The sequence below is a fragment of the Cyanistes caeruleus genome, chromosome 32, assembly GCF_971803275.1.
Source record: "Cyanistes caeruleus chromosome 32, bCyaCae1.hap1.1, whole genome shotgun sequence".
NCBI classification, from domain to species: domain Eukaryota; kingdom Metazoa; phylum Chordata; class Aves; order Passeriformes; family Paridae; genus Cyanistes; species Cyanistes caeruleus.
In genome coordinates this window covers 1,236,703-1,296,152 of record NC_141733.1, presented here as the reverse complement: position 1 = coordinate 1,296,152, position 59,450 = coordinate 1,236,703, and the positions used below count along the sequence as shown (strand labels likewise).

Here is a 59,450-nt window from a genome sequence, read left to right as displayed (position 1 = left end):
CCGGGACCGGGGATTGGAATGGGGACACCGGGGACCGGGGACCGGGACCGGGACCGGGACCGAGACCGGGACCGGGGATTGGAATGGGGACACCGGGGACCGGGGACCGGGACCGGGATCAGGAACCGGGACAGGGGATCGGGACCGGGACCGGGATCAGGAACCGGGATCGGAACCGGAGATTGGAATCGGGACACTGGGGACAGGGACCGGGGATTGGAATGGGGACACCGGGGACCGGGGACCGGGGACCGGGACCGGGACCGGGACCGGGACCGGGACCGGGGACAGGGGATCGGGATCGGGACCGGGATCAGGAACCGGGATCGGAACCGGAGATTGGAATCGGGACACTGGGGACAGGGACAAGGACCGGGGACAGAGACCGGGTTTGGGATCGGGACAGGGACCGGGACCGGTACCGGGGATTGGAACCGGGACAGGGACAAGGACCGGGGACAGAGACCGGGTTTGGGATCGGGACAGGGACCGGGATCGGAACCGGGGATTGGAATTGGGACGGGGATCGGGATCGGGAATTAGGAACAGGATCGAGACCGGGACCGGGGATTGGAACCGGGACAGGGACCGGGACCGGCACCGGGGATTGGAACCGGGACAGGGACCGGGACCGGCACCGGGGATTGGGACAGGGACCGGGACCGGCACCGGGGATTGGAACCGGTACCGGGGATTGGAACCGGGACAGGGATCAGAGATCAGGATTCGGATCAGTATCGAGACCGGGACCGGGGATAGGGATGGGGTCGGGATCGGGACCGACACCGGGACCGGGGATCGGGGACCGGGACCGGGACCGGGACACGGCGGGCTCCGGCCGGGATGCTCGGGCAGCGGCCGGACCGGACACCGGACCGCAGCCGGGCACACGGGGGTCACACGGGGGTCACGGGGAGCAGCCCCGGGGGACACGGGGGTCACGGGGAGCAGCCCCGGGGGGACACGGGGGTCACGGGGAGCAGCCCCGGGGGGACACGGGGGTCACGGGGAGCAGCCCCGGGGGACACGGGGGTCACGGGGATCACGGGGCTCTCCGCACTCGTGACGGGTCCGCACCGGGACAGCCCCGGGGGGACACGAAAGTGCCCAGAGAAGGAGATCGGGGTCCCCCCTGAACAGTCGGGGACCCCCTGTGTCACCCACCGGGACCGGGGACCCCCCGTGCAATCGGGGACCCCCCGTGTCACCCACCGGGATCGGGGTCCCCCCGTGCAATAGGGGACCCCCTGTGTCACCCACCGGGACCGGGGTCCCCCCTGTACAGTCGGGGACCCCCCGTGTCACCCGATCCCCCCCTATCACCCACCAGGATTAGGGTCCCCCTACGATATCGGGGTCCCCCCGTGTCACCCACCGGGATCGGGGTCCCCCCTGAACAGTCGGGGACCCCCGTGTCACCCATCAGGATGGGGGTCCCCTGTGCGGACAAATTCGGGGTCCCCCATCTGTGCCACCCACAGGGGTCCGGGTCCCCCTGCGTGCGCAGAATTGGAGACCCTCCCCCTTTTGTCCATGATTGGGGTCCCCCCCGTGTCACCCACCGGGACTGGGGGTCCCTGAGACATCGGGGACCCCCCGTGTCACCCACCGGGATCGGGGTCCCCCCTGTGCCATCGGGGTCCCCCCCGTGTCACCCACCGGGATCGGGGGTCCCTGAGACATCGGGGACCCCCCGTGTCACCCACCGGGATTGGGGGTCTCTGAAACATCGGGGTCCCCCCGTGTCACCCACCGGGATCGGGGTCCCCCTGTACAATCGGGGACCCCCTGTGTCACCCGATCCTCCCGTGTCACCCACCAGGATCGGGGTCCCCCCTGTGCCATCGGGGTCCCCCCGTGTCACCCACCGGGATCGGGGTCCCCCCTGTGCCATCGGGGTCCCCCCGTGCCACCCACCGGGATCGGGGGTCCCTGTGCCATCGGGGACCCCCCGTGTCACCCATTAGATCGGGGGTCCCTGAGACATCGGGGTCCCCCCCGTGTCACCCACTGGGATCGGGGTCCCCCCGTGTCACCCACCGGGATCGGGGGTCCCTGAGACACCGGGGACCCCCCGTGTCACCCACCGGGATCGGGGGTCCCTGAGACACCGGGGACCCCCCGTGTCACCCACCGGGATTGGGGGTCTCTGAAACATCGGGGTCCCCCCGTGTCACCCACCGGGATCGGGGTCCCCCTGTACAATCGGGGACCCCCTGTGTCACCCGATCCCCCCCTGTCACCCACCAGGATCGGGGTCCCCCCTGTGCCATCGGGGACCCCCCGTGTCACCCATTAGATCGGGGGTCCCTGAGACATCGGGGTCCCCCCCGTGTCACCCACTGGGATCGGGGTCCCCCCCGTGTCACCCACCGGGACTGGGGGTCTCTGAGACATCGGGGACACCCCGTGTCACCCACCGGGATCGGGGTCCCCCCTGTGCCATCGGGGACCCCCTGTGTCACCCGATCCCCCCGTGTCACCCACCGGGATCGGGGTCCCCCCCCGGTGTCCCCCGCGGTCACTGGAATCGGGGACCCCCCCGAGTGACAAACCGGGTGTGTCCCCCCCTCATTGTCCGCTGTCCCCCCCATTGGTGTCACCCCCCAACCACCACGACCCCCCCACTCTGAGCCGGCTGAAAACCCCCAAATCCCCACCCTGGGGGTCCCCAGCCCCCCAAAACCCCCTCCGCCAGCCGAGGGGGGGTCCCCGCGTCCCTCCCCCGCCCCCTCCCCCGGGGCAGGACCGGAGCGTGTGACCGGGGGGTGGCTCCACGTGGGGAGCGGGGGTGGGGACCCCCCTTTTTTGGGGGGGAGGGGCCATGCAAATGAGCGCCCCTTTTTCTGCGGCTGCCGCCGTGGCCGGCGCCTCTTCCCCGGCGGAGCCCGAGCTTGGGGGGGACATCGCGGGGACCATGAGGGGGCTCGGGGCCATCGCGGTCTTGGGGTCGCTGCTGCTCCTGGCTGAGGCTCAGCGGAGTAAGTGGGGATGTTTTTGGGGTGGGGGGAGCATCCTTGGGGGGTTTTGGGGCGCGGAGCCCCCCCCCCCCACACTCAAAGCTCGTTCTCGGGAGGGTCGTACCCCGATAATTCCCCTTTTGGGGGGTGGTTGGGGGGCTCTGGGGAGGGATGTGGGGGTCGCACCCCGATAATTCCCCTTTTGGGGGGTGGTTGGGGGGCTCTGGGGAGGGATGTGGGGGTCGCACCCCGATAATTCCCCTTTTGGGGGGTGGTTGGGGGGCTCTGGGGAGGGATGTGGGGGTCGCACCCCGATAATTCCCCTTTTGGGGGGTGGCTGGGGGGCTCTGGGGAGGGATGTGGGGGTCGTACCCCGATGGAAATGGGGGGGGGGGCGCGGGTCTGCTCTCCCCGTGAAGGGGGGACCCCGTTTTTTGAGTGGGGGGGGGGAAGTGGCAGCCCCGGACACGGGGGGACATTTGGGACAGGGGGGACCTGAGAGACCCCCGAGAGCTGGGGGGACACGGGGGGACATTTGGGGCAGGGGGGACCTTTCAGACCCTTTGAAAGGGAGACTTGGGGGGACCCTTGGGAGTGAGGGGACAGGGGGGAGACCCCCGAGAGTGACGGGGACATTGGGGGGACACTTCAGACCCCCGACAATGAGGGGGGGACCTTACACAGCCCTAAAAGCGGGGGCTGAAGGGGCTTCCAAGGGATTTTGCAGCCCCCCGACCCTGGGGGGACCCGGGAGCCCCCCGAACCTGGGAGCCCCCCGACATTGAGGGGATTTTGAAGCCCCCCGATCCCGAGGGGATTTTGCAGCCCCCGATGCCGGGGGGATTTTGCAGCCCCCGACCCCGGGGGGATTTTGCAGCCCCCGACATTGAGGGGATTTTGCAGCCCCCCGACCCCGAGGGGATTTTGCAGCCCCCCGATGCCGAGGGGATTTTGCAGCCCCCCGAACTTGAGGGGATTTTGCAGCCCCCGATCCTGGGGGGATTTTGCAGCCCCCCGATCCTGGGGGGATTTTGCAGCCCCCGATCCTGGGGGGATTTTGCAGCCCCCCGACATTGAGGGGATTTTGAAGCCCCCCGACCCCGAGGGGATTTTGCAGCCCCCCGACATTGAGGGGATTTTGAAGCCCCCCGATCCCGGGGGAATTTTGCAGCCCCCGATCCTGGGGGGATTTTGCAGCCCCCCGATCCCGGGGGGATTTTGCAGCCCCCCGACATTGAGGGGATTTTGCAGCCCCCGATGCCGGGGGGATTTTGCAGCCCCCCGACCCCGGGGGGATTTTGCAGCCCCCCGACATTGAGGGGATTTTGCAGCCCCCGATCCCGGGGGGATTTTGCAGCCCCCGATACCGGGGGGATTTTGCAGCCCCCGATCCTGGGGGGATTTTGGAGCCCCCGATCCCGGGGGGATTTTGCAGCCCCCCGAACTTGAGGGGATTTTGCAGCCCCCGATGCCGGGGGGATTTTGCAGCCCCCCGACCCCGGGGGGATTTTGAAGCCCCCCGATGCCGGGGGACACGGGGGGGTCCCCGCCCCGTCCCGTCCCGCCGGGCCCGGCTCAGCTGAGTGTCACATGAAAAGGCTTTGGGGCGCCATGTGATGGCTTTGCCCCGCGCGTGCCTCGGCCCGAGCTCCGTCACGAGACCCCCGCGTCCCCCCGGGGTCCCCCCGCTGTCACCTCGGGGTCCCCTCGGGGTCCCCTCGGGGTCCCCAGGGTCGGGAGGAGCCGGCTGGACACGCCGGGGGTGGGGGTGGTGGGCGGGGGGCTGGGGGAGAGCTGGGGGATGCGGGGAGAGGAGTCGGTGCTGGGTGAGGGGGGGCATTGGGGACATTGGGGACATGGGGAACATGGGGGACATTGGGGACACTGGGGACATTGGGGACACTGGGGACATGGGGGACATGGGGGACATGGGGGACATGGGGGACATTGGGGACACTGGGGACATTGGGGACATTGGGGACATTGGGGACATGGGGGACATGGGGGACATTGGGGACACTGGAGGACGTTGGGGACATTGGGGACATTGGGGACAATGGGGACACTGGGGGACAATGGGGACAATGGGACACTGGGGGACATTGGGGACGTTGGGGGACATTGGGGACACTGGGGGACACTGGGGGACATTGGGGACATTGGGGGACATTGGGGACGTGACAGAGCCCTGAGACTGGGCGTGACACGGGGGACACGGTGGGACACGGAGGACACGGGGGGATGTGGCAAACCCCAGAGAGGGGTGGTGACACGGGGGACACGGGGGGATGTGGCAAACCCCAGAGAGGGGTGGTGACACAGGGGACACGGGGGGACACGGGGGGATGTGACAAACCCCAGAGGTGGGTGGTGACCCAGGGGACACGTGCGACCCCGCACCCCCCTGAGCTCGGGGTGTCCCCTCGCTGTCCCCGTCCCCGCAGGAGCCTCCGGGCGGAGCCGTGGCCGGAGCCCGGCGTGGAGCGGGCGGCCGGGGCCGTTCCGGGCCTGGGACTCGGAGCTTTACCAGCCCTGGCGGGACGGGAGCCGCGACTGCTGGAGAGGTGAGAGCCAGCCCGGTGTCCCCGTGTCACCCCCGGCGCGTCCCGCCGTGTCGCTGAGCCCCCCGCGGTGTCCCCGAGCAGGTGGCGATGTCACCTTCGACATCAGCAACGACGCTCCCACCATGGCGGGTGCCGAGGCCACCTTCTCCATCGCCCTGCGCTTCCCGGGCAACCAGAGCGTGCTGCCCGATGGCCGCGTGGTGTGGAGCCAGAACTGCACCGTCAATGGTCAGCGAGCCCCCCCAAAATCCGGGACTGCAGCAAAACCTCCCTGAACCGCCCCAGAACCCTCCTGAACCGCCCCCAAAATCCCCAAATTTACACCAAAACCTCCCTGAACCCCCCCAGAACCGCCCCCAAAATCCCCAAACTTACACCAAAACCTCCCTGAACCCCCCCAGAACCGCCCCCAAAATCCCCGGACTGCAGCAAAACCTCCCTGAACCGCCCCAGAACCCTCCTGAAACACCCCCAAAATCCCCAAATTTACACCAAAACCTCCCTGAACCGCCCCAGAACCGCCCCCAAAATCCGGGACTGCAGCAAAACCTCCCTGAACCGCCCCAGAACCCTCCTGAAACACCCCCAAAATCCCCAAATTTACACCAAAACCTCCCTGAACCGCCCCAGAACCGCCCCCAAAATCCGGGACTGCAGCAAAACCTCCCTGAACCGCCCCAGAACCGTCCTGAACCGCCCCAGAACCGTCCTGAACCCCCCCAGAACCGTCCTGAAACACCCCAGAACCGCCCCCAAAATCCCCAAACTTACACCAAAACCTCCCTGAACCGCCCCAGAACCCTCCTGAACCGCCCCCAAAATCCCCAAACTTACACCAAAACCTCCCTGAACCCCCCCAGAACCGCCCCCAAAATCCCCAAACTTACACCAAAACCTCCCTGAACCGCCCCAGAACCCTCCTGAAACACCCCCAAAACCCCCAAACTTACACCAAAACCTCCCTGAACCGCCCCAGAACCGCCCCCAAAACCCGGGACTGCAGCAAAACCTCCCTGAACCGCCCCAGAACCGCCCCCAAAACCCGGGACTGCAGCAAAACCTCCCTGAACCGCCCCAGAACCCTCCTGAAACACCCCCAAAATCCCCAAACTTACACCAAAACCTCCCTGAACCCCCCCAGAACCCTCCTGAACCACCCCAGAACCGTCCTGAAACACCCCAGAACCGTCCCCAAAATCCCCAAACTTACACCAAAACCTCCCTGAACCGCCCCAGAACCCTCCTGAAACGCCCCCAAAATCCCCAAACTTACACCAAAACCTCCCTGAACCCCCCCAGAACCCTCCTGAAACACCCCAGAACCGCCCCCAAAATCCCCGGACTGCACCAAAACCCTCCTGAACCACCCCAAAACCACCCCAAACAACCCCAAAATCATCCTGAACCACCCCCAAAATCCGGGACTGCACCAAAACCTCCCTGAACCCCCCCAGAACCGCCCCCAGAATCCGGGACTGCACCAAAACCCTCCTGAACCCCCCCAGAACCCCCTAAAGCCACCCCAAAACCCCCCAAAACCCCTCTAAACCCCCCCAAACCACCCCAAAACCCCTCTAAACCCCCCCAAACCCCTCTAAACCCCCCCAAACCCCCTAAAGCCACCCCAAACCCCCCCAAACCCCCTCAAACCCCCCCAAACCACCCCAAAACCCCCCCAAACCACCCCAAAACCCCTCTAAACCCCCCCAAACCCCCTCAAACCCCCCCAAACCCCCCAAAACCCCCCCAAACCACCCCAAACCCCCCCAAACCCCCTCAAACCCCCCCAAACCCCCCCAAACCCCCCTAAAACCCCCCCAAAACCCCTCAAAGCCCCCCTAAACCCCCCCAAAACCCCTCTAAACCCCCCCAAACCCCCTCAAACCCCCCCAAACCACCCCAAAACCCCCAAACCCGGCCAGGGACCCCCACCCGCGCCCCTCACCCTCCCCCACCCCACGGTGTCCCCAGGGTGTCCCCAGTGTCCCCTGACCCCGGGATGTCCCCACAGTGTCCCCAATGTCCCCTGACCCCCAACCTGTGTGTCCCTGGTGTCCCCAGTGTCCCCTGACTTGGGGTGTCCCCAGGATGTTCCCCGGGTGTCCCCAGGGTGTCCCCAGGGTGTCCCCAGGGTGTCCCCAGGATGTTCCCCGGGTGTCCCCACGGTGTCCCCAGGGTGTCCCCAGGGTGTCCCCAGTGTCCCCCGGGTGTCCCCAGGGTGTCCCCAGGGTGTCCCCAGTGTCCCCTGACTTGGGGTGTCCCCAGGGTGTCCCCACGGTGTCCCCAGGGTGGCCTCAGTGTCCCCCGGGTGTCCCCCGGGTGTCCCCAGGGTGTCCCCAGGGTGTCCCCTGACCCCAGGCTGTCCCCAGGGTGTCCCCTGACCCGGGGTGTCCCCCAGGGTGTCCCCCAGGTGTCCCCAGGGTGTCCCTGGGTGTCCCCAGAGTGTCCCAGGGTGTCCCCAGCGTGTCCCCAGAGTGTCCCAGGGTGTCCCAGGGTGTCCCAGGGTGTCCCTCAGGGTGTCCCCTGACCCGGGGTGTCCCCAGGGTGTCCCCAGGGTGTCCCCAGGGTGTCCCCAGGGTGTCCCCTGACCCCAGGCTGTCCCCACAGGCACACAGGTGGCCCGAGGTGACCCGGTGTTCCCGGAGCAGCCGGACGCCTCGGGGCCGTTTCCGGACGGGCAGCCCATGCCCCGGGGCAAGCGCGGCAAGTTCGTCTACGTCTGGTGGACCTGGGGTGAGGATGGCACCGGGGGACCCCGAAACCGGCCCGGGGGGACCCGAGGTGGCACTGACCCCTCCCAGGTGGCACTGACCCCTCCCAGGTGGCACTGACCCCAATGTGGTGGCACTGTCCTTGCCATGGTGGCACTGACCCTTCCCAGGTGGCACTGACCCCTCCCAGGTGGCACTGACCCCACTGTGGTGACACTGATCCTGCTGTGGTGGCACTGACCATGGCACTGACCCCATCATGGTGGCACTGACCCCTCCCAGGTGGCACTGACCCCTCCCAGGTGGCACTGACCCCACTGTGGTGACACTGATCCTGCTGTGGTGGCACTGACCCCATCATGGTGGCACTGACCCCGCTGTGGTGACACTGACCATGGCACTGACCCCTCCCAGGTGGCACTGACCCCGCTGTGGTGACACTGATCCTGCTGTGGTGGCACTGACCATGGCACTGACCCCTCCCAGGTGGCACTGACCCCTCCCAGGTGGCACTGACCCCACTGTGGTGACACTGACCCTGCTGTGGTGGCACTGACCATGGCACTGACCCCTCCCAGGTGGCACTGACCCCAATGTGGTGGCACTGTCCTTGCCATGGTGGCACTGACCCCACTGTGATGTCCCTGTGTCCCCAGGGCAGTACCGGCAGGTGGTGGCACTGTCCCCAGGGTGTCACTGACTGTCCCCGTGTCCCCAGGGCGGTACTGGCAGGTGGTGGACGGGGTGTCCCCATGGTGGCACTGACCATGGCACTGTCCCCGTGTCCCCAGGGCGGTACTGGCAGGTGGTGGATGAGGTGTCCCCATGGTGGCACTGACTGTCCCCGTGTCCCCGTGTCCCCAGGGCGGTACTGGCAGGTGGTGGCACTGTCCCCAGGGTGTCACTGACTGTCCCCGTGTCCCCGTGTCCCCAGGGCGGTACTGGCAGGTGGTGGCACTGTCCCCAGGGTGTCACTGACTGTCCCCGTGTCCCCAGGGCGGTACTGGCAGGTGGTGGCACTGTCCCCAGGGTGGTGGCACTGACTGTCCCCGTGTCCCCAGGGCGGTACTGGCAGGTGGTGGCACTGTCCCCAGGGTGTCACTGACTGTCCCCGTGTCCCCAGGGCGGTACTGGCAGGTGGTGGCACTGTCCCCAGGGTGTCACTGACTGTCCCCGTGTCCCCAGGGCGGTACTGGCAGGTGGTGGCACTGTCCCCAGGGTGGTGTCACTGACTGTCCCCGTGTCCCCGTGTCCCCAGGGCGGTACTGGCAGGTGGTGGCACTGTCCCCAGGGTGTCACTGACTGTCCCCGTGTCCCCAGGGCGGTACTGGCAGGTGGTGGATGAGGTGTCCCCATGGTGTCACTGACTGTCCCCGTGTCCCCAGGGCGGTACTGGCAGGTGGTGGACGGCGCGGCGTCGCGCCTGACCGTGGGCACGGCCGGGGTCCCGCTGGGCTCCTACACCATGGAGGTGATCGTGTACCACTACCGGGGCCGCCAGAAATTCATCCCCATCGGCAGAGCCAGCTCCCAGTTCAGCATCACCGGTGGGCACTGGGGACACTGGGGACATTGGGGGGATCGGGGGACACTGGGGGGATCGGGGGACACTGGGGACACTGGGGACACTGGGGGGCACTGGGGACACTGGGGACACTGGGGACACTGGGGGGATTGGGGTACTGGGGACACTGGGGACACTGGGGGGATCGGGGGACATTGGGGACACTGGGGGATCAGGGCACTGGGGACACTGGGGACACTGGGTGGATTGGGGTACTGGGGACACTGGGGACACTGGGGACACTGGGGACACTGGGGGGATCGGGGGACATTGGGGACACTGGGGGGATCAGGGGACATTGGGGACACTGGGGACACTGGGGGATCAGGGCACTGGGGACACTGGGGACACTGGGGGGATCGGGGGACAGTGGGGACACTGGGGGCATTGGGGACACTGGGGGGATCGGGGGACATTGGGGACACTGGGGACACTGGGGGATCAGGGCACTGGGGACACTGGGGACACTGGGGACACTGGGGACACTGGGGGGCACTGGGGACACTGGGGGGCACTGGAGGGCATTGGGGACACTGGGGACACTGGGGACACTGGGGGGCACTGGGGACACTGGGGACACTGGGGGGATCGGGGGATTGGGGGGCACTGGGGGGATTGGGGACATTGGGGGGATTGGGGGGGCACGGGCTGGTGGGTGATGGGGTTGTGGGCGAAGGTGACACCGGTGCAGGTGGCACCAGGTGCTGGCTCTGTAGGCAACACTGGCTGTAGGTGACACTGGCTGCAGGTGACACTGGGTGTAGGTGACAGAGCGTGCAGGTGACACTGCAAGTGACACTGCCTGTAGGTGACAGAGACTGCAGGTGACACTGCAGGTGACACTGGCTGCAGGTGACACTGACTGTAGGTGACACTGCAGGTGACAGAGCACACAGGTGACACTGGTTGTAGGTGACAGAGCATGCAGGTGACACTGCAGGTGACAGAGTGTGCAGGTGACACTGGCTGCAGGTGACACTGGCTGTAGGTGACACTGCAGGTGACACTGGCTGTAGGTGACACTGGCTGTAGGTGACGCTGTGCGCCAGTTCCCGGCGCCGCTCACGCTGCCGCTGTCCCCTCCCGTGTCCCCTCCGCTGTCCCCTGACATGTCCCCTCCTCTGTCCCTCCCGCTGTCCCCTCCGCTGTCCCCTCCCGTGTCCCCGCCTCTGTCCCCTCCCGTGTCCCCCCCGCTGTCCCCTCCTCTGTCCCTCCCGCTGTCCCCTCCCGTGTCCCCGCGTGTCCCCGCGTGTCCCCACAGACCAGGTGCCGTTGGCGGTGGAGCTGTCGCAGCTGCCGGGCCCCGCGGCGCCCGGGGGCGGCTTCGTTCGGAACCGGGCCGTGGCTTTCACGGTGCGGCTGCACGACCCGAGCCGCTTCCTGCGCCGGGCCGACGTCTCCTACTCGTGGGACTTCGGGGACCGGAGCGGGACCCTGATCTCGCGCAGCGCCACTGTCACCCACACCTACCTGGACACCGGCACCTTCTCGGCGCGCCTGGTGCTGCAGGCGGCGATCCCGCTCAGCCCCTGCGGGCCCAGCACCGCCCCGGCCCCCTCGGGGGTCCCCACGGCCACCGAGCCGCCCCCCGCCGCCACCACCCCCGCCGGGACACCGAGCACCGCGCCCGGGGCCAGCACGGGTGAGGGGCGGCGGGGTGTGGGGCTGGTGTCACCTGTGTCCCCGGTGTCACCGTGGGGTGTGGGGCTGGTGTCACCGTGGGGTGTGGGGCTGGTGTCCCCTGTGTCCCCATGGGGTGTGGGGCTGGTGTCACCTGTGTCCCCTGTGTCCCCGTGGGGTGTGGGGCTGGTGTCACCTGTGTCCCCTGTGTCCCCGTGGGGTGTGCGGCTGGTGTCACCTGTGTCCCCTGTGTCCCCGTGGGGTGTGCGGCTGGTGTCACCTGTGTCCCCTGTGTCCCCGTGGGGTGTGGGGATGGTGTCACCTGTGTCCCCGGTGTCCCCTGTGTCCCCATGGGGTGTGGGGCTGGTGTCACCTGTGTCCCCTGTGTCCCCAGTGTCCCCTGTGTCCCCTGTGTCCCCATGGGGTGTGGGGCTGGTGTCACCTGTGTCCCCTGTGTCCCCAGTGTCCCCTGTGTCCCCTGTGTCCCCATGGGGTGTGGGGCTGGTGTCCCCTCCCCACTGCCCAGAGCCCCCAGAGCCACCCCACCCCATAGCGTGTGTCCCCAGTGTCCCCTCACCCCATAGCATGTGTCCCCAGTGTCCCCTCACCCCATAGCGTGTGTCCCCAGTGTCCCCTCACCCCATAGCGTGTGTCCCCAGTGTCCCCAGTGTCCCCTCACCCCCATCAGAGCCCCCACATCCCCCCCAACCCACCGTGTGTCCCCTCAGTGTCACCTAAGGGGACACAGAGCACCCCCGACCCTGGAGCTGGGGGGATCCGGGGGGGGTCCCATACCAGAGGTGACCCCGGCCCGCACTCCGGGGGTCCCGGGGTGACCCCGGCCCGCACTCCGGGGGTCCCGGGGTGACCCCGGCCCGCACTCCGGGGGTCCCGGGGTGACCCCGGCCCTCACTCTGGGGGTCCCGGGGTGACCTCGGCCCGCACTCCGGGGGTCCCGGGTGACCCCGGCCCGCACTCCGGGGGTCCCGGGTGACCCCGGCCCGCACTCCGGGGGTCCCGGGTGACCCCGGCCCGCACTCCGGGGGTCCCGGGGTGACCCCAGCCCCATTTTTCCAGCAGCTCCCGCAGCCTCCGGGGAGCCGGCGGAGCCCACGGGGGGATCGGCGGCCGAACCCTCGGACCCCGCTGTCACCGACCCCGCTGTCACCGACCCCGCTGTCCCCGCTGTCACCGATGTCACCGACCCCGCTGTCCCCGTTGTCACCGAGCTCTCGGTGCCCTCCGCCACCGCCCCCGCCCTCGCTGCCGCCACCGCCGCTGTCGCCTCCCCCGCGTCCCCCGCCGCCGCCACCGCGGCCGGGGACACCTCGGGGACACCAGGTGGGTGCTGGCCCTGCCCGGGGGTGGCGGCGGGGAGGGGACACGGCCGGGGGTGTCCCCAAAGGGCTCGGGGTCCCCTCGCCCAGCGGTTTCTGCGTGTCCCCGCAGCTGCCGCGACGGACGGAGGCGCGGCTGATGCCACAGCTGGAGCCACAGCTGGAGCGGCCACAGCTGGAGCGGCCACAGCTGGAGCGGCCACAGCTGGAGCGGCCACAGCTGGAGCGGCCACAGCTGGAGCCACAGCTGGAGTGGACACAGCCGCAGCCACAGCTGCAGCCACAGCTGGATCAGCAGCCACAGCTGGAGTGGCCACAGCTGGACCTGCCCTCGATGCCACCGCTGCAGCCACGCTTGGTGTCACCGTGGGTGCCACCGTGGGAGCCACTGCGGTGTCCCTGGCCGCTGCCACAGCTGGAGCCACAGCTGGAGCCACGGCTGGAGCCACGGCTGGAGCCACAGCTGGAGCCACAGCTGGAGCCACAGCTGGAGCCACAGCTGGAGCCACGGCCCAGCCGCTGGCGCTGGTCAAGCGCCAGGCCCCGGCCGAGAACTTCCCCGGCTGTGTCCTGTACCGCTACGGCACCTTCGCCACGCAGCTGGACATTGTCCGTGAGTCCGGGGGATCCGGGGGTCCCGGGGGGTCCTGGGGGGGTCCCGGGGGGGTCCCGGGGGGTCCCGACCCCGCTGACCCCTCCTCAACACCCCCAGAGGGCATCGAGAGCGTGGCCATCGTGCAGGTGGTGCCCGAGGGCAGCGGCAGCAGCGTGGAGCTGACAGTGACCTGCGAGGGAGGGTGAGCGGCGACAGCGGGGACAGAGAGGGGACAGAGGGGACAGAGAGGGGACAGAGGGGACAGCGGGGACAGAGGGGACAGAGGGGACAGAGAGGGGACAGAGAGGGGACAGCGGGGACAGAGGGGACAGCGGGGACAGAGAGGGGACAGCGGGGACAGAGAGGGGACAGAGGGGACAGAGAGGGGACAGCGGGGACAGCGGGGACAGAGAGGGGACAGCGGGGACAGTGGGGACAGCGGGGACAGAGGGGACAGAGGGGACAGAGGGGACAGAGGGGACAGAAGGGACAGAGGGGACAGCGGGGACAGCAGGGACAGAGAGGGGACAGCGGGGACAGAGGGGACAGAGAGGGGACAGCGGGGACAGAGAGGGGACAGCGGGGACAGAGGGGACAGAGAGGGGACAGCGGGGACAGAGGGGACAGAGGGGACAGAAGGGACAGAGAGGGGACAGCGGGGACAGAGAGGGGACAGAGGGGACAGCGGGGACAGCGGGGACAGAGAGGGGACAGCGGGGACAGAGAGGGGACAGCGGGGACAGACAGGGGACAGAGAGGGGACAGCGGGGACAGCAGGGACAGCAGCGCGGTGTCCCCGCGGTGTCCCCGCAGGCTGCCCGAGGAGGTGTGCACGGTGGTGGCGGACGCCGAGTGTCGCACGGCCGAGGAGCAGCGCTGCTCGCCGGTGTCGCCGTCGCCGGGCTGCGAGCTCGTGCTGCGCCAGGACTTCAACCGCTCCGGCCTCTTCTGCCTCAACGTGTCCCTGGCCAACGGCAACGGGCTGGCGGTGGCCACCACCCGGGTGGCCGTGGGAGGTGCGACACCGGGACTGGGGGGGCCACCGGCTGGGGCAGGGGGCAGGGACACGGGGGTGGTGTCCCCGAGGGTCCCCTGGGCTGGCCCTGGCTCGGAGGAGGTGGCACAGAGGTGACAGGGACACGGGGATGTCCCCGAGGGTCCCCTGGGTGGGATTGAACTGTTCCTGTCCCCAGAGGAGGTGGCACAGTGTCCAGGGATGTCCCCGAGGGTCCCCTGGGCTGGCCGTGGCTCGGAGGAGGTGGCACAGAGGTGACAGGGACACGGGGATGTCACCGAGGGTCCCCTGGCTGGGGTTGGGTTGTTCCTGTCCCCAGAGGAGGTGGCGCAGGGCCCGGGGATGTCCCCAAGGTCCTCCTGGATGGGGGTTGAGCTGTCCTTGGCTCGGAGGAGGTGGCACAGAGGTGACAGGGTCCAGGGATGTCCCCAAGGCCCCCCGGGTGGCACTGAGCTGTCCCTGCCGTGTCGGAGGTGACAGGGACAGGGGGACAGGTCCCGGGGATGTCCCCAGTGGCACTGAGCTGTCCCTGCCGTGTCGGAGGTGACAGGGACAGGGGGACAGGACCCGGGGATGTCCCCAGGGTCCCCCGGGGTGGCACTGAGCTGTCGCTGTCCCCAGAGGAGGTGACAGGGACAGGGGGACAGGACCCGGGGATGTCCCCAAGGCCCCCCGGGGTGGCACTGAGCTGTCGCTGTCCCCAGAGGAGGTGACAGGGACAGGGGGACAGGTCCCGGGGATGTCCCCAGTGGCACTGAGCTGTCCCTGCCGTGTCGGAGGTGACAGGGACAGGGGGACAGGTCCCGGGGATGTCCCCAGGGTCCCCCGGGGTGGCACTGAGCTGTCGCTGCCGTGTCGGAGGTGACAGGGACAGGGGGACAGGTCCCGGGGATGTCCCCAGTGGCACTGAGCTGTCGCTGTCCCCAGAGGAGGTGACAGGGACAGGGGGACAGGTCCCGGGGATGTCCCCAGGGTCCCCCGGGGTGGCACTGAGCTGTCCCTGCCGTGTCGGAGGTGACAGGGACAGGGGGACAGGACCCGGGGATGTCCCCAGGGTCCCCCCAGGGTGGCACTGAGCTGTCGCTGTCCCCAGGAGCCGCTCCGGTCACCGGCCGGACCACGCTGTTCGTGGGGCTCGTGCTGGTGGCGGCCGCCCTGGGCACGGCTGCGTTCACCTACAGGTGAGGGGACAGCGGGGACACCGCGGGGACACCGCGGGGACACCGCGGGGGGCGTCAGGGGACAGCGGGGACACCGCGGGGACACCGCGGGGACACCGCGGGGGGGGTCAGGGGACAGCGGGGACACCGCGGGGACACCGCGGGGACACCGCGGGGGGGGTCAGGGGACAGCGGGGACACGGGAGGGGACACATGGGAGGGCTGAGGGGACACTGGGGACACTCCCGTTGGGTCGGGGGTGACACCGTGGGACTGGGGACACCCCCGGTGGGGTTGGGGACATGGGGGACACTCTATGGGTTTGGGGACACTGGGGACACCCCCAAGGGGCTGAGGTGGCACTGTGGGGTTGGGGACACTCTCTATGGGTTTGGGGACACTGGGGACACCCCGATGGGGCTGAGGTGACACTGTGGGGTTGGGGACACCCCCGGTGGGATTGGGGACACTCCCAGTGGGTTTGGAGACATCGGGGACACCCCCATGGGTTTGGGGACATGGGGGACACTCTCCCCGTGTTTGGGGACACTGGGGACACCCCGATGGGGTTTGGGACATTGGGGACACTGGGGACACCCCCATGGGGCTGAGGTGGCACTGTGGGGTTGGGGACACTCTCTATGGGGTTGGGGACACCCCCGGTGGGTTTGGGGACACCCCCGGTGGGTTTGGGGACACTGGGGACACCCCCATGGGGCTGAGGTGGCACTGTGGGGTTGGGGACACCCCCGGTGGGGTTGGGGACACAGGGGACACCCCGATGGGGCTGAGGTGGCACTGTGGGGTTGGGGACACCCCCGGTGGGGTTGGGGACATGGGGGACACCCCCGATGGGGTTTGGGACATTGGGGACACCCCGATGGGGCTGAGGTGACACTGTGGGGTTGGGGACACCCCCGGTGGGGTTGGGGACACAGGGGACACCCTGATGGGGCTGAGGTGGCACTAAGGGGTTGGGGACACTCTCTATGGGTTTGGGGACACTGGGGACACCCCGATGGGTCGGAGGTGGCACTGTGGGGTTGGGGACACTCTCTATGGGTTTGGGGACACTGGGGACACCCCGATGGGTCGGAGGTGGCACTGTGGGGTTGGGGACACTCTCTATGGGGTTGGGGACACCCCCATGGGGTTGGGGACATGGGGGACACTCTCCCCGTGTTTGGGGACACTGGGGACACCCCGATGGGGTTTGGGACATTGGGGACATCGGGGACACCCCCATGGGGCTGAGGTGGCACTGTGGGGTTGGGGACACTCTCTATGGGGTTGGGGACACCCCCGGTGGGTTTGGGGACACTGGGGACACCCCGATGGGGCTGAGGTGGCACTGTGGGGTTGGGGACACTCTCTATGGGGTTGGGGACACCCCCGGTGGGGTTGGGGACACTCTATGGGGTTGGGGACACCCCGGGTGGGTTTGGGGACACTGGGGACACCCCGATGGGGTTTGGGACATTGGGGACACTGGGGACACCCCTATGGGGCTGAGGTGGCACTGTGGGGTTGGGGACACTCTCTATGGGGTTGGGGACACCCCCATGGGGTTGGGGACATGGGGGACACTCTCCCCGTGTTTGGGGACACTGGGGACACCGCGATGGGGTTTGGGACATTGGGGACACTGGGGACACCCCTATGGGGCTGAGGTGGCACTGTGGGGTTGGGGACACTCTCTATGGGGTTGGGGACACCCCCGGTGGGTTTGGGGACACTGGGGACACCCCCATGGGGCTGAGGTGGCACTGTGGGGTTGGGACACTCTCCCCGTGTTTGGGGACACTGGGGACACCCCCATGGGGCTGAGGTGGCACTGTGGGGTTGGGGACACTCTCTATGGGGTTGGGGACACCCCCATGGGGTTGGGGACATGGGGGACACTCTCCCCGTGTTTGGGGACACTGGGGACACCGCGATGGGGTTTGGGACATTGGGGACACTGGGGACACCCCTATGGGGCTGAGGTGGCACTGTGGGGTTGGGGACACTCTCTATGGGGTTGGGGACACCCCCGGTGGGTTTGGGGACACTGGGGACACCCCGATGGGGCTGAGGTCACCCCGTGTCCCCCCCTCGCCCCCCCAGACGAGTCAAGTACACGGCGCTGCCCCCCCCGGCGCCCCCCGCCCGCGGCTGGCTGTCCCCGAGTGTCACCGCTGTCACCGTGCGGCGGCTGCTGCAGCGCGCCCTGGGGGGGTCCCCGAGCGGCGAGAGCAGCCCCCTCCTCCCGGGACACTCGGTCTAGGGACCCCCGACCCAAAAACAGCCCCCAGCCCCCAACCCCGGCCCCCCCCGGAGCTGGGGAAGGGCTTGGGGACACCCGCGGTGGCCTCGGGGACACCGGGAATAAAAGCTCAGATGTGCCCGAGGCTTCGGCTGCTTGTGTGGTTTGGGGGGTCCTGGGGGGTCCCGGGGGGGTTTGGGGGGGTCCTGGGGGGTCCTGGGGGGGTTTGGGAGGGTCTGGAGGGGGTTTGGGGGGTCCTGGGGGGGGTTTGGGGGGGTTTGGGGGGGTCTGGAGGGGGTTTGGGGGGTCCTGGGGGGGGTTGGGGGGGTCCTGGGGGCTCTGGAGGGGGTTTGAAGGGGGTTTGGGGGGTCCTGGGGGGTCCTGGGGGGGGTTTGGGAGGGTCTGAGGGGGGTTTGGGGGGTCCTGGGGGGGTCCTGGGGGGGTTTGGGGGGTCCTGGGGGGTCCTGGGGGGGTTTGGGGGAGTCTGAAGGGGGTTTGGGGAGGTTTGGGGGGGTTTGGGGGGTCCTGGGGGGTCCTGGGGGGGTTTGGGGGGGTCTGGAGGGGGTTTGGGGGGTCCCGGGGGGGGTTTGGGGGGGTCCTGGGGGGGGTTTGGGGGGGTCCTGGGGGGTCCTGGGGGGGGGTTGGGGGGGTTTGGGGGGTCTGGAGGGGGTTTGGGGGGTCCTGGGGGGTCCTGGGGGGGTTTGGGGGGTCCTGGGGGGGGTTGGGGGGGTCCTGGGGGGGTCTGGAGGGGGTTTGGGGGGTCCTGGGGAGGGTTTGGGGGGTCCTGGGGGGGTCTGAAGGGGGTTTGGGGGGGTTTGGGGGTGTCTGAAGGGGGTTTGGGGGGTCCTGGGGGGGGTTGGGGGGGGTTTGGGGGTGTCTGAAGGGGGTTTGGGGAGGTTTGGGGGGGTTTGGGGCGTCCTGGGGGGGTTTGGGGGGGTCTGGAGGGGATTTGGGGGGTCTGGAGGAGATTTGGGGGGGATTTGGGGGTTCTGGAGGGGATTGAGGGGGATTTGGGGGGTCTGGAGGGGATTTGGGGGGTCTGGGGGTGTTCTGGGGGGGTTTGGGTGGATTTTCGGGGGTCTGGGGGGTCTGGGAGGGGTCTGGGGGGGTCCTTGGGGGGATTTTGGGGGATTTTGGGGTGTCTGGGGGGGTTTTGGATGGATTTTGGGGGCTCCTGGGTGGGATTTGGGGGGTCTGGGGGGGTCCCAAGGGGCCGGAGCAGCCCCAAACCAGAGACCACGCCCCCAAATTTGCATATCAATAAAAGCGACCACACTCTCTAATTTACATATCAATAAAATATTTTGACCACACCCACTAATTTCCATATCTGATAATGACCACGCCCCAATTATCATATAGATGAATAACCACACGCCTAATTTGCATATTAATGAAGCTCATGCATCTCTAATCTCCACATCTAGCAGTGGCCCCGCCCCATTTAATATGAAGCTGATTACTTTTGGCCACGCCCCCTAATTTACATATCTCATGCATGTTCATACATCAATTTTGACCATGCGATTCCCATTCTAATTAATGGACACGCCCCCTAATTTCCATATTAATTAAAACTCATGCCGGCCTTTTGTCCACACATTCTAATTTACATATCAACCAATGGCCACGCCCACCACACCTCCCATTTAAATAAGTGATTACGCCCCTACTTTCCATAGTAATGAAACCTCATTGTCATCCTTTGGTCACGCCCACTAATTTGCATCTCAATGACCACGCCCCTTAATTGCCATAGAAATGAAATATCATCTCCACTTTTGGCCACGCCCACTAATTTCCATATTGACCACGCCCGTTAATTAGCATAGAGCACGAACGCTGTTTTGCGTTTAGCTCCGCCCACTAATTACCATATACAACACGTGGCCACGCCCCCGGTTTTGACCACGCCCCCAAACGCCGCCGCCAGCGCCGCCGTCTTTGCGTCACTTCCGGGGCGGCCCCGCGGCGCGCGCGCAAAGATGGCGACGCCCTATGTGACGGACGAGACCGGTGAGCGCGGGGGGGCCCCGCGGCCTTGGGGGGGCTCCGGGACCCCCCCGGGACCCCCCCCGAGACCCCCGGGACCCCTCCCTGACCCGCGCGGGGGTCCCGGGCTCGGGGAGGGCCCAAGGGGGGGTTTGAGGTGGGGGCGGGACCCCCGTGAGGGGCTCGGGGGGGGGCGGGGTTTGTGAGGGGAGGGGGCGCGGGGGGTTTGAGGGGGGGTCCTGGAGGTCCCCGTGAGGGGTTTGGGGGTCCCTGAGGGGGGGATTTGGGGACCCCCGGGGGGGTCTCGGGGTCGGGAAGGGTCTGAGGGGGGCGGGACCCCCGTGAGGGGTCTGGGGGGGGGCGGGGTCTTTGAGGGGGGGTCCTGGAGGTTCTCGCGAAGATTTTGGGGTCCCCGTGAGGGGTTTGGGGTCCCTGAGGGGGGGGATTTGGGGACCCCCGGGAGGGTCTCGCGATGGGGAAGGGTCTGAGGGGGGTTTGGGGGAGTCCGAGGATTTTTGGGGAGGGGTCCTGGAGGTTCTCGCGAAGGTTTTGGGGTCCCCGTGAGGGTTTTGGGGTCCCTGAGGGGGGGTCTGGGGTTCCCCGGGGTGGTCTCGGGGTCGGGGAGGGTCTGAGGGGGGTTTGGGGTCCCCGTAGTGTCCCCAGGGTGTCCCCAGGGTGTCCCAGGTGTCCCCAGGGTGTCCATGGGTGGCTCTGGGGGTGTCCCCAGGGTGTCCCCAGGGTGTCCCCGTGTCCCCAGGGTGTCCCCGTGGTGTCCCCATGGTGTCCCCAGGGTGTCCCCATGTCCCCGTGGTGTCCCCATGTCCCCAGGATGTCCCCAGGGTGTCCCAGGTGTCCCCAGGGTGTCCCCAGGGTGTCCCAGGTGTCCCCAGGGTGTCCCCGTGGTGTCCCCATGGTGTCCCCAGGGTGTTCCCGTGTCCCGGTGGTATCCCCATGGTGTCCCCATGTCCCCGTGGTGTCCCCGTGGTGTCCCCAGGGTGTCCCCGTGTCCCGGTGGTATCCCCATGGTGTCCCCAGGGTGTCCCCCGGGTGTCCCCAGGGTGTCCCCGTGGTGTCCCCATGGTGTCCCCATGTTCCCAGGGTGTCCCCCGGGTGTTCCCTGGGTGTCCTCAGGGTGTCCCCATGTCCCCAGGGTGTCCCCAGGGTGTCCCCGTGGTGTCCCCATGGTGTCCCCCCGTGTCCCCCCAGGCAGGTACATCCCGTCCACGCAGCGGCCGGACGGGACCTGGCGGAAGCCGCGCCGGGTCAAGGAGGGCTACGTGCCCCAGGAGGAGGTGCCCGTGTGAGTGGGGGGCTCGGGGGGGTCCCTGGGGCCTGGGGAGGGGTCGGGTCCCACCCAGGGCTGTCTCTGGCTCCTCCCTGGGTCCCCCAGACCCTCTCAGACTTCTCCTGTCCCTTCCAGGACCTTTCAGGACCTGCTCCAGACTCTTCCTGTCCCCTCCAGGACCTCCCCAAGCCCCTACGGGGCTTCTCCAAACCCCTCCTGTCTCCTTCTGTGCCCTCCTGTCCCCTCCAAACCACTTCAGGACCTCCCCAAACCCCTCCTGTCCCTCCTGAGACCCCTCCAGGACCTTCCCAAACTACTCCTGTCCCCTCTAAACCACTTCAGGACCTCCCCAAACTACTCCTGTCCCCTCTAAACCCCTTCAGGACCTCCCCAAACCCCACCTGTCCCTTCCTGTCCCCACTGAGACCCCTCCAGGACCTTCCCAGACGCCTCCAGGACCTCCCTAGACCCCTCCTGTCCCCTTCTGTCCCCTTCTGTCCCCTCTGAGACCCCTCCAGGACCTCCCCAGAGCCCTCCTGTCCCCTCTGAGACCCCTCCAGGACCTCCCCAGAGCCCTCCTGTCCCCTCCTGTCCCCTCCTGTCCCCTTCTGTCCCTTTCTGTCCCCTCTGAGACCCCTCCAGGATCTCCCCAGACCCCTCCTGTCCCCTCCTGTCCCTTTCTGTCCCCTCTGAGACCCCTCCAGGACCTCCCCAGAGCCCTCCTGTCCCCTCCTGTCCCCTCTGAGACCCCTCCAGGACCTCCCCAGACCCCTCCTGTCCCTTCCTGTCCCCTCCTGTCCCCTCCTGTCCCCTCCTGTCCCCTCTGAGACCCCTCCAGGATCTCCCCAGACCCCTCCTGTCCCTTCCTGTCCCCTCCAAACCCCTCCAGAACCTCTTAACCCTTTCTTTTCCGTTCTCTAACCCCAGCTACGAGAACAAATACGTGAAATTCTTCCGGAGCAAACCCGAACTGCCACCAGGCTTAAACCCAGAGCCCAACCCTTCCCCATCGGGCCGGCCCGAGGCCAGCGAGCCTTCGCCGGGGCTCTCCAAAACCGCCCCAGAGCCCTCCTGTCCCCTGTGAGACCCCTCCAAAACCTCCCCAGAGCCCTCCTGTCCCCTCCTGTCCCCTGTGAGACCCCTCCAGGACCTCCCCAGAGCCCTCCTGTCCCCTGTGAGACCCCTCCAGGACCTCCCCAGAGCCCTCCTGTCCCCTGTGAGACCCCTCCAGGACCTCCCCAGAGCCCTCCTGTCCCCTCCTGTCCCCTCCTGTCCCCTCCTGTCCCCTCTGAGACCCCTCCAGGACCTCCCCAGAGCCCTCCTGTCCCCTGTGAGACCCCTCCAAAACCTCCCCAGAGCCCTCCTGTCCCCTGTGAGACCCCTCCAGGACCTCCCCAGAGCCCTCCTGTCCCCTGTGAGACCCCTCCAAAACCGCCCCAGAGCCCTCCTGTCCCCTGTGAGACCCTTCCAGGACCTCCCCAGAGCCCTCCTGTCCCCTGTGAGACCCCTCCAGGACCTCCCCAGAGCCCTCCTGTCCCCTGTGAGACCCCTCCAGGACCTCCCCAGAGCCCTCCTGTCCCCTCCTGTCCCCTCCTGTCCCCTCTGAGACCCCTCCAGGACCTCCCCAAACCCCTCCTGTCCCCTCCTGTCCCCTCTGAGACCCCTCCAGGACCTCTCCAGACCCCTCCTGTCCCCTCCAAACCCCTCCAGAACCTCCCCAAACCCCATTAACCCTTTCTTTTCCACTCTCTAACCCCAGCTACGAGAACAAATACGTGAAATTCTTCCGGAGCAAACCCGAACTGCCACCAGGCTTAAACCCAGAGCCCAACCCTTCCCCATCGGGCCGGCCCGAGGCCAGCGAGCCTTCGCCGGGGCTCTCCAAAACCTCCCCAGAGCCCTCCTGTCCCCTGTGAGACCCCTCCAGGACCTCCCCAGAGCCCTCCTGTCCCCTGTGAGACCCCTCCAAAACCGCCCCAGAGCCCTCCTGTCCCCTCTGAGACCCCTCCAGGACCTCCACAGAGCCCTCCTGTCCCCTGTGAGACCCCTCCAGGACCTCCCCAGAGCCCTCCTGTCCCCTGTGAGACCCTTCCAGGACCTCCCCAGAGCCCTCCTGTCCCCTGTGAGACCCCTCCAGGACCTCCCCAGAGCCCTCCTGTCCCCTGTGAGACCCCTCCAGGACCTCCCCAGAGCCCTCCTGTCCCCTCCTGTCCCCTCCTGTCCCCTCTGAGACCCCTCCAGGACCTCCCCAGAGCCCTCCTGTCCCCTCTGAGACCCCTCCAGGACCTCCCCAGAGCCCTCCTGTCCCCTGTGAGACCCTTCCAGGACCTCCCCAGAGCCCTCCTGTCCCCTGTGAGACCCCTCCAGGACCTCCCCAGAGCCCTCCTGTCCCCTGTGAGACCCCTCCAGGACCTCCCCAGAGCCCTCCTGTCCCCTCCTGTCCCCTCTGAGACCCCTCCAGGACCTCTCCAGACCCCTCCTGTCCCCTCCAAACCCCTCCAGAACCTCCCCAAACCCCATTAACCCTTTCTTTTCCACTCTCTAACCCCAGCTACGAGAACAAATACGTGAAATTCTTCCGGAGCAAACCCGAACTGCCACCAGGCTTAAACCCAGAGCCCAACCCTTCCCCATCGGGCCGGCCCGAGGCCAGCGAGCCTTCGCCGGGGCTCTCCAAAACCGCCCGCAGGAACCTGAAACGCAAAGAGAAAAGGAAACAGCAGCAGGAGAAAGATCGGGAGAACGACGGCGGGGACGGACTGAGCTCAGCCCTGGAAAAAATCACTTTGGGAGGAGGAGGAGGAGGAGGAGGAGGAGGAGGAGGAGGAGGAGGAGGAGGAGGAGGAGGAGGAGGAGGAGGTGACGGCGACCACACAGCAGGAGGTGGGACAGCAACAACAACAACCGGGGATAAGGGAGGTGAAAAAAGCTCGGAAAACGCCGGAGATAATCCCGGGAATAACGAGAGGAACAACGAGAGGAACCGGCGGATCAAGAGCCTGAGGAAGAAGCTGAGGCAGGTGGAGGAGCTGAGGCAGCGGCTGGAGGGAGGGGGGATCCCCCAGCCCACCAAGGAGCAGCTGGAAAAGTTGGGAAGGAGGAAAGCGCTGGAGGAGGAACTCAGGGGGTTGGAGCTGGACTCGTAATTTGGAGCAAAGGGGGGGGTGTTGGTTTTATTTTTATTTTTTGGGGGGGGTTTTGGGGATTTTTTGGGATTTTTTGGGATTTTTTGGGATTTTTTGGGATTTTTTGGGATTTTTTTGGGATTTTTTTTGGGATTTTTTGGGGATTTTTTTGGGATTTTTTTGGACTTTTTTTTTATTTTTTTGGGATATTTTTGGGATTTTTGGGGGATTTTTTTTGGGATTTTTTTTGGACTTTTTTTTATTTTTTTGGGATGTTTTCGGGATTTTTTTTGGTGATTTTTTGGGATTTATTTTTGGGGATTTTTTGGGATTTTTTTGCTGTTTTTTGGGGATTTTTTTTTTTTGATTTTTTGGTGCTTCTTTGGGATTTTTTAAGATTATTTTTTTCGGTTTTAACGTTTGGTTTTGTTTATTGATTTTATTTTTGTTTTATTTGGTTTTATTGAAATTTTTGGGGTTTATTTTGTTTGATTTTCTCGATTTTTTTCATTTATTTGATTTTTTTTTTTTTTTTTTTTTGGTTTGTTTTGTTTGGTTTTATTGATTTTTCTGGGGTTTATTTAATTTCATTTTATCATTTTTTTTATCTTTTTTTTTTGTTTATTTTCTTTGGTTTTATTGACTCTTTTTGGTTTCTTTTCTTTGATTTTATCCATATTTTCATTTATTTTATTTGATTTTATTGATTTTTCATTTATTATTTCTTTTCTCTTTTCTTTTCCATTTATTTCCTTTTAATTTCTTTTTTTTTGGGGTTATTTAATTTTTCATTCCTTTCATTTCTTTTCATCACTTTATTTTCCATTTTCCTCCCATTTTATTTCACTCATTTCATTTCTAATTTTTAATTTTTTTTCTTTCTTCTTTGATTTTATTTTTATTTTTATTTTTTTGGGGGTTCGTGTCCTTGATCCCGAGGTCGCTCCCGGTTTTTAATGGGATTTAAAAAAGGGGAGGGGGCTTAAAAAAATAAACAAAAAGGGGCCGTGCCCTCCCCCCCCCGTCCCCCTCCCCTCTCGGTGTTGAAGCCCCCCCACCCCAATTTTTCTCCATTTGTCTTTTTTTTTTAAATTAAAATTAAAATTAAAATTAAAATTAAAATTAAAATTTAAACTTAAATTCTAATTTAAATTCGAATTTTAATTTTAAATTTAATTTTAAATTTAAATTTCATTTTAAATTTAATTTTAAATTTTCATTTAAATTGAATTTTAAATTTAAATTTAATTTTCATTTTAAATTTTAAATTTTAAATTTTAATTTTAAATTTTAAATTTTAATTTTAAATTTTAAATTTTAATTTTAAATTTTAAATTTTAATTTTAATTTTTTTCTTTTTAAAAACGGTGGAGGAATTAAAGAGCAGTGACCCAACAGGGGGGGGTCGGGATTGTTGGGAGAACCCCCCCCCCCCAAGGGGGAATTTGGGGGTGCTGGGGGGGGTTTGGGGGGCTCTGAGACCCCAAGCTGGGAGCACTGGGAGGGCACTGGGAGCACTGGGAATGTCACTGGGAGCACTGGGAGCACTGGGGGGGCACTGGGAGGGCACTGGGAGGGCACTGGGAGCATCACTGGGAGCACTGGGGGGGCACTGGGAGGGCACTGGGAGGGCACTGGGAGGGCACTGGGAGCACTGGGGGGGCACTGGGGGCACTGGGAGGGGCACTGGGAGCATCACTGGGGGCACTGGGAGCACTGGGGGGGCACTGGGAGGGTACTGGGAGCACTGGGAGGGCACTGGGGGAGCACTGGGAGCACTGGGAGGGCACTGGGAGCACTGGGAGGGCACTGGGAGCACTGGGAGGGCACTGGGGGCACTGGGAGGGCACTGGGAGCACATTGGGAGCACTGGGAGCACTGGGGGCACTGGGAGCACTGGGGGCACTGGGAGCATCACTGGGAGCATCACTGGGGGGTTACTGGGAGCACTGGGAGTGTCACTGGGATCACTGGGGGGGCACTGGGAGGGCACTGGGAGCACTGGGGGCACTGGGAGTGTCACTGGGAGCACTGGGGGCACTGGGAGGGCACTGGGAGCATCACTGGGAGCACTGGGAGGGCACTGGGAGCACTGGGAGCATCACTGGGAGCACTGGGAGCGCACTGGGAGCACTGGGGGGGCACTGGGAGCACTGGGAGCGCACTGGGAGCATCACTGGGGACACTGGGAGGGCACTGGGAGCACTGGGAATGTCACTGGGAGCACTGGGGGGGCACTGGGAGCATCACTGGGAGCACTGGGGGGCACTGGGAGCACTGGGAGGGCACTGGGAGCACTGGGGGGGCACTGGGATCACTGGGGGGGCACTGGGAGCACTGGGGGGGCACTGGGGGCACTGGGAGGGCACTGGGGGGGCACTGGGAGCGCTGGACTGGAGAACTGGGCCGGGGTCCCGTAGCACCGTTGCCCCTTTAAGAAGCGTTGCCCCTTTAAAAGGGGCGTACCCATAGCTAAGCAGTGGGCGGGGCTATGCAGATTTTAAGGGCGTCGATAATAAGTTAAGGGGCGTGGCCATGCCCATTTAGGGACCTATTTATGCCGTTAAGGGGGCGTGGCTATTACCATTTAAGGAGTGGGTCGCGTGACGCTCGCGCGCGCTGCCCCACCCCGGAAGTGGGCGTGGCCAGCGCGGCGGCGGGCGGAAAGCGGAAGTGCGGCCGTGAGGGGACCCGGGGGGGGCGGCGGCGCGACCACCCCCCCCCCCCCGCCGGTACCGGCGCGGTGAGTCCCGAACACCCCCCGAACCCCCCCGGTACCGGCGCGGTGAGTCCCGAACACCCCCCGAACCCCCCCGGTACCGGCGCGGTGAGTCCCGAACACCCCCCGAACCCCCCCGGTACCGGCGCGGTGAGTCCCGAACACCCCCCGAACCCCCCCGGTACCGGCGCGGTGAGTCCCGAACACCCCCCGAACCCCCCCGGTACCGGCGCGGTGAGTCCCGAACACCCCCCGAACCCCCCCGGTACCGGCGCGGTGAGTCCCGAACACCCCCCGAACCCCCCCGGTACCGGGGCTCCGAGTGTCCAGGGGGGTCCCGGGGCCGGTTCGGGGGTTCTGGCTCCCTCCAGGTTCCCCGGGACCCAATTTTGGGATTCCCGGGTCCCGGAGCCACTCGGGGGGTTCCGTTCTGGGGGGTCCCGGGGTTCGGTTCGGGGATCCCGGGCTCGTCCGGGGGTCCCGGGGTTCGGTTCGGGGATCCCGAGCTCGTCCGGGGGTCCCGGGGTTCGGTTCGGGGGTCCCGGGGTTCGGTTCGGGGATCCCGCCTCCATTCAGCGCTCCCCGGGGCGGCTCCGGGGCTGTCCCGTGCCCGTTCCCCGGTGTCCCGGGGCTGTCCCGTGCCCATTCCCGGGGCTGTCCCCGGTGTCCCGGTGCCGTTCCCGGTGTCCCGGGGCTGTCCCCGGTGTCCCGGTGCCGTTCCCCGATGTCCCGTGCCCGTTCCCGGTGCCGTTCCCCGGTGTCCCGTGCCCCTTCCGGTGTCCCGGTGCCGTTCCCCGGTGTCCCGTACCCGTTCCCGGTGTCCCGTACCCGTTCCCCGGTGTCCCGGTGCCGTTCCCGGTGTCCCCGGTGTCCCGTGCCCGTTCCCAGTGCCGTTCCCGGTGTCCCGTGCCCGTTCCCCGGTGTCCCGTACCCGTTCCCGGCGTCCCGTACCCGTTCCCCGGTGTCCCGGTGCCGTTCCCGGTGTCCCCGGTGTCCCGTGCCCGTTCCCAGTGCCGTTCCCGGTGTCCCGTGCCCGTTCCCGGTGTCCCGGTGCCGTTCCCGTGCCCGTTCCCGGTGTCCCGGTGCCGTTCCCGGTGTCCCGTGCCCGTTCCCGGTGTCCCGGTGCCGTTCCCCGGTGTCCCGTACCCGTTCCCGGTGTCCCGTGCCCGTTCCCGGTGTCCCGGTGCCGTTCCCGGTGTCCCCGGTGTCCCGTGCCCGTTCCCAGTGCCGTTCCCGGTGTCCCGGTGCCGTTCCCGGTGCCGTTCCCGGTGTCCCGGTGCCGTTCCCCGGTGTCCCGTGCCCGTTCCCGGTGTCCCGGTGCCGTTCCCCGGTGCTGACCGCGCTGTCCCCCCCAGCCATGGCCGTGACCTAGTCCCGGTGCGATGGAGCAGCCCCGGTACCGGGACCCGGCCGGGAGCGGGCCCGGGGGAGGCTCCGGCACCGCCTGGAACGGGACCTGCGGCCACCCCCGGGCTGCCCCCGCCGGCAGCGGCACCGGAACGGCGGGCGAGGAGGAGGAGGAGAGCGGCGAGCGGGAACCGGGCGTCCCCAGCACCGGGAGAGTCCCCGGCACCGGGAGTGTCCCCGGAACCGGGAGTGTCCCCAGAACCGGGAGTGTCCCCGGAACCGGGAGTGTCCCCAGCACCGGGAGTGTCCCCAGCACCGGGAGTGTCCCCGGAACCGGGAGTGTCCCCAGCACCGGGAGTGTCCCTAACACCGGGAGAGTCCCCAGCACCGGGAGTGTCCCCAGCACCGGGAGAGTCCCCGGAACCGGGAGTGTCCCCAGCACCGGGAGTGTCCCCAGCACCGGGAGAGTCCCCAAGCCCGGGAGTGTCCCCGGAACCGGGAGTGTCCCCAGCACCGGGAGTGTCCCCAAGCCCGGGAGTGTCCCCGGAACCGGGAGTGTCCCCAAGCCCGGGAGTGTCCCCAGCACCGGGAGTGTCCCCAGAACCGAGAGTGTCCCTGGTCCCGGTGGCGTCCCCGGTCCCCCGAGTGTCCCCGGCACCGGGAGTGTCCCCGGCACCGGGAGTGTCCCCAGCACCGGGAGTGTCCCCAAGCCCGGGAGTGTCCCCAGAACCGGGAGTGTCCCCGGCCCCCCGAGTGTCCCCCACACCGGGAGTGTCCCCAGAACCGGGAGTGTCCCCGGCCCCGGTGGCGTCCCCGGTCCCCCGAGTGTCCCCGGTCCCGGGAGTGTCCCCAAAACCGGGAGTGTCCCCAAAACCGGGAGTGTCCCTAACACCGGGAGTGTCCCAAACTCAGGGGATGTCCCCAGGCCTCAGGGTGTCCCCAGCTCTGGGAGTGTCCCCAAAACCGGGAGCGTCCCCGGTTCTGAGGGTGTCCCCGGTCATCAGGGTGTCCCCGGTCCCGGGAGTGTCCCCAAGCCCGGGACTGTCCCCATCCCCGGGAGTGTCCCCGGCCCCGGGAGCGTCCCCAGAACCGGGAGTGTCCCCGGTTCTGAGGGTGTCCCCGGTCATCAGGGTGTCCCCGGCCCCGGGAGTGTCCCCAAGCCCGGGAGTGTCCCCAGAACCGGGACTGTCCCCATCCCCGGGAGTGTCCCCGGCACCGGGAGTGTCCCCAGAACCGGGAGTGTCCCCATCCCCGGGAGTGTCCCCAGCACCGGGAGTGTCCCCAGAACCGGGAGTGTCCCCATCCCCGGGAGTGTCCCCGGTCCTCAGGGTGTCCCCGGCCCCGGGAGTGTCCCCATCCCCGGGAGTGTCCCCAGCACCGGGAGTGTCCCCAAGCCCGGGACTGTCCCCATCCCCGGTGGTCGCTGCGGCTGCCGGGGCCCCCCGGCCGCTCCCCCGAGCCCCTCCCGGGACATCCCGTGCGGCCTCGGCTGCCGCCACCGGGGACCCTCGGAGAACAACGGCGACCCCCGGAGAACGCGACGGCGAGCGCGACAACGCCCCGAGGAGCAGGACCGACAACCGGGGGACAGCGGCGGGGGACACCGGGGGTCCCTCGGGGCGGCCCGGGCGGGGGTCGCGCTGTGCCTGCGGCTGCTCGGGGCTCTCCTGGCTCTGCTGCTCCTCTTCCTCCTCCTCCTCCTCGGGGGGCTCCGCTCGTTGCTCGGCGGGGGCTCCGCGGGGCTCCGCCGCTGCCGGGAGCTGTTGGGCGAGCGGCTGCGGCGGCGCTGGAGCCGCTCCGGTGTCACCGAGGAGGAGGTGACACGTTTGGTGGCCATGGCCGGGGTCACCGAGGAGGAGCTGGACCCGTTCCGGGTGCTCGGTGTGGAGGGCACGGCCAGCGACGGCGAGCTGCGCCGGGCTTACCGGAGACTGGCGGTGCTGGTGGGTGACACCCGCGGGGGGGGGCTTGGGGACACCGCGGGGACACCTTGGGGACACCGAGGGTCGTGTCCGGCCAGGTGCACCCCGATAAGAGCCGAGACCCCCGAGCCGAGGCGGCGTTCAAGGTGCTGAGAGCGGGGTGGGAGAGGGTGAGCAGCCCCGAGAGGCGGCGCGAGTACCAGGCGTGAGTTTGGGGGGAATTCCGGGAATTTTGGGGTGAATCCAGGGAGTTTGGGGTGAATTCCGGGGATTTTGGGGTGAATTCCTGGGAGTTTGGGGTGAATTCCCGGGATTTTGGGGTGGGGTGGGAGAGGGTGAGCAGCCCCGAGAGGCGGCGCGAGTACCAGGCGTGAGTTTGGGGTGAATTCCGGGGATTTTGGGGTTAATCCAGGGATTTTGGGGTGAATTCCGGGAATTTTGGGGTGAATTCCGGGGATTTGGGGGGAATCCTGGGATTTTGGGGTGAATTCCGGGGAGTTTGGGGTTAATCCAGGGATTTTGGGGTGAATTCCGGGGATTTGGGGGTTAATCCTGGGATTTTGGGGTGAATTCCCGGTTTTTGGGGTGAATTCCCGGTTTTTGGGGTGAATTCCCGGGATTTTGGGGTGAATTCCCGGGATTTTGGGGTGGATGGGAGAGGGTGAGCAGCCCCGAGAGGCGGCGCGAGTACCAGGCGTGAGTTTGGGGGGAATTCCGGGGATTTTGGGGTTAATTCAGGGATTTTGGGGTGAATTCCCGGTTTTTGGGGTGAATTCTGGGGATTTGGGGTGAATTCCCGGGATTTTGGGGTGGGGTGGGAGAGGGTGAGCAGCCCCGAGAGGCGGCGCGAGTACCAGGCGTGAGTTTGGGGGGAATTCCCGGGGATTTTGGGTGAATTCCGGGGATTTTGGGGTGAATTCCAGGGATTTTGGGGGGAATTCCGGGGATTTTGGGGTGAATTCCGGGAGTTTGGGGGTGAATTCCCGGGATTTTGGGGTGAATCCAGGGATTTTGGGGTGAATTCCGGGGATTTTGGGGGTGAATTCCAGGGATTTTGGGACAGAATCCCAGGATTTTGGGGTGGGAATTCCGGTTTATCCCATTTTTTGGGGTCCCAATCCCTTTTTTTGGGGTCCCAATACCATTTTTTGGGGTCCCAATCCCTTTTTTTGGGGTCCCAATCCCGTTTTTTGGGGTCCCAATCCCATTTTTTGGGGTCCCAATCCCGTTTTTTGGGGTCCCAATCCCGTTTTTTGGGGTGTAATTCCCGTTTTTTGGGGTGTAATTCCCATTTTTTGGGGTGTAATTCCCGTTTTTTGGGGTGTAATTCCCATTTTTTGGGGTCCCAATCCCATTTTTTGGGGTCCCAATCCCGTTTTTTGGGGTGTAATTCCCGTTTTTGGGGTGCAGGAGGCAGCTGGCGCAGGGGGAGCTGGCGCGGGCGCTGGGAGCGTTTTTAGGGTGGTTTATCCCATTTTTTGGGGTGTAATTCCCATTTTTTGGGGTCCCAATCCCGTTTTTTGGGGTGTAATTCCCGTTTTTGGGGTGCAGGAGGCAGCTGGCGCAGGGGGAGCTGGCGCGGGCGCTGGGAGCGTTTTTAGGGTGGTTTATCCCATTTTTTGGGGTGTAATTCCCATTTTTTGGGGTCCCAATCCCGTTTTTTGGGGTGTAATTCCCGTTTTTGGGGTGCAGGAGGCAGCTGGCGCAGGGGGAGCTGGCGCGGGCGCTGGGAGCGTTCCTGGGGCGGCTGCAGGAGGAGCTCAGGGACGCCAAGGACGCCATGGGCTGCACCCGCTGCGGGGGACGGCACCGGTGGGGACACGGGGACACCGGGGACACTGGGGACACCGGGGGACATGGGGGGACACGGGGGGACATGGGGGGACATGGGGGACACGGGGGGACACAGGGGACACGGGGGGACACGGGGGGACATGGGGGGACACAGGGGGACGGCACCGGTGGGGACACGGGGACACCGGGGGGACACGGGGGGACATGGGGGGACATGTGGGGACACAGGGGGACACGGGGGGGACGGCACCGGTGGGGACACCGGGGACACCGGGGGGACACGGGGGGACACCGGGGACACCGGGGGGACACAGGGGACACAGGGAGACACGGCGGGACGGCACCGGTGGGGACACGGGGGGACACGGGGGGGACACAGGGGGACATGGGGGGACATGTGGGGACACAGGGGGACGGCACTGGTGGGGACACCGGGGGGACACGGGGCGACACGGGGGGACATGGAGGGACACCGGGGACACCGGGGGGACATGGGGGGACATGTGGGGACACGGGGACACAGGGGGACACCGGGGGGACACCGGGGGGATGGCACCAGTGGGGACACGGAGGGACATGGGGGGATGGCACCGGTGGGGACACCAAGGGACATCGGGGGACACCGGGGGACACGCGGGGACACGCAGGGACACGGGGGGATGGCACCGGTGGGGACACGGGGGGACACTGGGGGACATGGGGGGACATGTGGGGACACGGGGACACGGGGGGACACCGGGGGGACACGGGGGGACATGGGGGGACACCGGGGGGACACAGGGGGATGGCACCAGTGGGGACACGGAGGGACATGGGGGGATGGCACCAGTGGGGACACCAAGGGACATCGGGGGACACCGGGGGACACGCGGGGACACGCAGGGACACGGGGGGATGGCACCGGTGGGGACACGGGGGGACACTGGGGGACATGGGGGGACATGGGGGGACACGGGGGGACAGGGGGATGGGGGGGGAAACGGGGGGACAGGGGACATGGGGACATGGGACGGGGGACACAAAGGGACACGGGGGGGTCAGGGGACAGGGGACGGGGGGGACACGGGGAGATGGGACAGGGGGACATCGTGGCCTGCAGGCGGCACGGTGTCCCCAGTGTCCCTGGGGGTGTCCCCACGTCTCTGGGGGTGTCCCCAGGGTATGACAGTGTCCCTGGGGGTGTCCCCAGGGTGTGACAGTGTCCCCAGGGTGTCCCCAGGGTGTGACAGTGTCCCCAGGGTGTCCCCAGGGTGTGACAGTGCCCCCAGGGTGTGACGGTGTCCCCAGGGATGTCCCCAGGGATGTCCCCAGGGTGTGACGGTGTCCCCAGGGTGTGACAGCGTCCCCAGGATGTCCCCAGGGTGTCCCCAGGGTGTGACAGCGTCCCCAGGGATGTCCCCAGGGTGTGACAGTGTCCCCAGGGTGTCCCCAGGATGTCCCCAGGGTGTGACGGTGTCCCCAGGGTGTGACAGCGTCCCCAGGATGTCCCCAGGGTGTCCCCAGGGTGTGACAGTGTCCCCAGGGTGTGACAGCGTCCCCAGGATGTCCCCAGGGTGTCCCCAGGGTGTGACAGCGTCCCCAGGATGTCCCCAGGGTGTCCCCAGGGTGTGACGGTGTCCCCAGGGTGTGGCAGTGTCCCCAGGGTGTGACAGCGTCCCCAGGATGTCCCCAGGGTGTGACAGTGTCCCCAGGGATGTCCCCAGGATGTCCCCAGGGTGTGACAGTGTCCCCAGGGTGTGACAGCGTCCCCAGGGTGTCCCCAGGGTGTGACAGTGTCCCCAGAGATGTCCCCAGGGATGTCCCCAGGGTGTCCCCAGGGTGTGACAGTGTCCCCAGGGTGTGACAGCGTCCCCAGGATGTCCCCAGGGTGTCCCCAGGGTGTGACAGTGTCCCCAGGGATATCACAGTGTCCCCAGGGTGTGACAGTGTCCCCAGGGTGTGACAGTGTCCCCAGGGTGTCCCCAGGGTGTCCCCAGGGTGTGGCAGTGTCCCCAGGGTGTGGCAGTGTCCCCAGGGTGTCCCCAGGGTGTCCCCAGGGTGTGACAGCGTCCCCAGGGTGTCCCCAGGGTGTCCCCAGGGTGTGACAGCGTCCCCCGCAGGCGGTTCCAGCTGTCCCGGCAGCCGCGCTGTGGCCGGCGCTGTGCCGAGTGCGGGGGGTGGCACCCGGCCGAGGACGGGGACCTGTGGGCAGAGTCCAGCCTGCTCGGCCTCAGGGTCACCTACCTGGCCTGCATGGACGGCCACGTCTACGATGTCACCGGTGAGGGACCCCGGGGACAGCCTGGGCTGGGGGGACAGCCTGGGCTGGGGGGGACAGCCTGGGGGGACAGCCTGGGCTGGGGGGGACACCGGGGACAGCCTGGGGTGGGGGACACCGGGGACAGCCTGGGCTGGGGGGACAGCCTGGGGGGGACAGCCTGGGGTGGGGGACACCAGGGACAGCCTGGGCTGGGGGACACCGGGGACAGCCTGGGCTGGGGGGACAGCCTGGGCTGGGGGACACCAGGGACAGCCTGGGCTGGGGGGACAGCCTGGGGTGGGGGGGGACACCTGGGGGTGACACTGGGGACAGCCTGGGGGGGACACCGGGGACAGCCTGGGGGGGACAGCCTGGGGTTGGGGGGGACACTGGGGACAGCCTGGGGTGGGGGGACACCGGGGACAGCCTGGGGGGCTCTGGGGATGGCCAGAGGGGTCACTCTGGGGGTCACCGTGTCCCTCCCAGGTCACTCTGGGGGTCACCGTGTCCTCCCCAGGTCACTCTGGGGGTCACCGTGTCCTCCCCAGGTCACTCTGGGGGTCACCATGCCCAGGTCACTCTGGGGGTCACCGTGTCCACCCCAGGTCACTCTGGGGGTCACCGTGCCTAGGTCACTCTGGGGGTCACCATGTCCCTCCCAGGTCATTCTGGGGGTCACCGTGTCCACCCCTGGGTCCCTTTGGGGGTCACTGTGTCACTCCCCAGCTCTCTGGGGTCCCTCTGACCGAGTGTCCCCGAGTGTCCCCGAGTGTCCCCGCTGTGACCGAGTGTCCCCGAGTGTCCCCGTGTGTCCCCGCTGTGACTGAGTGTCACTCAGTGTCCCCGTGTGTCCCCGTGTGTCCCCAGAGTGGGCCGGCTGCCAGCGCGTGCCCATCTCCCCGGACAGTCACCGTGTCCCCTATCACCTGTCCTTCGGCACCAGGACAGCCGCGCCCGCCGGGCGCCAGCGGTCAGTGACGGGGTCCGGGGGGTCCTGGGGGGTCCTGGGGGGGTTCTGGGGGGGTTCTGGGGGGTCTGGGGGGTCCTGGAGGGTCCTGGGGGGTCCTGGGGGGGTTCTGGGGGGTCCTGGGGGGGTTCTGGAGGGTCCTGGGGGGGTTCTGGGGGTCCTGGGGGGTCCTGGGGGGTTCTGGGGTCAGTCCTGGGGTGTTCTGGGGGGTCCTGGGGGTGTCCTGGGGGGTCCAGGGGGTCCTGGGGGGGTCTGGGGGGTTCTGGGGGTTCTGGGGGGTCCTGGAGGGGTCCTGGAGGGGTTCTGGGGGGTCCTGGAGGGGTCCTGGAGGGGTTCTGGGGGGGTCTGGGGGGTCCTGGGGGGTTCTGGGGGGGTCCGGGGGGTCCTGGAGGGGTCCTGGGGGGGTCTGGGGGGTTCTGGGGGTTCTGGGGGGTCCTGGAGGGGTTCTGGGGGGGTCTGGGGGGTCCTGGAGGGGTCCTGGAGGGGTTCTGGGGGGGTCTGGGGGGTCCTGGGGGGGTTCTGGGGGGTCCTGAGATGTCCAGGGGTCAGTCCTGGGGGTCCTGGGGGGGTTCTGGGGGGCTTCTGGGGTCAGTTCTGGGGTGGACACCAGTGGTCAGTCCTGGGGGGAAATGGCCAGGGGTGTCCAGGGGGTGTCCAGGTGTGTCCAGGTGTGCCCAGGTACACCCAGATGTGTCCAGATGTGTCCAGGGGGTGTCCAGGGGGTGTCCAGGGGGTGTCCAGGTGTGTCTGGGTGTATCAAGAGAGTGTCCAGGTGTGTCCAGGTGTGCCCAGGTGTGTCCAGGGGGTGTCCAGGTGTGTCCAGGGGGTGTCCAGGTGTGTCCAGGTGTGTCCAGGTACACCCAGATGTGTCCAGGTGTGTCCAGGTACACCCAGGTGTGTCCAGGTACCCTCAGGCTTGTCCCAACTCCCCTTTCTCTCCCCCCAGGGCCCCCCCTAAGGGCAGCCCCCCCTCTCCCACCGACCTCCAGGATTTCCTGGCTCGCGTTTTCCAAGGGAATCCGGGCTGGGGGGAAAGCGGGGGGGCTTTTCCCACCCCCCCCGGGGCCGCGGGACCCCCCCAGCCCCAGGGGGCTCCCCCCAGGGGGGACACCAAGCACAAGAGGAGGAAGAAGGGGCGACGGCCCCTGCCTCGCTGAGGAGACCCCCCCCGACCCCCACCCCAAAAAAAAAAAGGGCTTGGAATAAAAAATCTATTTTTTTCTTTTTTTTTAAATTTTTTTTTTGGAGTTTTTTAAAGAAATCGAGTGGGTTTTGTATTAAAAAATAAGGGGGGGTGGAAATAGGGATTGATTTGGGGGCTCACTGGGGGTTTCTTGGTGTCCCCGAGCCCCCCTGGGTGTCCCCAGGGTTCCCCCCGGTGTCCCCAAGGCCCTCCCGGCCTCACCAGCCCCGGGAAACTCCGGGCCGCCATAGCCGCGCCACTTCCGGTCCACGCCGGAAAAGGAATGACGTCATGACACCGCCATGTTGAGGGTCCGGGTGACGCCTCAGAGCGCGGCGCCATCTTGAGTGCGGGCAGGGCCGCGCTGGTGGCGCTTCAGGCGGCGTTACCGGGCTTGTGGCGGGTTCGGAACGGTCGGGACCGAGCCGTGAGGTGAGGATGTGTCCGGTTAGTCCGGGAGATACGGTTTGGTCCGCCGGTGAAGCGGCCACTCCCGTCATGGCGGCTGGCAGCACACATCAGGAGGGATGGACACACCCATCATGGCGGCCACGCCCACATAACGGCGGCCATACCCATTATGGCGGCCACACCCACATAATGGCGGTCTCCACACCCATCATGGCGGCTGCCACACCCATCATGGCGGCCTCCACGCTCATCACGAGCATCTGAAAAGGAGGAGGGAATTATTTTAATTATTCAAATGATTTAAATTATTTTACTGATTCATTAAAAGGGGTTTTGGCTCAGGGGCTGTTCTGGAGAGTTGGGGTGGTTTTAATAAGGAATAGGAAGATGCAGGGTTGTGCTATAAGAGAGATAAATTAAGTTATAATAAATATAATAACGAAATAAAGCAGCAGTCCCCGAGAGCAGCACCTGGAGAGGGAAAGGGAGCGGGAAACTCTGGAATGTTCTGGAAAACGACCCCAGATTTGTGCTTTGCCCCTCTGGGTGAAGGAGAATAATTAATATAACGTACTTATAATAAAGCATTAATACAAAGCATGCGAGAGCGAGTTTAAATAATCTCAATAAAACAATTTTTCCCTCATAATTACACAATAAAGAGCTCAAATCATAACAAAAACACATTTTGATAAATAACATCACGAGAAATATAACAAAACAACGCACAATAAACACATAATAACGTGATCTAATGAATAATAAATATCTAACTCTACTTAATAATGTCAAGAGTTTAATGAAACGCTTTAATTAACATTAATTAATCCCACTCGAGTCCCTCAATGAGCCCCGCTCCAGTCTTGGCCACACCTCCCGGAAGTCGGCGTTTCCCGCCCTCTCATTTCATTGGTCGCTGCTTAGCATTTACCTACTTCCATTAGTTTATGCACACGTCAATCAGAATCTCCCCGCCCCCAGCGTCCGACAGGCCAATCACAGGCGGGTTCTACGGCAGCGCTGACCAATGGCGAGCGGCGGATTTGGGCGGGACCGCCGGGGGCGCGCGGCGCTGATTGGTCAGAGCGGCGTGAGGGGCGGGGCTGGCGGTAGGGGTGACAAGATGGCGGCGGAGCCGGTGGAGCTGCACAAGCTGAAGGTGCCGCTGGTAGCGGGAACGGCCCCGGGGAAAGCGCGGGGGAAGCGCGGGGACAGAGCCCGGCAACCGCGACTGCCCCGGCGGCGCCGCCGGGATAGCGGCTGCGGATGAGGGAGCGCGTGGGGGAACGGCGGGAAACGGAGCCGGAGGCTCTGAGGGGAGCGCGGGTGGAACCCGGGGCTGGCGGGGCTCTGAATGCTCCGGGAGAGCGGCGGGGAACGGGAACGGGAACGGGGGAGGCTCTGAGGGCTCCGGGAGAGCGGCGGGGAACGGGAACGGGGGAGGCTCTGAGGGCTCCGGGAGAGCGGCGGGGAGCGGGAACCGGGACCCGGGGGAGTCGTGGCTGTGAGGGGGAGCCGAGGTTGAGGGGGAGCCGGAGCCGGAGGAGGCTCAGGGAGAAGCGCGGGAGGAACGGGAACCGTGAGGGCACCGGGAGGAGGGCGGGAACCGGGACCGGAGCTGAGGGAGAACCGGGGCTGAGAGAGAACCGAGGCTGATAGGGAACCGAGAACCGGGTTGAGGAGGAACCGGGACTGAGGGAGAACCGGGGCTGATAGGGAACCCGGAACTGGGGCTGATGGAGAACCGGGGACCGGGGCTGAGGGAATCCCGGGGCTGAAGGTGAACCGGGGCTGAGGGAGAACCGGGGACCGGGGCTGAGAGAGAACCGAGATCCTGGACTGAGGGAGAACCGGGGCTGAAGAGGAACCGGGACTGAGGGAGAACCGGGACTGAGGGAGAACCGGGACTGAGGGGGAACCGGGGCTGAGGGAGAACCGGGACTGAGGGGGAACCGGGGCTGAGGGAGAACCGGGGACCGGGGCTGAGAGAGAACCGAGATCCTGGACTGAGGGAGAACCGGGGCTGAAGAGGAACCGGGACTGAGGGAGAACCGGGGCTGAAGAGGAACCGGGACTGAGGGAGAACCGGGGCTGAGGGAGAACCGGGGCTGTGGGGGAACCGAGATCCTGGACTGAGCGAGAACCGGGGCTGAGGGAGAACCGGGAACGGGGCTGAGGGAGAACCGGGAACCGGGGCTGAGGGAGAACCGGGACCGAAGAAGAACCGGGAACGGGGCTGAGGGAGAACCGGGAACGGGGCTGAGGGAGAACCGGGAACCGGGGCTGAGGGAGAACCGGGAACCGGGGCTGAGGGAGAACCGGGAACCGGGACTGAAGAAGAACCGGGACCGAAGAAGAACCGGGAACGGGGCTGAGGGGGAACCGGGGCTGTGGGGGAACCGGGAACCGGGACCGAAGAAGAACCGGGAACGGGGCTGAGGGGGAACCGGAGCTGAAGAGGAACCGGGAACCGGGGCTGAAGAAGAACCGGGAACGGGGCTGAGGGAGAACCGGGAACGGGGCTGAGGAAGAACCGGGAACGGGGCTGAGGGGGAACCGGAGCTGAAGAGGAACCGGGAACCGGGGCTGAGAGAGAACCGGGAATGGGGCTGAGGGAGAACCGGAGCTGAAGAGGAACCGGTCCCGGCTCTGGCGGCCCCTGAGCTCCTCCTGCCCCGGCCGGGACCCTTTGGAGGGGCCGGGATGATTCCCAGGACATTCCCGGGACAATTCCCGGGACAATTCCCGAATTCCCGGCTGCCATTCCCTGTTTTCCAGCTGGCAGAGCTGAAGCAGGAGTGCCTGGCCCGGGGCCTGGAAGCCAAAGGCAACAAACAGGACCTGATCCATCGGCTCCAGGCCTACCTGGAGGAACACGGTGAGTGCTCCCAAATCCCACGGAATTCCCGCCTGGAATTCCCGTTCTCCAGTAAAATCCGCCTTTTCCTGGGATTCCCCGAGGATTTTTCCCCTCTCTGACCTTTCCCTGGTTTTCTTTTCCAGCCGAGGAAGAGCCCAACGAGGAGGATGTGCTGGGAGAGGAGATTGAGGTGGGAATTTTTTGGGATAATCCCGGTTTTCCGAGGGGTTCAGGGTGGGAATGAGGCAGAATTCCAACACATTCCAACACCCTGTGGAATTTAAATCATTTCCCTGCCTTTTTTTGGGGTTAAATCCATTGGATTTGGCGCTTGGGAATTCCGGATGGGGGAATCTTTGGGATCCAAATTTTTGGGTTTGATCCTTGGGATGGAGAAATGCTGGAAAAAGCAGGAATTTGTGGGATTTTGGGATGGAATTCCTGCCTGGAACAGAATTCCCAAAGGATTCTTCATCCCTGGGGTTCTCCCAGGCCAGGCTGGGACCACGTGGGATGGGGGGAATTCCAGGAAAAGAGGAAATTTTGGGAAGAAATCCCAAAAAAAGGAAAAGGAATTTTTTTTTTGCCAAGAAAACCTCGGGAATGAATTTTTCCCGCCGGGCAGGTGAAGGAAATCGTGGATTTTCCCATGGAATATTCAGGATGGGGAGGTCACACTGGAATTATTCCCAACTCCTGCATCCCAGACTTCGGGAATTCACAACCCAGGCTCCTCCTGGGGTCACTCCACGCAGAAATCCGGGAATTTTGGGGCTGGATTGTGGATTTTTCCTTGGGAATGGCCTCGGGCTGGGGTGGATTTGATGGATTTTCCATGGATTTTCCATGGATTTTTCCATGGATTTGCAGGAGGAGGAGCCAAAGGCGCCGGAGCCGCCCGTGAAGGTGGAGGAGGCGCCGGTGAAGACGCCGGACGTGTGAGAATTCCCGGGAAAACCTCGGGAATGAGGGGCTGGGAAAGGGGGATTGGGGGTCCCGGGCTCAGATCCGGGGCTGGGATTCCCTGGATTTGGGATTCCCTGGATTTGGGAACGTCCCTGGGATCTTTGAGGGAAAATTCCCACAGGAGAACTGGGAATTCCCTCAGGAAAACTGGGAATTCCCTCAGGAAAACTGGGAATTCCCTCAGGAAAACTGGGAATTCCTTCAGGAAAACTGGGAATTCCTTCAGGAAAACTGGGAATTCTGCCCCACAGGAAATCAGGGAATTCCCTCAGGAAAACTGGGAATTCTTTCCCACAGAAATCTGGGAATTCCTTCAGGAAAACTGGGAATTCCCACAGGAAAACTGGGAATTCCTTCAGGAAAACTGGGAATTCTGCCCCTCAGGAGAACTGGGAATTCCCTCAGGAAAACTGGGAATTCCCTCAGGAAAACTGGGAATTCTTTCCCACAGGAAATGAGGGAATTCCCTCAGGAAAACTGGGAATTCTGCCCCACAGAAATCTGGGAATTCCTTCAGGAAAACTGGGAATTTCCTCAGGAAAACTGGGAATTCCCTCAGGAAAACTGGGAATTCCCTCAGGAAAACTGGGAATTCTTTCCCACAGAAATCAGGGAATTCCCTCAGGAAAACTGGGAATTCTTTCCCACATAAAATAGGGAATTGTCTCAGGAAAACTGGGAATTTCTTCAGGAAAACTGGGAATTCCCACAGGAGAACTGGGAATTCCCTCAGAAAAACAGGGAATTCTTTCCCACAGGGAAACTGGGAATTCCCACTGGAAAACTGGGAATTCTTTCCCATAGAAAACAGGGAATTGTCTCAGGAAACAGGGAATTCCCTCAGGAAAACTGGGAATTCTGCCCCACAGAAATCTGGGAATTCCCTCAGGAAATGAGGGAATTCCCACAGGAAAACTGGGAATTCCCTCAGGAAAACTGGGAATTCCCTCAGGAAAACTGGGAATTCTGTCCCACAGGAAATGAGGGAATTGTCTCAGGAAATCAGGGCATTCCCTCAGGAAAACTGGGAATTCCCTCAGGAAAACTGGGAATTCTGTCCCACAGGAAATGAGGGAATTGTCTCAGGAAAACTGGGAATTTCTTCAGGAAAACTGGGAATTCCTTCAGGAAAACTGGGAATTCCCTCAGGAAAACTGGGAATTTTTTCCCACAGAAAACAGGGAATTCCCTCAGGAAATCAGGGAATTCCCTCAGGAAAACTGGGAATTCCTTCAGGAAAACTGGGAATTCTGCCCCACAGAAATCAGGGAATTCCTTCAGGAAAACTGGGAATTCTGCCCCACAGAAAATAGGGAATTCCCTCAGGAAAACTGGGAATTCCCTCAGGAAAACTGGGAATTCTCTCAGGAAATGAGGGAATTCCCACAGGAGAACTGGGAATTCCTTCAGGAAAACTGGGAATTCTGCCCCACAGAAATCGGGGAATTTCTTCAGGAAAACTGGGAATTCTGCCCCACAGGAGAACTGGGAATTCCCACAGGAGAACTGGGAATTCCCTCAGGAAAACTGGGAATTCTGTCCCACAGGAAATGAGGGAATTGTCTCAGGAAAACTGGGAATTTCTTCAGGAAAACTGGGAATTCTTTCCCACAGGAAAACAGGGAATTCCCTCAGGAAAACTGGGAATTCTTTCCCACAGAAATCTGGGAATTCCTTCAGGAAAACTGGGAATTCCCACAGGAAAACTGGGAATTCCTTCAGGAAAACTGGGAATTCTGCCCCTCAGGAGAACTGGGAATTCCCTCAGGAAAACTGGGAATTCTTTCCCTCAGGAAAACTGGGAATTCTTTCCCACAGGAAATGAGGGAATTCCCTCAGGAAAACTGGGAATTCCCTCAGGAAAACTGGGAATTCTGCCCCACAGGAAATGAGGGAATTGTCTCAGGAAAACTGGGAATTTCTTCAGGAAAACTGGGAATTCTTTCCCACATAAAACAGGGAATTCTCTCAGGAAATCAGGGAATTCCCTCAGGAAAACTGGGAATTTTTTCCCACAGAAATCAGGGAATTCCCTCAGGAAAACTGGGAATTCCCTCAGGAAATCAGGGAATTCTCTCAGGAAATCAGGGAATTTTCTCAGGAAATCAGGGAATTCTCTCAGGAAATAAGGGAATTCCCTCCCCCAGAAAATTCCCAAAGGAAAATTGGGATTCTGGAGCCTCCTGACCTTTCATTCCCATTCCCAATTTTTGGGGGCATTCCCATCCCTTCCCTGGAATTCTTTCCCCTCCAATCCCATTCCCAAGGGAATCCAGGTGATTTTTTTTCCCCCCTCACCCCAAAAATTCCCCAAATTCCTCTCTGAGCTTTCCCAAACCTCCAAATCCCAAGGAAAAAAATCCCCAAAATCCTCGGGAATGGGAGCAGATCCCAAAAAAAAAATAAAATCCCACCTGGAGCATCCCTGATTTATTCCCATTTTTTTTTTTTTCCCCAGGATCCAAGAGAAGAAATTGGTGAAAATCTCCTCAGAAATCTCCCAGATGGAGGTGAAATTCCCTAATCCCGATTTTCCAGGGGAATTTTTGGGAATTTTTCCAGCCTTGGAATCATCCCAGACCAGGCTGGAGCCTCCTGGGATGGAAAAATCCCAGGAAAAATGGGATTTTTTTGGATTTTGGGATGGAATTCCCACTTTTCTCCACCTTTTTTTCTTTCTTTTTCCTGATTTTTTTTCTTCCTTATCCCACCTTGATTTTCCTTCATTTTCCTCCCCTTTATTCCACGTTTTTCCCACATTCCTTTTCCTTCTTTTCCCATTTTTTTCCCTTTTTCCCACTTATTTTCTTTCTTTTCCCCATCCCAATTTTCCTTCTGGAAAAATCCTAAATTTTCTTCCTTGGAAAATCCCAATTTCCCCCTAAAATCCCAAATTTCCCCCCTAAAATTCCAATTTTCTCCCCTAAAATCCCAAATTTTCCCCCTAAAATCCCAATTTTCCCCCAATAAATCCCAATTTTCCCCCTAAAATCCCAAATTTCCCCCCATAAATCCCAAATTTCTCCCAATAAATCCCAAATTTCCCCCCTAAAATCCCAAATTTCTCCCAATAAATCCCAATTTTCCCCCTAAAATCCCAATTCTCCCCCTAAAATCCCAAATTTCCCCCCTAAAATCCCAATTTTCCCCCCTAAAATCCCATTTTTTCCCAATAAATCCCAAATTTCCCCAATAAATCCCAAATTTCCCCCCTAAAATCCCAATTTTCCCCCCTAAAATCCCAAATTTCCCCCAATAAATCCCAAATTTCTACAATAAATCCCAAATTTCCCCCCAAAATTCCCAATTTTTCCCCTAAAATCCCAAATTTCCCCCCTAAAATCCCAAATTTCTCCCAATAAATCCCATTTTTTCCCCCTAAAATCCCAAATTTCTCCCCAAAATTCCCAAATTTCCCCCCTAAAATCCCAATTCTCCCCCTAAAATCCCAAATTCCCCCCCTAAAATCCCATTTTTCCCCCCTAAAATCCCATTTTTTCCCAATAAATCCCAAATTTCTCCCAATAAATCCCAAATTTCTCCCAATAATTCCCAATTTTCCCCCCTAAAATCCCATTTTTCCCCCCAAAATTCCCAATTTTCCCCCCTAAAATCCCATTTTTCCCCCCAAAATTCCCAATTTTCTCCCCTCAAATCCCATTTTTCCCGGGAATTCCCGTTTTTGCAGAGGATGCAGAAGCGAGCCGAGCGTTTCAACGTTCCCGTCAGCCTCGAGAGCAAGAAGGCGGCGCGGGCGGCGAGGTGAGCTGGCAATTCCTGGGATTTTCTGGAATTTTCTGGGATTTTCTGGAATTTTCTGGAATTTTCTGGGATTCTTGGAATTTTCTGGGGATTTTTTTTGATGTTTTGGGGCTTTTTAGGATTTTTTTGGGATTTTTTTTGAATTTTTTTGGGATTTTTTTTGGGATTTTTTAAAATTTTTTGGGATTTTTTTGGGGATTTTGGGGATTTTTTTTGTGGATTTTTGGGATTTTTTTGGGATTTTTTGTGGATTTTGGGGATTTTTTGGGGATTTTGGGGATTTTTTGGGATTTTTTTGTGGATTTTTGGGATTTTTTGGGATTTTTGGGGGATTTTTTTGTGGATTTTTGGGATTTTTTGGGGATTTATTTGTGGATTTTTGGGGATTTTGGGGATTTTTTGTGGATTTTTGGGATTTTGGGGGGATTTTTTGTGGATTTTTGTGATTTTTTGGGGATTTTTTTTGTGGATTTTTGTGGATTTTTGGGATTTTGGGGGGATTTTTTGTGGATTTTTGGGATTTTGGGGGGATTTTTTGTGGATTTTGGGGATGTTTTTGTGGATTTTTGGGATTTTTTGTGGATTTGGGGGATTTTTTTGTAGATTCTTTGTGGATTTTTGGGGATTTTTTGGGGATTTTTTGGGGATTTTGGGGAATTTTTGGGGATTTTTGGGATTTTTTGGCAATTTTTTGGGGGATTTTGGGGATTTTTTGGGGATTTTTTGTAGATTTTGGGATTTTTTTGTGGATTTTGTGCATTTTTGGGGGATTTTTGGGGGATTTTTTGTGGATTTTGGGATTTTTTTGTGAATTTTTTTGTGGATTTTTGGGATTTTGGGGGGATTTTTTGTGGATTTTTGGGATTTTTTTGTGGATTTTTGGGATTTTTTATGGATTTTGGGTTTTTTTGTGGATTTTTTGTGGATTTTTGGGATTTTTTGGGGATTTTTTTGGGATTTTTTTGGGATTTTTTTGGGATTTTTTTGGGATTTTTGGGATTTTTGTGATTTTTGGGGGGAATTTTTGTGGATTTTTTTAGATTTTGGGATTTTTTGGGATTTTTTTTGTAGATTTTTGGGATTTTTTTGAGATTTTCTGTGGATTTTTTTTAGATTTTGGGATTTTTTTGGAGATTTTTTTATGGATTTCTGGGATTTTTTGGGTTGGAATTTCCTCTGTATCCACAAATCCTTTGGGAATTCCTCCCTAATTCCCAAAATCCCATCTCCTTTCCCAAAATCCCCTCCCTAATTCCCAAAATCCCATCTCCTTTCCCAAAATCCCCTCCCTAATTCCCAAAATTCCATCTCCAATTCCCAAAATCCCCTCCCTAATTCCCAAAATCCCATCTCCTTTCCCAAAATCCCCTCCCTAATTCCCAAAATCCCATCTCCTTTCCCAAAATCCCATCTCCTTTTCCCAAAATCCCATCTCCTTTCCCAAAATCCCCTCCCTAATTCCCAAAATCCCATCTCCTTTCCCAAAATCCCCTCCCTAATTCCCAAAATCCCATCTCCTTTCCCAAAATCCCCTCCCTAATTCCCATTTTTCCCATCCCCACAGGTTCGGCTTGGCCGCAATTCCCACGAAAGGTGCGGAGAAAGATCCGGAAATTCCCGGAATTCCGAATTCCCTGGAATTACAAACCCCCCTTTTCCCAGAGCAAGAATTCCAGGAAAAAAAACCCCAAATTATCCCAGATTCCCTTGGAATTTCTCATCCCAAAAAACCCCAGGATTGGGATTTTCCTGGAATTCCAAAGTTCCCAATCCCAGAGCCGGAATTTTGGGATTTTTCCCCAAATTCCTTTGGGAATTCCCATCCCTGGGAGGGGAAATTCCGGGAATTTTGGTGGATTCCTGATGGGAATTTTCCTCCTTTTCCCAGGGCTCTCGGCGGATTCCAAACCCACGGTGAGGAAATCTGGGAATGCTGGGAGGAATTCCGGGAATTGGGAATTCTGGGGGGAAACTGAGGCAGAATTTCGGGATCTGGGTTGGGATTTTGGGATTGGGAATTTTGGGAATTTTGGGATTGGGAATTTTGGGAATTTTGGGATCTGGGGTTGGAATTTTGGGATCTGGATTGGGAATTTTGGGATCAGGGTTGGAATTTTGGGATCTGGATTGGGAATTTTGGGATCAGGGTTGGGAATTTTGGGATTGGGAATTTTGGGATCAGGGTTGGGAATTTTGGGATTGGGAGTTTTGGGAATTTTGGGATCTCAGTTGGAATTTTGGGATCAGGGCTGGAATTTTGGGATTGGGAATTTTGGGATCAGGGCTGGAATTTTGGGATTGGGAATTTTGGGAATTTTGGGATTGGGATTGGGAACTTTGGGATTGGGAATTTTGGGAATTTTGGGATTGGGATTTTGGGATCTGGAGTTGAAATTTTGGGATCTGGGGTTGGAATTTTGGGATCAGGGTTGGAATTTTGGGATCAGGGTTGGAATTTTGGGATTGGGATTGGGAATTTTAGGATCAGGGTTGGAATTTTGGGATCAGGGTTGGAATTTTGGGATCTGGGTTGGGAATTTTGGGATTGGGAATTTTGGGAATTTTGGGATTGGGAATTTTGGGATCAGGGCTGGAATTTTGGGATCTGGGGTTGGAATTTTGGGATTGGGAATTTTGGGATCAGGGCTGGAATTTTGGGATCTGGGGTTGGAATTTTGGGATCTGGGGTTGGAATTTTGGGATCTGGGTTGGAATTTTGGGATCAGGGTTGGAATTTTGGGATCTCAGTTGGAATTTTGGGATCTGGAGTTGGAATTTTGGGATCAGGGCTGGAATTTTGGGATCTGGAGTTGGAATTTTGGGATCTGGGGTTGGGAATTTTGGGATCTGGATTGGGAATTTTGGGATCTGGGGTTGGAATTTTGGGATCAGGGCTGGAATTTTGGGATCTCAGTTGGAATTTTGGGATTGGGATTGGAATTTTGGGATCAGGGCTGGAATTTTGGGATCTGGGCTGGAATTTTGGGATCAGGGTTGGAATTTTGGGATCTGGGGTTGGGAATTTTGGGATCTGGGGTTGGGAATTTTGGGATCTCAGTTGGAATTTTGGGATTGGGATTGGGAATTTTGGGATCTGGATTGGGAATTTTGGGATTGGGATTGGGAATTTTGGGATCTGGATTGGGAATTTTGGGATTGGGATTGGAATTTTGGGATCTGGGTTGGAATTTTGGGATCTGGGGTTGGGAATTTTGGGATCAGGGTTGGAATTTTAGGATCAGGATTGGGAATTTTGGGATCAGGGTTGGAATTTTAGGATCAGGGTTGGGAATTTTGGGATCTGGATTGGGAATTTTGGGATCAGGGCTGGAATTTTGGGATCAGGATTGGGAATTTTGGGATCAGGATTGGGAATTTTGGGATCTCAGTCGGAATTTTGGGATCAGGGATTGGGAATTTTGGGATCAGGATTGGGAATTTTGGGATCAGGGCTGGAATTTTGGGATCAGGGATTGGGAATTTTGGGATCTCAGTTGGAATTTTGGGATCAGGGTTGGGAATTTTGGGATTGGGATTGGGAATTTTGGGATCAGGGTTGGGAATTTTGGGATTGGGATTGGGAATTTTGGGATCAGGGTTGGGAATTTTGGGATTGGGATTGGGAATTTTGGGAGTTTTGGGATTGGGATTGGGAATTTTGGGATCTGAGGTTGGAATTTTGGGATCTCAGTTGGAATTTTGGGATCTGGGGTTGGGAATTTTGGGATCAGGGTTGGAATTTTGGGATTGGGAATTTTGGGATCAGGGTTGGAATTTTGGGATCAGGATTTGGAATTTTGGGATTTGGAGTTGGAATTTTGGGATCTGGAATCCCCCAAATCCCGCAGCTTTCCCCTGGCTCGACCCCTCCGGAAAAATCCCGCGGAATTTTCCGGGAATTTCTCCCGGAATTTTCCCCCCTTTGGAATTTGGGGCCTGACCAATCCCAAATCCCCAAATTCCCAAATTTCCTTTTCCCAGATAAACCTGGAAAAGCTCAAGGAAAGGGCCCAGAGGTTCGGCCTCAACGTCTCCTCCCTCTCCAAGAAGGTGAGAACCCAAAATTCCCAAAATTCCCGGAATTCCCGGAATTCCCAGAATCCCAAATCCCAAAATTCCAACATTTCCCAGCCCAGGTGGCTCCGCCCTGCCCGGAATTTTGGGAATTTTGGGAATTTTTTTGGAATTTTGGGGGTTTTTTGGGGGAATTTTGGGGTTTTTTGGGAATTTTGGGATTTTTTGGGGAATTTTGGGAATTTTGGGATTTTTTTTTCTTTTTTTGATGGAATTTTGGGGTTTTTTGGGGGGGGGAATTTTGGGATTTTTTTGATGGAATTTTGGGATTTTTTGATGGAATTTTGGGGTTTTTTTGGGAATTTTGGGATTTTTTGGGAATTTTGGGGTTTTTTGGGAATTTTTTTCTTTTTTTGATGAAATTTTGGGATTTTTTTGGTGGAATTTTGGGGTTTTTTGGGAATTTTGGGATTTTTTTGATGGAATTTTGGGATTTTTTGGGAATTTTGGGATTTTTTGGGGGGAATTTTGGGGTTTTTTGGTGGAATTTTGGGAATTTTGGGAATTTTGGGGAATTTTTTTTCTCTTTTTTTGGTGGAATTTTGGGGATTTTTTGGGGGAATTTTGGGGTTTTTTGGGAATTTTTTTTCTTTTTTTGATGGAATTTTGGGATTTTTTGATGGAATTTTGGGGTTTTTTTGGGAATTTTGGGATTTTTTGGGAATTTTGGGGTTTTTTGGGAATTTTTTTCTTTTTTTGATGAAATTTTGGGATTTTTTTGGTGGAATTTTGGGGTTTTTTGGGAATTTTGGGATTTTTTTGATGGAATTTTGGGATTTTTTGGGAATTTTGGGATTTTTTGGGGGGAATTTTGGGGTTTTTTGGTGGAATTTTGGGAATTTTGGGAATTTTGGGGAATTTTTTTTCTCTTTTTTTGGTGGAATTTTGGGGATTTTTTGGGAATTTTGGGATTTTTTTGGTGGGAATTTTGGGAATTTTTTGGGGGAATTTTGGGGTTTTTTGGGAATTTTTTTTCTTTTTTTGATGGAATTTTGGGATTTTTTTGGTGGAATTTTGGGATTTCCGGGAATTTTGGGATTTTTGGGAATGGGAATTTCGGGAATTTTGGGATTTCTGGGAATGGGAATTTCGGGAATTTTGGGATTTTCAGGAAGGAGAAATTCAGGATTGGGAATTTTGGGAAGGGGAATTCCGGGAATCCTGGGATTTTCAGGAATTTTGGGATTTCTGGGAATTCGGGGATTTCCGGGAATTTTGGGATTTTCAGGAATTTGGGGATTTCCGGGAATGGGAATTTCGGGAATTTTGGGGATTTTTGGGATTTCTGGGAATTTTGGAAATTTTGGGAATTTTGGGATTCCCGGGAATTCCGGGATTTTTGGGATTTTGGGAATTTCGGGATTCCCGGGAATTCCGGGATTTTCCCGGCGTTCCGGGCCCGACTCCGCTGCCGTTCCCAGAGCGAGGAGGACGAGAAGCTGAAGAAGAGGAAGGAAAGGTTCGGGATCGTCACCGGGGCCGGAGCCGCCGAGGACTCCGAGGTGGGGCCGGGATTCCCGGGATTCGGGGCTGGGATTCCCGGGATTCGGGGCTGGGATTCCCGGGATTCGGGGCTGGGATTCCCGGGATTCGGGGCTGGGATTCGGGGCCGGGATTTGGGGCCGGGATTCCCGGGATTCGGGGCCGGGATTCGGGGCTGGGATTTGGGGCCGGGATTCAGGGCTGGGATTCCTGGGATTTGGGACCGGGATTTGGGGCCGGGATTCAGGGCTGGGATTCCTGGGATTTGGGGCCGGGATTCCCGGGATTCAGGGCTGGGATTCCCGGGATTCGGGGCTGGGATTCCCGGGATTTGGGGCTGCAATTCCCGGGATTTGGGGCCGGGATTCCCGGGATTTGGGGCTGCAATTCCCGGGATTTGGGGCCGGGATTCCCGGGATTCGGGGCCGGGATTCCCGGGATTTGGGGCTGGGATTCCCGGGATTTGGGGCTGGGATTCCCGGGGTTTGGGGCTGCAATTCCCGGGATTTGGGGCCGGGATTCGGGGCCAGGATTCCCAGGATTTGGGGCTGGGATTCCCAGGATTTGGGGCCGGGATTCCCGGGATTCGGGGCCGGGATTCCCAGGATTTGGGGCCGGGATTCCCGGGATTCGGGGCTGGGATTCGGGGCCGGGATTCCCGGGATTCGGGGCCGGGATTCGGGGCCGGGATTCTTGGGATTCGGGGCCAGGATTCCCAGGATTTGGGGCCGGGATTCCCAGGATTCGGGGCTGGGATTCCCAGGATTTGGGGCCGGGATTCCCAGGATTTGGGGCTGGGATTCCCAGGATTTGGGGCTGGAATTCCTGGGATTCGGGGCCAGGATTCCCAGGATTTGGGGCTGGAATTCCTGGGATTCGGGGCCGGGATTTGGGGCTGGGATTCCTGGGATTTGGGGCTGGGATTCCTGGGATTCGGGGCCGGAATTTGGGGCCGGGATTCCCGGGATTTGGGGCTGGGATTCCTGGGATTCGGGGCCGGGATTCGGGGCCAGGATTCCTGGGATTCGGGGCTGGGATTTGGGGCCGGGATTTGGGGCCGGGATTCCCGGGATTTGGGGCTGGGATTCGGGGCTGGGATTCCCGGGAATCCCCGCGCTCATCCCAAAAACTCTTCCCAATTCCCAACCCCGGGGACATCCAGGGATTTGGGGCAGTTTTCCTTGGATTTAGGGAGGTTTTCCATGGATTTAGGGAGGTTTTCCTTGGATTTAGGGAGGTTTTCCATGGATTTAGGTGAATTTTCCATGGATTTAAGTGAATTTTCCATGGATTTCAGGTCTGATTTTTCCATTAATTTGGGACCATTTTCCCAGGAATTCCAGAACCGTTTTTCCATGGATTTTGGGGCCATTTTTCCATGGATTTTGGGCCATTTTTCCATGGATTTTTTGGGCCATTTTTCCATGGATTTGGGGCCATTTTCCCAGGAATTCCAGGACCATTTTTCCATGGATTTGGGGCTGTTTTTCCATGGATTTTGGGCTGTTTTTCCATGGATTTTGGGGCATTTTTCCATGGATTTTGGGGCCGTTTTTCCATGGATTTTGGGGCCGTTTTCCCAGGAATTCATCACTTGAAATCCTCCCTTCCTTCCTTGAGAAAACCCCGCCCCAAATCCCAGATTTTCCCAGATTTTCCCAGATTTTCCCCAGATTCTCCCAGATTTTCCCAGATTTTCCCAGATTTTCCCCAGATTCTCCCAGATTCTCCCAGATTTTCCCAGATTTCCCCAGATTCTCCCAGATTCTCCCAGATTTCTCCCAGATTCTCCCAGATTTTTCCCAGATTTTCCCAGATTTTCCCAGACTCTCCCAGATTCTCCCAGATTCTCCCAGATTCTCCCAGATTTCCCCAGATTTTCCCAGTTTCTCCCAGATTTCCCCAGATTTTTCCCAGATTCTCCCAGATTTCCCCAGATTTTTCCCAGATTCTCCCAGATTTTCCCAGATTTTCCCAGATTCTCCCAGATTTTCCCAGATTCTCCCAGATTCTCCCAGATTTTCCCAGATTCTCCCAGATTTTCCCAGATTTTCCCAGATTCTCCCAGACTCTCCCAGATTTTCCCAGATTCTCCCAGATTCTCCCAGATTCTCCCAGATTCTCCCAGATTTTCCCAGATTTTTCCCAGATTTCTCCCAGATTTTCCCAGATTTTCCCAGATTTTCCCAGATTCTCCCAGATTCTCCCAGATTCTCCCAGATTTTTCCCAGATTTTCCCAGATTCTCCCAGATTCTCCCAGATTTTCCCAGATTTCCCCAGATTCTCCCAGATTTTCCCAGATTTCCCCAGATTTTCCCAGATTTCTCCCAGATTTTCCCAGATTTTCCCAGATTTCCCCAGATTTTCCCAGATTTCCCCAGATTTTCCCAGATTCTCCCAGATTCTCCCAGATTTTCCCAGATTCTCCCAGATTTTCCCAGATTTCCCCAGATTTTTCCCAGATTTCCCCAGATTTTTCTCAGATTCTCCCAGATTTTTCCCAGATTTTCCCCAGATTTTTCCCAGATTCTCCCAGATTTCCCCAGATTTTCCCAGATTCTCCCAGATTTTCCCAGATTTTCCCAGATTTTCCCCCTTTCCCATCAGGAATTCCCCAATTCCCACGGGATTTTCCCTGTTTTTTTTGGGGGGCTGTTCCCAAATCCAGGCCAAGAAGCGGAAAAGGGCGGAAAGGTTTGGGATGGTCTGAGCCGCTGCCGAGCTCCGAGCTCTCCTCAGGTCAGGATCCCCCTGTTCCCTCATTCCCGCTTTTCCAGGGAATTCCCAAAGCCGGGGAAGCCTTCCCAAAATTTTGGGGGGTTTTCCAGGGATTTGGGGGGATTTCCAGGGATTTTGGGGGGGTTTTCAGGGATTTTATGGTCATTTTTTGGGTGGTTTTTCCAGGATTTTGGTGGTTTTTCAGGGATTTTGGGGGGTTTTTCCAGGGATTTTTGGGCCATTTTTCGGGGATTTTGGGGATGTTTTTCCAGGATTTTGGGGGGGTTTTCCAGGATTTTGGGGTTTTTCCAGGGATTTTGGGGGGTTTTTCAGGGATTTTGGGGTTTTTTCCAGGGATTTTGGGGGGTTTTTCCAGGATTTTGGGGGGTTTTTCAGGGATTTTATGGTCATTTTTTCGGGGATTTTTGGGGGGTTTTTCCAGGAATTTTATGACCATTTTCCCAAGGAATTTGGGGATGTTTTTTCAGGGGGTTTTGGGCCATTTTTCCAGGATTTTGGGGCCATTTTCCGGGGATTTTGGGGATGTTTTCCCAGGAATTTTATGGCCATTTTTCCAGGGATTTTTGGGCCATTTTTCCAGGGAATTTGGGGGGTTTTTCCAGGGATTTTGGGGTTTTTTCCAGGGATTTTGGGGGGTTTTTCGGGGATTTTATGGTCATTTTTTTCAGGGATTCTGGGTGGTTTTCCAGGGATTTTTGGGCCATTTTTCCAGGGATTTTGGGGCTCTTTTCCCAGGATTTTGGGGCCTTTTCTCCAGGATTTTGGAGATGTTTTCCCAGGGATTTTGGGTCATTTTTCCAGGGATTTTTGGGCCGTTTTTCCAGGGATTTTGGGGTTTTTTCAGGGATTTTGGGGATGTTTTTCCAGGGATTTTGGGGTTTTTTCCAGGGATTTTGGGGCCGTTTTTCAGGGATTTTGGGGTTTTTTTCCAGGATCTTATGGTCATTTTTTTCTGGGATTTTTGGGTGGTTTTTCCAGGGATTTTTGGGTCATTTTTCCAGGGATTTTTGGGCCATTTTCCCAGGGATTTTGGGGCTCTTTTCCCAGGATTTTGGGGCCTTTTCTCCAGGATTTTGGAGATGTTTTCCCAGGCATTTTGGGTCATTTTTCCAGGGATTTTTGGGCCATTTTTCCAGGGATTTTTGGGGATGTTTTTCCAGGGATTTTGGGCCATTTTTCCAGGGATTTTGGGGGGTTTTTCCAGGAATTTTATGACCATTTTCCCAAGGAATTTGGGGATATTTTTCCAGGGAATTTGGGGCCATTTTTTCAGGGATTTTTGGGTCATTTTCCCAGGGATTTTGGGGATGTTTTTCCAGGATTTTTGGACCATTTTTCCTGGGAATTTGGGGCTCTTTTCCAGGGATTTTCTGGCCATTTTCCCAGGGATTTTTGGGCCATTTTTCCAGGATTTTGGGGATGTTTTTCCAGGGATTTTATGGCCATTTTCTCAGGGAATTTGTGGCCATTTTCCCAGGATTTTGGGGCCATTTTTCCTGAGATTTTGGGACCGTTTTCCCAGGGATTTTGGGGTCGATTTCCCAGGGATTTTCTGGCCATTTTCCCAGGGAATTTGGGGATGTTTTTCCAGGGATTTTTGGGCCATTTTTCCAGGGATTTTTGGGCCATTTTTCCTGAGATTTTGGGACCATTTTCCCAGGGATTTTGGGGTCGATTTTCCAGGGATTTGGAGCTGTTTTTCCAGGAATTTTCTGGTCATTTTCCCAGGGATTTTGGGAATGTTTCCCCAGGGATTTTGGGAATGTTTCCCCAGGGATTTTGGGAATGTTTCCCCAGGGATTTTGGGAATGTTTCCCCAGGGATTTGGAGCCCTTTTTCCCAGGGATTTTGGGGGAGGATTGACGGAGCAGCTCCGATGGGAATCGTGGGATCCCAATCCCGTGGCATTTCCGGGAGCTTCCCCAGGAGCCAGAGCCAGGAATTCCAGGGATTTCTTGGATTTCCAGGTGGGCCTTGCCTGAACCCTTCCCCTGTCGAAGACTTGAGCTCCCAGGATTTGGAATTCCCGGCGGGAATTTCGGGAATCTCATCCCGCAGCGTTGGGAGCAGCAGGGCCGGGGCCACTCCCGGAATTCTGGGGCCATTCCCGGAATTCTGGGGCCATTCCCGGAATTCTGGGGCCATTCCCAGGCCAAGAGATTTTATTTTTTTGGGAATTCTCCTTTTCCACGAGCGGTTCCCACCCTTGGGAACCTCAGAGATGCCGGGAAATTCCCGGGATTCTCCTTCCCATCCCGAAATTCCTCAGGATCCAGGGACATCCCGGTGCCTCCCTGGCTCCTCACTCAGTTTTTCCCGGTTTTTTCCCATTTTTCCCCTGTTTTTTCCCCGTTTTTTCCCCGTTTTTTTCCCGTTTTTCCCCATTTTTCCCCATTTTTTTCCCCATTTTTTCCCATTTTTCCCCATTTTTTTCCCCATTTTTTCCCATTTTTCCCCATTTTTTCCCCATTTTTTTCCCCATTTTTTCCCATTTTTTCCCCATTTTTCCCCTTTTTTTTCCATTTTTCCCCGTTTTTTTCCTGTTTTTCCCCATTTTTCCCATTTTTCCCCCGTTTTTTCCCCATTTTTCCCCGTTTTTTCCCATTTTTCCCCATTTTCCCCCATTTTTCCCATTTTTTCCCCGTTTTTTTCCCGTTTTTCCCCGGTTTTTTCCCTTTTTTTCCCATTTTTCCCCATTTTTCCCCGTTTTCCCGGCGTTCCGGTCGCTGCCGGGTTTTGTATTCCCGGTTTTTTCTATTTTCCCGGTTTTTCCCTCGGAAGGCTCAGGCGCTGCCTCTCATCCCAGATTCCCCAACAATAAAAAACTTCCCTTTTCCAAGGAAAATTCCGTTTTTTCCCGGGGCCTTTGGATGCGGGGCCGGAACTGGGGGGGGGAAAAAAAAAACCTTTGGAATTCCGTCCTTCCCTGGGCTATTCCCAAGCTTTTCCTTGAGGATTTCCGGGAATTCTTGGCGCTAAATCCCAAATTTCTCAAAAGTTTTCCGCCTTTCCTTGAGCTCACCCAGGAATTCCCAAGGTTTTCCGGGAATTCTTGGGGTTTTCCAGGAATTCCCGAGGTTTTCCGGGAATTCTTGGGGTTTTATGGGAATTCCCAAGGTTTTCCAGGAATTCCCGAGGTTTTCCAGGAATTCCCGGGGTTTTCCAGGAATTCCCGGGGTTTTCCAGGAATTCCCGGGGTTTTCTGGGAATTCTCGGGGTTTTCCAGGAATTCCCGAGGTTTTCCAGGAATTGCATTCCTTGCGTTCATTACTTCCGGGACCTTCCTCACTTTCATTGCCTTCATTTCCATCGCCTTCATTATTTTCATTGCGTTAATTATTTACATGGCGTTAATTATTTACATGGCGTTAATTGTGTTGGCTACGCCCACTGCGTTCCTTGCGCTAATTGCGTGCGCTCCTTGCGCTAATTACGTGCACTCGCTACGCTAATTGCGTGCGCTAGTTGCGCTCGTTGCGTTAGTTGCGTTAGTTGCGTGCGCCAGTTGCGCTAATTGCGTGCGCTAGTTGCGTTAATTGCGTTAATTGCGCTCATTAGCGCCCGGGGCTGTCGCCGTGGGTGGCCGCCGGATGTCCCCGGGCCTCATTTGTGTGTCCCTGTCCCGTCCCCCGGGCTCCGAATTAGGTCAGGGGGAGCGGGGCCGGGAATGGGGCCGGGAATGGGGGAACGGAGCCGGGAGCGGGGACCGGGACTGGGAGAGGGAACGGGACCGAGAACGGGACCGGGGGAGGGAACTGGACCGGGAGAGGGAACGGGACCGGGAGAGGGGAACGGGACCAGGAGAGGGAACGGGACCGGGAACGGGACCGGGAGAGGGAACGGGACCGGGAGCGGGGAACGGGACCGGGAGAGGGACAGGGAACGGGACCGGGGGAGGGAACGGGACCGGGAGAGGGAACGGGACCGGGGGAGCGGAACAAAAGCGAGCGCTCGTTCAATCCTCGGGGCGGAGAAACAAAAGACAAAACCCCCCCGGTGCCCCCGGTCCGGGGATGTTCCCCGGGGTCACTCCGGGCCCTGGGGGAGCCCAGGCCGGGGATGGACAGGGGGACAGGGATGGACAGGGGGACACGGATGGACAGGGGGACACGGCCGGGGATGTACAGGGGGACAGGGATGGACAGGGGGACACGGCCGGGGATGGACAGGGGGACAGGGATGGACAGGGGGACAGGGACAGGGATGGACAGGGGGACACGGATGGACAGGGGGACACGGCCGGGGATGGACAGGGGGACAGGGATGGACAGGGGGACACGGCCGGGGATGGACAGGGGGACACGGCCAGGGATGGACAGGTGGACACGGCCGGGGATGGACAGGGGGACAGGGATGGACAGGGGGACAGGGATGGACAGGGGGACACGGCCGGGGATGGACAGGGGGACAGGGATGGACAGGGGGACACGGCCGGGGATGGACAGGGGGACACGGCCGGGGATGGACAGGGGGACAGGGATGGACAGGGGGACACGGCCGCAGTGACCACAGGGCCACCAACCCGACAGGACCCACAGACCCAGCTGGAGCCACATCCTCGTGTCCGGTCCTCGCTTGGACACTGGAGGGTCGCTGTCCCCCGTGTCCCCTCCCTGGTGACCCCCCCGTGTCCCCTCCCTGGTGACCCCCCCGTGTCCCCTCCCTGGTGACCCCCCCGTGTCCCCCGGCCCTAATTAGCCGGGGACATTCCCGGCATAGCTGCAGCCCCTAATGAGGCTCCATAAACGGCTCCGGGCGCGGCTCCTGGGGCCGCTCGTAAAATCCCCCCTTAAAATCCCCCCATAAATTCCCTCCCCTCTTAAATCCCCCCTTAAAATCCCCCCTTAAAACCCCCCCATAAATTCCCTCCCCCCTTAAAATCCCCCCCTTAAAATCCCCCCATAAATTCCCTCCCCTCTTAAATCCCCCCCATAAATTCCCCCCTTTAAAAATCCCATTAAAAATTCCCCCCTAAAATTCCCTTTTAAAATCTCCTTTTGCAGCCGGGGACTTGGGCCAGGACCTGAATGTCCCCAATCCCATCCCGGGTGTCCCCAAACCTGTCCCGGGTGTCCCCAACCGCGTCCCGGGTGTCCCCAACCCCATCCCGGGTGACCCCAACCCCATCCCGGGTGTCCCCAACCCCGTCCCGGGTGTCCCCAACCCTGTCCTGGGTGTCCCCAATCCCATCCCGGGTGTCCCCAACCCCGTCCTGGGTGTCCCCAGCCTCATCCCGGGTGTCCCCAACCCCATCCCGGGTGTCCCCAACCCTGTCCCGGGTGTCCCCAGCCCCATCCCGGGTGTCCCCAACCCCGTCCCGGGTGTCTCCAACCCCATCCCGGGTGTCCCCAACCCTGTCCCGGGTGTCCCCAAACCTATCCCGGGTGTCCCCAACTCCATCCCGAGTGTCCCCAGCCCTGTCCCGGGTGTCCCCAACCCCGTCCCGGGTGTCCCCAACCCCATCCCGGGTGTCCCCAACCCTGTCCCGGGTGTCCCCAATCCCATCCCGGGTGTCCCCAACCCCATCCCGGGTGTCCCCAACCCTGTCCCCCACACCTGGGGAGCTGCACCACGAGGCCACGTATGGCAGTGGCTTTGTCCCCGTGTCCCTGTCCCCGTGTCCCTGTCCCCGTCCCCCCCCGTCCCCCGGGGCTGTCCCAGCACCCCCCAACCCCTCCCCCCCCCTTCCCCCGTCCCAAATCCTTCCCCGGGAGGTGACAGAGGTGACAAAGGTGACATCGCCACCCCCCGGGGGTGGAGCTGAAACCTCGCAACTCTCGCATTTTTATTTATTTTTTTAACATCGTGAATTTTTTGTTTTGTTTTGTTTTTTAATTTTTTTTTATTATTTCTTTTTTTTTTTTTTAATATTTTTTGCTGTTCAAGTGCTGAGTTCGGCCCCTCCCCCCCCTCCCCCGGGACCCCCCCCGGGACCCCCCCGGGTCCCCCCGGAGCGACAGAACGAGGGACAAAAACAACGGACGGAAAAGGAACCTATGACGTCACTCACAGACCGAGAGCGGGAAAATAATTAGAATAATAATTAGAATAATTAGAATTAATAATATACTCGGGGTGGGGGAGGGGGCCGCCATTCCCCCCCCACCACCACCAACCCCCCCTTCCTGCGGGACCAGTCAGCACCGGGGACTGGGACCAGTCTGGGACCGGGACCGGGACCGGGACCGGGACCGGGACTGGGACCGGACCGGGACTGGGACTGAGACTGGGACCGGGACCGGGACCGGGACTGGGACTGGGACCGGGACCGGTCAGTCCTGGGCACTGGGACTGGTGCTGCAAACTGGGGGAACTGGGGCAGTGACCGGAGGTAACTGGTCCCAGTGTCCAGTCCTGAACTGGTCCCAGTGTCCAGTCCTGAACTGGTCCCAGTGCCCAGATTGGACTGGTCCCAGTGCTCGGAGCTGGTGAACCCCAGTGTCCAGTCCTGAACTGGTCCCAGTGACCGGAGGTAACTGGTCCCAGTTCCCGGCTCTGACTGGTCCCGGTGCCCAGTCCTGAACTGGTCCCAGTGCCTGGAGATAACTGGTCCCAGTGCCCAGATTGGACTGGTCCCAGTGCTCGGAGCTGGTGGACCCCAGTGTCCAGTCCTGAACTGGTCCCAGTTCTCGGCTCTGACTGGTCCCGGTGCCCAGTCCTGAACTGGTCCCGGTTCCGAGCCCCCCCCGCCCTGTCCCCTTCCGCCTGTGCCGGCCCCGGGGGCCCGCGGGGCTTTTTGGGGTGAGGGGCCGCGGCTTTTGGGGCTCCGCGACCCCCCCAGTCCCTCCCCAGTCCCTTCCGGACCCCTCCG

General features: G+C 60.3%; 4 protein-coding genes across 11 annotated transcripts; all 4 read left to right on the top strand.

Moving 5' to 3' along the window:
• Positions 1-2,888: 2,888 nt before the first annotated feature.
• PMEL (premelanosome protein) lies at positions 2,889-17,915 on the top strand. Of its 2 annotated transcripts, XM_086870284.1 has the most exons (11): positions 2,889-2,981; positions 5,405-5,752; positions 8,132-8,257; positions 9,621-9,782; positions 11,061-11,441; positions 12,497-12,760; positions 12,869-13,369; positions 13,469-13,553; positions 14,165-14,367; positions 15,460-15,547; positions 17,633-17,915. In XM_086870284.1, exons 1-11 carry the CDS (start codon positions 2,918-2,920, stop codon positions 17,790-17,792), a joined length of 2,382 nt encoding a protein of 793 aa, XP_086726410.1. In that variant the 5' UTR covers positions 2,889-2,917; the 3' UTR covers positions 17,793-17,915. The 2 variants fall into 2 exon arrangements, with proteins under 2 accessions (XP_086726410.1, XP_086726409.1); XM_086870283.1 differs by lacking the exon at positions 2,889-2,981 and having other exon boundaries at positions 5,620-5,752; positions 12,500-12,760.
• A 1,808-nt stretch (positions 17,916-19,723) lies between these two features.
• On the top strand, positions 19,724-25,236 carry PYM1 (PYM1 exon junction complex associated factor). The gene is made up of 3 exons (XM_086870363.1): positions 19,724-19,787; positions 20,970-21,063; positions 23,600-25,236. The coding sequence occupies exons 1-3, from the start codon at positions 19,757-19,759 to the stop codon at positions 24,192-24,194; spliced, it is 720 nt and encodes a 239-aa protein (XP_086726489.1). The 5' UTR covers positions 19,724-19,756; the 3' UTR covers positions 24,195-25,236.
• A 1,440-nt stretch (positions 25,237-26,676) lies between these two features.
• DNAJC14 (DnaJ heat shock protein family (Hsp40) member C14) lies at positions 26,677-36,395 on the top strand. Of its 5 annotated transcripts, none has more exons than XM_086870270.1 (7): positions 26,681-26,916; positions 28,248-30,182; positions 30,260-30,366; positions 31,854-31,973; positions 34,055-34,215; positions 35,062-35,164; positions 36,108-36,395. In XM_086870270.1, exons 2-7 carry the CDS (start codon positions 28,275-28,277, stop codon positions 36,316-36,318), a joined length of 2,610 nt encoding a protein of 869 aa, XP_086726396.1. In that variant the 5' UTR covers positions 26,681-26,916; positions 28,248-28,274; the 3' UTR covers positions 36,319-36,395. The 5 variants fall into 5 exon arrangements, with proteins under 5 accessions (XP_086726399.1, XP_086726400.1, XP_086726396.1 ...); XM_086870271.1 differs by lacking the exon at positions 26,681-26,916 and adding an exon at positions 27,114-27,168; XM_086870273.1 differs by lacking the exon at positions 34,055-34,215 and having other exon boundaries at positions 26,677-26,916; positions 36,108-36,248.
• Positions 36,396-37,839: 1,444 nt separating this feature from the next.
• On the top strand, positions 37,840-55,484 carry SARNP (SAP domain containing ribonucleoprotein). 3 transcript variants are annotated; one of them, XM_086870350.1, is made up of 12 exons: positions 37,840-37,914; positions 39,534-39,633; positions 39,759-39,805; positions 40,486-40,553; positions 43,040-43,091; positions 44,270-44,343; positions 45,908-45,936; positions 46,232-46,257; positions 48,325-48,393; positions 49,839-49,919; positions 52,569-52,639; positions 54,607-55,484. In XM_086870350.1, the coding sequence occupies exons 1-11, from the start codon at positions 37,879-37,881 to the stop codon at positions 52,608-52,610; spliced, it is 624 nt and encodes a 207-aa protein (XP_086726476.1). In that variant the 5' UTR covers positions 37,840-37,878; the 3' UTR covers positions 52,611-52,639; positions 54,607-55,484. The 3 variants fall into 3 exon arrangements, with proteins under 3 accessions (XP_086726476.1, XP_086726477.1, XP_086726475.1); XM_086870351.1 differs by having other exon boundaries at positions 37,844-37,914; positions 54,460-55,484; XM_086870349.1 differs by lacking the exons at positions 37,840-37,914; positions 39,534-39,633; positions 39,759-39,805; ... (5 more) ...; positions 48,325-48,393; positions 49,839-49,919 and having other exon boundaries at positions 52,575-52,639; positions 54,460-55,484.
• Positions 55,485-59,450: the final 3,966 nt, after the last annotated feature.

Coding starts and splice junctions, on each gene's coding strand:
- PMEL (XM_086870284.1), top strand. CDS start 2,918: ATGAGGGGGCTCGGGGCCATCGCGGTCTTGGGGTCGCTGCTGCTCCTG. Junction 8,258..9,620: donor CTACGTCTGGTGGACCTGGG/GTGAGGATGGCA, acceptor CCGTGTCCCCAG/GGCGGTACTGGCAGGTGGTG. Junction 12,761..12,868: donor GGACACCTCGGGGACACCAG/GTGGGTGCTGGC, acceptor GTGTCCCCGCAG/CTGCCGCGACGGACGGAGGC.
- PYM1 (XM_086870363.1), top strand. CDS start 19,757: ATGGCGACGCCCTATGTGACGGACGAGACCG. Junction 19,788..20,969: donor CTATGTGACGGACGAGACCG/GTGAGCGCGGGG, acceptor GTGTCCCCCCAG/GCAGGTACATCCCGTCCACG. Junction 21,064..23,599: donor CCCCAGGAGGAGGTGCCCGT/GTGAGTGGGGGG, acceptor CTCTAACCCCAG/CTACGAGAACAAATACGTGA.
- SARNP (XM_086870349.1), top strand. CDS start 54,516: ATGGGAATCGTGGGATCCCAATCCCGTGGCATTTCCGGGAGCTTCCCC.
- DNAJC14 (XM_086870270.1), top strand. CDS start 28,275: ATGGAGCAGCCCCGGTACCGGGACCCGGCCGGGAGCGGGCCCGGGGGA. Junction 30,367..31,853: donor AGGCGGCGCGAGTACCAGGC/GTGAGTTTGGGG, acceptor TTTGGGGTGCAG/GAGGCAGCTGGCGCAGGGGG. Junction 34,216..35,061: donor CCACGTCTACGATGTCACCG/GTGAGGGACCCC, acceptor GTGTGTCCCCAG/AGTGGGCCGGCTGCCAGCGC.